General features: G+C 44.2%; 1 protein-coding gene across 1 annotated transcript; it reads right to left on the bottom strand.

Annotated features, from left to right (window-relative positions):
* Nucleotides 1-17,945: 17,945 nt before the first annotated feature.
* On the bottom strand, nt 17,946-48,360 carry LOC139317683 (uncharacterized). Its single transcript, XM_070944761.1, has 5 exons — nt 48,306-48,360; nt 45,723-45,911; nt 26,268-26,933; nt 19,291-21,745; nt 17,946-17,970 (listed from the first exon to the last, which is right to left on the bottom strand). Exons 1-5 carry the CDS (start codon nt 48,358-48,360, stop codon nt 17,946-17,948), a joined length of 3,390 nt encoding a protein of 1,129 aa, XP_070800862.1.
* Nucleotides 48,361-72,089: the final 23,729 nt, after the last annotated feature.

Below are 72,089 nucleotides of genomic sequence, written 5' to 3'. Positions count from 1 at the left end.
CGAGACAATGGAGGAGTATGTCAAACTGGTCTGCCAGGTATTGAAAAAACTCCTGGCTGCAAACCTATATGCTAAATTGTCCAAATGCAAGTTCCACAAGAGCCGCCTTGACTACCTAGTCTATTGAGTATCAAGCAAAGGGGTGGAGATTGACCCTGGAAAAGTTAAAGCCATCCTGGAATGGCAACCCCCTCAAACCCGTAAGCAACTGCAAAGCTTCTACCAACAGTTCAGCCCCTCCTTCGCAAAGATGGCCCTACCAATCACTGAACTGCTAAAAATGGGAAAAGGGGGAGCCAAGCCATGGCCCAACCAACCGCTAGAGTGGACTTTGGAATGCCAAGGGGCATTCAAGAAGCTCAAGAGGCTATTTGCAGAGGAGCCGGTCCTAAAGCACCCCAGCCCCGAAGAACCTTTTGTCATCCAAGCAGATGCCAGCGACGTAGCAGTGGGAGCCGTTCTTCTCCAGAAAAATAAAGAAGGGAACCCTGTGCCTATACCTCCTGAAAACTCACTGACCCCGAACAAAGGTGGGTGGTGTGGGAGAAGGAGGCTTTCGCCATCCGGTGGGCACTATTAACCTGGCAGCACTTCCTAGAGGGAAGCCAACTGCCATCTGAAGTATGGACTGATCACAAGAATCTGGAGGCCCTCAGGACCCCTCAGAAACACTCACCCAAACAAGTTCAGTGAGCGCAGTATTTTAACCGATTTGATTTCACTCTAAAATACGTCCCCGAGGGGAAGAACTTCCTAGCGGATGCCTTATCCCAAATGCCCCAGTACAAAAGCAGCCACAAAGAAAGTCAATGCCATCATTCCTCAGAAGGCAATGCAGGTCACTACGAGATGGCAGGCTCGAATACGACCGGGAAAGCCGGGGGGGGAACTAACCGAGAAACTCAGAACCGAGTTGCAAGCCGACCCCTGGTTCAAGGACAATGAACAACTACTAACCTCCTGCGACATGCTGGCATGGAAAGGTCCCAAATTATATGTCCCCAGTACCCTTCAGGTCCAAGTTCTGCAACGAAACCATGATACCAAACAAGCTGGCCACTTCGGATTTCTAAAGGCCCGAAGGCAATTTTGGTGACCAGGAATGAGAAAGGACATTGAAAGCTATGTAAAGAGCTGTGCGGTATGTGCTACAATGAAAAAAAGGCCTGGAAAGCCTCCATATAGCCGAGCCGTCATGACTGTGGGAGGAAATAGCAATGGATTTTATAGTGCAACTCTCAGAGAGCGGAGGAAACACTGTAATCTGGACCGTGATTGATCTTTTCTCCAAGTAGGCTCATTTCGTAGCCTGCCCCGGCCTCCCGTCAGCCTACAAACTGGCAAAGCTGTTCCTGAAGCATATTTTCTGATTGCACAGAGTCCCCAAGAGGATTATATCTGATCAGGGGGTCCAATTTAAAGCCACGTTCTGGAGGGAGTTCGTAAAGCTAATTGTGTCATGGTTCCGAGGAATACTCCCAACCAATTCAAGACTCTGAGGCCTTGGCTTCCTCAAAAATCTGGTTTATTGGGTACATCATATTGGCGCAGTCAAAGGTGAAACCAACACTGAAAAATTCCCGCATTTTTGGTGTAATTAAAGAATAGATACTGTTATGTCTGGCACATTGGAGGAAAACATGCTACATTCCATAAGTCCCCCTCCCCCCCATAAGTATGGCAATTAAGAAATGAAGCAAGAAAAATATGGCTTCAGCTAGAGTCGTTTTGAGAGTTGACAAATTGGGTCATTCCAGGGGCTTAGTTTGTCTTTTCATCTGAGTACTAATGGGGCATCAGAACGTATGAACTCAATGATAGAGCAGTATTTGGACTTCCAGTTTGGCATCACAGCAATGCAGTCGGGGAAATAGTGGGCTCTGATGAGCCCCGCGAAAACCCTGACTGACGAACCGCCGCCGATGGGTCTTCGGACTGAACCCGTCTTGCAGGGATGGGGAAGAAGAGGGGCGCCTTGGACGGCCAAGAGGAACAGGCAAGTTCCTCGGAGGCCAGAGGGAACACTCTGAGTCAGTGGCGGGGGGCGGCAGCCATGGTGGCTGCTGCGAAGCCGCAACAAACTGGGAAAAGAATTGTGCAGGAGGAAAGAAGAAAGAACGAGGTACTTCGAAGCCGGGTGAGTGACACCAACCCTGGTGGGAAGCAACACTTGAGTATGGACTTTTACCAATATTAAAAGTCCAGCTTTAAATAGCGGCTGTAGATTTGTGGGGCATGAAGATCTGACAAAGTAATAAGAGGGGAGAAAGACCCATTAAGGAATTTGCCTTGGTACAGGCTGACTTGGTAGAATTGATTATTAATATACTAGAAAATTGGGTTTTTCTTTAAATTGGAATTGATTTGATCCTTGGAAAAAGCAAAAAGTGATAACTATGGATTTAACACCTTTAAAAGTTAAAAGAAGAGATACAAATGGATGGTTACATAATGGATACAAAATGGAGATTGCTGTGACTAAGCGAAAGTGTGGATTGTAGAGACTCACGTTCTGCTTGAAAAATAAATATTCTGACTTGCTATTTGGTTTGAATTATTTTGAAAATAACTATGGACTTTTGGATTTTGGAGATTCCTATTCTGTCTATGGGTGATTTGATAAAGAAAGAAGAAATATAATGGAACTATTAAAATCGAAACTAACTGACGCAGGAACAAAAGATGTGGCGCAGGAACAAAAGAAGGGAAGCTGATGGATTTTATATGGAACAGATGTTACAAAAGAATTAAAATGACTTATAGAGTTTCAAACATGGAAACACGGATTTTGAAGTGGAATGCTTATGGACAGATAGGGAAATTAAGAAATAAAATAGATAAAATTAAAATGTAATGTTTAAATGTTTAAATGACTTTTAAATATAAACAGGAGGTGCTGATAGAATAATAAAGATGGAGAATAAAAGAAGGTAATTAAGATAGAAAATTGATGTAAAGATGGTTAAAAATGAGATCTTTATAAAAATACAAGAGTATATACTAATATGAGATATGTCAGGTTTCGATGTCATCTCAAATAAATTGCACTCCCAAACAATTAATCTTTGCTGAAATATTCCATTTATTGAGTACAACAGATCTGGCCCCAACTTCGTCGTAGCCAATACTAACCCTCTGACCCTCAAACCCTTCCCTTTCCGTTTCCCAATTCTCATCTTCTCATTGGCCATCTTCCAAGTCAGTCTCCCCAGCTTCTGACCTCACCCCACAGGAATGTTCCCCCCTCCCATCCCATCTTCTAGGGGATATTATCTACAGAGAAATAAGTAGGTGAAAAGTCACGCCTCGCCTTTTTATGGCAGCATCAGAATGCTGACATCCGGCCCCTCTCCCTTCATTTTTCCAGGGAGGCCTGTTTCAGGAAAAAAAAACAAATTAAGTACCGTTACCCCGTCTGAGGGGGTGTCCCACCCCCTCCCGCCTTGCCCGGGTGATCTGCATGGAATTTGGCTATAAGGCGATCAGCTTGGATATTTGTGCTCTTCACCCAGGAAGCCTTTGACAAGGGGTAACCCTTCCACTTAATTAAGTATTAGAGGCGCCCCCTATGCCACCTCGAATCGAGAATTTGCTGTGCCTCATAGTGAGTGTGGCCCCCAACAACCAGAGGCTCGGGGGGGGCACGTGGCACCGGCCTTAAAGTTGACCCCACCACAGGCTTCAGGAGGCTGCTGTGGAAAACGGGGTGTATCTTCCCTAGTAGCCGGGGCAACTGCAGTTGTACTGTAACCAGGTTGATTATTTTTTCTATAGGGAAAGGTCCTATAAATTTCGGGCCCAATTTCTTGCTCGGGAGTCTAAGTCTCAAATACTTGGTGGAGAGATAAACCTTCTCCCCCACTCGAAATGGTCTTTGGGGAGTTCGGTGCTTGTCTGCTTGTTTCTTATAGGATTGTACCGCCTTGGCCAACGCCCTCTTAACGTTCTCCCAGGTTTCCCTCAACATATCCATCCAATCGGTCAAGCTGACTGAGGAAGGGGGCTCCCTTGGGTACTCTGGCATGGGGACGAAATCCATACCACTCACTATTTTAAACGGGGTTAATCCCGTGCTACTGTGGACAGCGTTATTATTTATTTATTTATTTATTTATTTATTTATTTTATTATATTTCTATACCACCCTTCTCCTGCGGGACTCAGGGCGGTGCACAGCCGAGATAAAACATAACATATAAAATTTAAAAAACAGGTTAAAAACAATTAAATAATTTTGGCCCAGTAATTAAAATAACCCAATTAAAACCAAATTCAATTAAAACTGAGAGGATGGGATCAAGCCAGCCCAGCTAGATGGAACAAGTGTGTCTTCAGGGCCCGACGAAAAGTCCGGAGGTCTGATATCGTGCGTATCTCAGGGGGCAGGTCATTCCAGAGGGCAGGCGCTGCCACAGAGAAGGCTCTCCTCCTGGGGGTCGCCAGCCGGCACTGGCTGGCCGACGGCACCCTGAGGAGGCCCTCTCTGTGTGAGCGAACTGGTCGGTGGGAGGCTATCGGCGGCAGAAGGCGGTCTCACAAATACTCCAGCCCTAAGCCATGGAGCGCTTTAAAGGTGGTCACCAACACCTTGAAGCGCACCTGGAAGACCACAGGAAGCCAGTGCAGCTCGCGCAGGAGAGGTGTTATATGTGAGCGCCCCGTTGCTCCCATAATCCCCCGCGCGGCCGCGTTCTGGACCAACTGCAGCCTCCGGGTGCACCCCAAGGGGAGCCCCATGTAGAGACCATTGCAGTAGTCCAGGCGGGAAGTGACGAGTGCTTGAGTGACCGTGCGTAGGGAGTCCCGATCCAGAAAGGGACGCAACTGGCGTATCAGGCGAACCCGATAAAAAGCCCCCCTGACCATGGCCGTCATATGCTCTTCTAAAGACAGCTGTGCATCCAGGAGGACGCCTAAGTTGTGAGCCCTCTCCGTGGGGGCCAGTGATTCGCCCCCAATAGCCAGCGCTGGCACCAGCTGGCTATATCGGGACGCCGGAAGCCACAGCCACTCGGTCTTGGAAGGGTTGAGTCGGAGCCTGTTTCTCCCCATCCAGGCCCGCACGGCCTCCAGGCACTGGGACATCACTTCAAGGGCATCGTTGGGGTGGCCTGGGGTGGAGATGTACAGCTGAGTGTTGTCAGCGTACTGATGGAACTCCACCCCAAAGCCACGGATGATCTCACCCAGCGGCTTTACATAAATGTTGAACAGAAGGGGCGAGAGGACTGACCCTTGTGGCACCCCACAAACAAGGCGCCTCGGGGTCGACCGCTGCCCCCCTGTCAACACGGATTGCGACCGGTCCGAGAGGTAGGAGGAGAACCACCGCAGGACGGTGCCCCCCACCCCCAGCCCCTTCAACCGGTGCAACATGATACCATGGTCGATGGTATCAAAAGCCGCTGAGAGGTCTAACAGGACCAGGATAGAGGAACAACCCCTATCCCGAGCCCTCCAGAGATCATCCACCAATGCGACCAATGCCGTTTCCGTGCTGTGCCCAGGCCGGAAACCGGACTGGAGCGGGTCCAGATAGACAGCTTCATCCAGGTACCGGGGAAGCTGCCGCGCTACCACACTCTCAACAACCTTCGCAACGAAGCGAAGGTTGGAGACTGGACGATAGTTAGCCAAAATAGCCGGATCCAGGGAGGGCTTCTTGAGGAGGGGCCTCACCATCGCTTCTTTCAAAGCGGTTGGCAGGACCCCCTCACTCAGAGAAGCGTTAACAATCCCCTGGAGCCAGCCTCGTGTAACCTCCCGGGAAGCCAGTACCAACCAGGAGGGACATGGGTCCAATAAACATGTGGTCGTGTTCAGCTGTCCCAGGATCCTGTCCACATCCTCGGGAGCAACAGGATCAAACTCCTCCCAGATAACACTCTCAAGACCTGCCTCAGTCATCCCGTCCGGACTTACCCAGTCAGAGGCCAGGCCTTCCCGAATCTGAGCGATCTTGTCATACAGATACTGCACAAAGTCCTCAGCTCGACCCTGCAAGGGATCATCCCGCGCTTCCAGATGGAGGAGGGAGCGGGTCACCCTAAACAGGGTGGCTGGGCGATTATCTGATGACGCGATAAGAGCGGCAAAATAGCTAGATTTCGCTGCTTTTATCGCCACTAGGTAGGTCTTAATATGAGACCTCACCAGTGTTCGGTTGGATTCGGAGCGGCTGGTCCTCCAACTACTCTCTAGGCGTCTTTTCCGGCGCTTCATCTCCCTCAGCTCCTCAGAGAACCAAGGAGCTAGGTGAGTTCGGTGCCGGGTCAGAGGCCGCAAAGGCACGACACGGTCCAAAGCCCCGGCGGCCGCACTATCCCAGGCGGCCACCAGGTCTTCAGCCGAGTCATGAGCCAGAGTCTCAGGAAATGGCCCAAGCTCCGTCTGGAACCTATCAGGATCCATCAGGCGCCTGGGGCGGAACCACCTGGTCGGTCCCACCTCCCTGCAGCGAGGTGCAGCAGTTAGAAAGTCCAGTCGAAGGAGCGAGTGGTCAGACCATGACAAGGGTTCGATGACTATATCCCCTATATCAAGGCCACTCAACCACTGACCAGAGACAAAAATCAAGTCCAGAGTGTGTCCACCTATGTGAGTAGGGTCATGAATTAACTGAGTAAGGTCCATGGCCGTCATGGAAGCCATGAACTCTCAAGCCACCTCAGACGTTTCACCGATAGATGGCAGGTTGAAATCCCCCATGACTAAAAGTCTGGGGGTACCAACCGCCACCTCGGCTATGACGTTGAGCAGCTCGGGCAGGGCCGTTGCCATGTGGCAGGGAGCCAGGTACGCGATCAACAAGCCCATCTGTACTCCATGGCCCCACTTCACAAAAAGGGACTCACATCCGGCTATCTGTGGAACAGTGGTCTCCCTCGGATCAAGACCTTCCTTTATAATAACCGCCACACCCCCGCCCCTGCCCTGGGCTCTCGGCTGATGGAATGCACGGAAGCCTGATGGGCACATATCTACAAGGGGGACTCCCCCCTCTTGGCCCAACCAGGTCTCCGTAATACCTGCCAGGTCCGCTCCCCCCTCTTGAATAAGATCACAAATGAGGGGGGCTTTATTTACCACGGACCTGGCATTGCACAACAGCAGCCGAAGGCTCGGGCCCTGAGAGACTGAACAGCCTGGGGTGCGAGAAGAGCTATGGGGACCGGGGCACGCCACTGCTCGAAGATAGCGAGTGCGCGCCCCCACCACATGATACGGCCCCCTGCTCCCGCCATATCTGCCCCTCCCACTCAATGCATTGATGGAAAAGCCCTCAACAGAATGGACTCTAATGTCCCCCTTACCCCCGGAATCCGCACCCTCCATGGCCCCATTGACAGCTGGGCCGGACCCCTCCCCCTGCGGGTTAACCCCCAAACCCACACAACCCTCCCGCCCCTTAAAATCCCTTAAAAATCTATCAAAAAGTTTCCCTAAAAAACCCCTCAATCCCCTTTTTGCAACATGCCACCTCTCGGGGTGCCAACGCCCGTCATAAAGGTAGGCCCTTGATAAAGTAGAGGGCCACACCTGCGAGAGGGGGGAGTCTCGCAGAACAAGAAGCTCTGTTAGCGAATACATCTAATCAATCAATTAATTAATCAATCAATCAATCAATCAGGGGAAAATCGACGGCCTGGGGGTAATCAAGATAGTCCAAAGTCTGGAAAGGGATATTCAATCAATTCCAAGTCAGTAAACTCCACTGCTCTCTCACAGCAGTGGATGGAGTCTTAGGCCGCTTCGAGGCCAGATGTTAACACCAGCTGCCCTCTCACGAAAGCTGGGAAGGGCCAGAAACCGCAGTCATCGACCGGCACCATGAAAGACTTGAAATCCGAATATTTCCCTCTTACAATTGGGGGCATTGATAACAAACCACCAATCTACAGGTTCACGGGCCCAGAGAAGACTCCGATAACTCTAGCGGCTGCACCTTAGGTGAGTAGGGAGGCGAATCGGGAGGCTATAGATGTCCATGTCCATGGGAGGCAGGTATCGTATCATATCATAGCAAGTATTGTATTATATTATTCAGAGGCATCTCCAGATGATAAGTGGCCTCCTGGAGGCTAACAGACCACGTAAGGCATAAAAGCCTGGCCCAAGGTCTTTTGCGATCATCAAACAACAATGTTTCTAGCTCACCCCCATCCAAATAAGGGGGGGGAGCCTCTGGAAGGACCAGGAGTGGGCCCCCTCCAGGTGGGCCTCCCATCCATAGCTGTAACCGGCAGTTCCAAGAAACAAACATTGATGGTCTGATTCAAATCGTGGTCAGAGTGCCCCTCTCTCTCCCTATTCAGGCTCCTGTCCCTTTCCGGCCTCTCTGATGTTATCTCTCCCAGCCGCTTGTCCCATTGTTAAAGCGAGTGCCAATCCCGACGATGCCAGCCCTTAGAACACCTCCATCCACCGTTGGGTCTAACAGGAAGCCCCTGCCATCCCCTCGGAGTCCCTGGAGCTCCAGGGAGGGGTTGTATCACCGACGCCGCCACCGCCCGTTCCACTAGTTCGTCAGCTGCGGGGAGACGCCGAGGACACCGAGGGCGCTCTCCCCGCTCGTAAAGTTGACGTAGCATCTAAAATACTGCTCTATCATGGCATTCAGTCTCTCCGCCCCCCCATTGGTGCTCGGGTGAAACGCTGAGCTGAGGCCTTGGGATGAACCTATGGATCGTAGGAACTCCCTCCAAAATTTTGCTGTGAACTGAACCCCTCGGTTGGAGATGATTCTTCTGGGGACTCCATGCAGGCGGTAGATGTGTTTCAGGAAGAGTTTGGATAATTGGCGGGCTGAGGGTAGCCTGCTGCAGGGTATAAAGTGTGCCTGTTTGGAGAATAAGTCTATTACAGTCCAGATCACTGTGTTGCTACCACTTCTCGGCAGTTCTACTATGAAATCCATCGCAATCTCCTCCCATGGTCTCGTTGGTTCAGCTACTGGTTGCAGCAGCCCGGGAGGGCATCCTGGTCGTCCCTTCATCATGGCGCAGACGGCACAACTTTTTACATAACTGTCTACGTCCTTTCTCATGTGGGGCCACCAGAACTGTCTCCGTGCTAAGTGCAGAGTCTTTAGGAAGCCAAAATGTCCCGCTGGTTTGACATCATGGCTCCTCTTGAGGATCAGGGTGCATAGAGTCTGTGGGACATAGAGTTTTGTCCCCTTCCATGCTAGGTCATCCCTTTTTGTCAAGAGGTGTTGATTGTCTAGAAACCAGGGGTCCGCTGCTGTTTCGGTTTTTAGTCTTGTAATTAAGTCACTTGCAGGTTGGCCCTGCTGGTCGCGTTGTTGCCGTCTGGTGACCACCTGACCCACTGCTTGGGTGGAGGGGATGATGGCATTCACTACCTGCTCCCGCTCACTGTTGTATTGGGGCATCCGGGAGAGGGCATCAGCCAGAAAGTTCTTCCCCCCTGGGATGTGCTTGAGCTCGAAGTTGAAGCGATTGAAGTATTGAGCCCACCGGACCTGCCTGGGCGACAATTTCCATGGGGTTCTGAGGGCCTCCAGATTCTTATGATCAGTCCAAACTTCTAACGGTTTCTGGCCTCCCTCTAGTAGGTGCCGCCAGGTCAACAACGCCCATCTCACCGCGAACGCTTCCTTCTCCCACGCCACCCATCGCCTCTCCGTGTCGGTGAGCTTGCGGGAGGTGTAGGCACAAGGTTATAGATTACCTTGGTTGTTCTTTTGGAGCAGCACGGCCCCCACTGCCACATTGCTTGCATCTGCTTGGATAACGAAGGGCTGTTCAGGGTCAGGATGCTTTAAGTCAGGTTCTTTTGCAAACATCTCTTTTAGTGTCTCGAATGCCCGTTGGCAGGTCAGGTCCCACTGTAGGGGTTGTCCCGGGTGGGGTTTCGTCACCGGACTCCCTGTCTTTAGGAGGTCCATCAGAGGTTTGGCAATTCTTGCGAACAAGGGGATGAATTGTCTGTAGAAGTTCGCGAACCCTAGGAAGCTTTGCAGTTGTATACGGGTGCGAGGGGGCTGCCACTGTAGAACTGATTGGACTTTGGCTGGGTCCATCTCTATTCCTTCGGCTGATATTCGGTAGCCTAGGTAGTCTAGTCGTGATTGGTGGAACTCGCATTTTGACAGTTTGACATACAGGCTTGCCCTCAGCAGTTTTTCCAGCACTTGGCGGACAAGGCGTACGTGTTCGTCTATGGTCTCCGTGTAAATGAGAATATTATCCAGGTAGACGAGGACCCCTTTGTAAAGGTGCTCATGTAGGACTTCATTTATCAGCTGCATAAATACTGCCAGGGCTCCTTGCAGTCCAAAGGGCATTACCTTGAACTGGAAACTCCCCAGGGGGCAGTTGAATGCTGTTTTCCACTCATCTCCTTCCCTGATGCGTATTCGGTAGTAAGCTTCCCAGAGGTCTAGTTTGGTGAAAACTTTTCCTTTGGCCAGGTGGGCTAGCATGTCCTTCATGAGGGGAAGGGGATATAAGTTGTGTACGCAAACGGTGTTGATAACTCTAAAATCAACCACCAGACGCATAGAGCCGTCTTTCTTCTCTTTGAAAAGGACCAGTGCCGCAACCCGTGGTTTAGCTGGCTCAATGAAACCCCTTTGTAAGTTCTTGTCTATGTAGTTCCGCATTTCCTGCATTTCACGGGGCGTCATGGCATACAGTTTAGGTTTAGGCAGTTTCGCTCCAGGGATGATTTCAATAGCACAATCGGCCTCGCGGTTAGGGGGGGGTAGAACATCACACTCGGCCTCGCTGAATACCTCTGCAAGGTCTTGGTACTCCCCTGGGATCTGATCTGTGTCATAAGAGCTGTCGGATGTGGCCGACAGTTGCTCCGCTGTACCCTCAGGGAGGGGCCCTTGTGTTGGCGGTGTCTTCTTTTGCTGAGGTGAGAGGGATTGGGGTCCCTGCGTGGGGGGCATCTCCCCTGGTTGGGGCGGCAGGGGTTGGGGGCCCTTTGATATCCTCAACCTGCGGGTCCCCTCTTGCCACCAGATGATTGGACCCCATTTGTCCAGCCACGAGAGTCCCAGTATGACTGGGTCTGTCATCTTGGGGGCTATTATGAACCGAATCATTTCCCAGTGATCTGCTAGCTCCAGCCTCACTGGCTCGGTCAAGTATGTGGCGTAAGTTCCCCCCGCTAAGGATCCATCAACTTGCTCAAATCGAATTGGGTGTTTGAGCTTTTTAGCTCGGATCCCCAATTTTAGGACTGTGGGTAGGTTGATCAGGCACCTCATGCTGCCAGAGTCTATTAGGGCTTGGAAAGTCCCTTGGGTCCCTGTTTTTGGGGCTGTTAGGCTTATGGGGAAAAGAAAAGGATGGACGGGTCCACTCACCATCGGGTCGTTTTCACCCTCGTCCTCACTGTCATAAGATTCAGGGAATTGATCTCCCTCTTCTGGGATTCCTCTTGTTTCGGTCAGGTGAGCGAAGACCTCCGGGCCCTGGGGAGCTTTCCGTGGCACGTGGGTGGCGCGTTTGGGCCCTCGTTCCGGTCATGCCTTGGGCGGTGGATCTGGTCTCAGTCTAGGGGTTTCACACATTGCTGCCAGGTGACCAATCCCCCCGCATCTGTAGCACCTCAGCAGGCTCCGTGGGACGACTGGCCAATGGGTGGGCTGTGATGCTGCAGTTCCTCGTCTACTGGGTGGCCCCTGGTCCAGTTGGCCTCTCTCCTTGCTATCTGGTTGCTTCAACATGTCATTGGCCCACAACCCTCTGTCGACTTTTATCGCTACCCGGAACCATTCGGAGAGTCGGTTCGGGATGTCTCGATAAGTGGTCACTTGGGCAATTCTCTTATCTAGGCTTGTCCTAAAGAAGTACACCAGCAGTCACTCCAGTAGGGGAGGCAGGGTCCCAATGACTCTCCTGAATTCACGGATATGCTCTCTGATGGGCTTCCCCTTCTGCATTAGGTTTCTGAGCTCGTCCTCCACATAGGGGTCCTCCTCTGCCTCCTCGAACCGGGCTCGTAGTAGTTGTAAGAACCCGTCTGCGTCTTGCAGTTGGGGGGCCCTGTTCTTGTAGAGGGCTGCTGACCACCTCCTTGCTTCTCCCTCCAACCCTTCTGAAATGGCACTCACTAGGGCTCTGGGGAATGGGTAGAGGTGTCCATAACACTCTATGTAGATCTCAGCAGTATCGAGGAATTGGGCTAGGTGGTCTGGGTCACCATCGAACTTCCCTCTGAACCGGGGTGGCTCCTCCCTCGCTGCCCTCTCCTCCCAGTGCGGGGCTCGGTAAGTCTGGCCTCGTTGCTGATGGTCCTCTTCCTCATATCTCATTTTAGGGTAGAGAGGTGCTGTCCCATCTAGGCTGCTCTGCTTGCTGGGCCAGGGGAGAACCCATGGATGCATTTTTGGGCTCCTTCTCCTTCTGCTAGGGAGGGGGGAAGGGCTGCGCTTCAGCCTACGGCCTCTCGGTTCAGCAGCCCAAACTGGTTCTCTCTTTTCCTTTGGTCTGCATGATGACCCCTCCTCCCGAAGGATGGCACGGTCAAATTTCTCCTTCAATTCATCTATGGGGCCATCGAGTGGCATCCTTGAAATTTCTTGGTGCCTGGCCTGCTGCCAGTCCCATAGCCAGTCTGCCCTCCCCAATTCACTTTGGGGTTTCCCCTTCTCCTGCACGTTCGGGAAAGGAAACTCAACCTCTGCGGCTTTTGGCAAAACCCCCGAGTACTTATCTGCCTTCTTCTTGGCTTGTAGCATGATCGTCTGACCTTGGCTATCTTGCAACTTTGCCGGGGGAGACGGGCAGGGTTGAGATTTCGTGACTTCCAAGCTGGCTGGAATCAAGGCTGGCTCTTTTCCAGTTGCCTGAATTAAACTTTCTTCAGCCATGGCGTCAGTTGAATATCTCCATTCACTCCGTACGTCTGGGAGGGAACTGAAGGATTGGAGGTCAGCCAGCTTGGCTTGGAAAGGAGTATTGGCTATCTGTCAGGTTTCGATGTCATCTCAAATAAATTGCATTCCCAAACAATTAATCTTTGCTGAAATATTCCATTTATTGAGTACGACAGATCTGGCCCCGACTTCGTCGTAGCTGATACTAACCCTCTGACCCCCAAACCCTTCCCTTTCCATTCCCCAATTCTCATCTTCTCATTGGCCATCTTCCAAGTCAGTCTCCCCAGCTTCTGACCTCACCCACAGGAATGTTCCCCCCACCATCCCATCTCCTAGGGGATATTATCTACAGAGAAATAAGTAGGTGAAAAGTCATGCCTCGTCTTTTTATGGCAGCATCAGAATGCTGACAAGATAAACCTAAGAAAACTTATTAGATTATGAGAGAATAAGAAGAGAATATGCCTGATATAATATGTTTTAATTTTAAATTGTAAACAAAGTTGAGAATGGTAAATATGATTAATTTGAATGATTAATGTATTCTTGGATGATAAAACAAGATATACAATTGTGATTGAACTTAATGTATGCTGGAAATGATTAATATTAAGAAATATGTTGGGAGTCACCCTGGAAGAGTATGATAGGAAATAGTTAAATAACAGATTAAATATATTGAAAAGAAAACAGCTAAAATAAGATATGCTGGATATCAGCCAAACAAGAGTTGGAGAGGTGGAGGAGAATATGCTGGAAATCAGCCAAAACAAAATATGCTGGAAATCAGCCAAACAATAGTTGGAGGTGTTAGGATATGGTTTGAGCCTAACTAGTTGTCCAGGCAATATATGTGTACTGTACCTTTAATCTGTAAATGTTTTATGTTACTTTAAAGGTTTTCATTGTAACGTATTTAAGCAAGGTACTGTAACGTATTCAGTTTGATGATGAAGCTGCTATGATAAGCTACCATTGAGAGGAGTTGTTATCTGCTAATCATCGTTTGATGGATCTGCTACCATCATGGTTTGTGAACCAGAGTGAGTTTGTTATTCTAACCAACTAATGTTTGTTGGGTAAGAAGATTCTGTAACTACTGGACTGATTTAAATGGCAAAGACTTGGAATTTGTTTAAAGACTATGAGACTGTTTTTCTACTATAAAGTAAGCTTTTGATAAACCAGTTGGCATAACTCTTATTCATTGCTCTCAGCAACGTTTCCTTGTGCATACACTCTGCTGGTTGGTAACACAACAACAATATCCTTAACAGGAGGTATGGAGGAGAATATGCTGGAAATCAGCCAAAACAAAATATGCTGGAAATCAGCCAAAAAACAGGTGGAGATATGGAGGAGATTATGCTGGAAATCAGCTAAAATAAAATATGCTGGAAGTCAGCCAAACAAATAGTTGGACATATAGAGGAGAATATGTTGGAAAATACCTAAAATAATACGGGGTGAAAAAGAATATGTTGGAAGACGACTAAAATGAAGCGAAATGAGTATGAGATGAATCTGTGTAAATTGAAATGTGTATTAGATGACAAATTTAAGAAAATTAAGTGTAATTGTTAAAGTTTAAGATTTAAAGATTTGATGAAATGGGTCTAGAGATTAAGGAATATACAGGTGAAACTCGAAAAATTAGAATATCGTGCAAAAGTTCATTTATTTCAGTAATGCAACTTAAAAGGCGAAACTAATATATGAGATAGACTCATTACATGCAAAGCGAGATAGTTCAAGCCTTGATTTGTCATACTTTTGATGATTATGGCTTACAGCTCATGAAAACCCCAAATTCACAATCTCAAAAAATTAGAATATTGTGAAAAGGTTCAATATTCTAGGCTCAAAGTGTCCCACTCTAATCAGCTAATTAAGCCATAACACCTGCAAAGGGTTCCTGAGCCTTTAAATGGTCTCTCAGTCTGGTTCAGTAGGAATCACAATCATGGGAAAGACTGCTGACCTGACAGTTGTGCAGAAAACCATTGTAATAGGAAAAATGACGGACTAGAGCAAGCTCTTCAGTGCAGGAAAGAGTTTATTGCGCAAGGTTCAAACAGTCCAAAGACAGCGAAGGGTCTGAACAAAGATGGCTGATTTTGACCAGATATTTATACAGTATAAAGGCAAAATTATTACGAAGAGTGCGACATTTCACACGCAGAAGTTACCCTTTAATCTATCTCTAGGAAAGACATAACAGCCCTGTTCCCACAGGCTCAGGTTTTCAGCTCCGGAGCTCAAGACATAATAAAAGGAGATAAGGGGCTCAAAGGCGCCTCACAAGCAGTAAAGAGGACAGTAAGGAAAACAGTATTTCCTCTCTAGAATCTACATGACATTTGGGGTGCAATAAACATTAAACAACAGGATGTATCTGTTTAGGGTCAGTTTGCCCTTTTACAATTCTGTACCTACATCAAATACCGTTTGTCATCTCAGCACCTTGGCACGGAAGAGGCACTTCTGTCTTGACCAAAGATTTGGATTTCTAATAATTGAGTTTTATCCCAATATCGAATCTTAGCCTGGCTCATACCCCCCCTTTGTGACTCATCTGTCATATCCAGACGAGTCACACCCCCAGGTCCTCTTCCTGCTGGAGCCGTTCATAATCCCACATAGCCATCACCTGAGCAGTTGTCTTACGTTCCACCAGCAAGGACAGACTTTTAGAAATAGTTTTAACAAACAAAGGTAAAATACATGGGAGAAAAATATACCCCGCAGCTATTAATCCCACCAGGCCAAAAATGGCCTGTAGGCCAGGTAACTTTGGCCACCATCCTGAAAACATGTCTTGTATATTAAGGCCTTTCCAAGTCTGGACTGGCACATGAGCTATTTTAACCATTTTGTCTGTTATTTCCTTAATAACCTTTCCGCTTTCATCAACTTCTATACAGCAGTTAGTCAAATTAAACTTTCCACATACCCCTCCTTCCTTAGCTAACAAATAGTCTAAGGCTAATCTATTCTGCATAATATATGTCCTAGATTTGACACTTTCCCTAGCTAATTGAGTAAGACCTTTTACAGTTTCGTTGGTGATGATTTCAACCACCGCTTGCAGACGAATTAAATGGTTCAGAATGTATATAGGGGTCCGATAGCCATACATGCCATCTTCCGCCCATGTAGCTGGTCCATAAACCTCAATAATTCGCTCTGCAGGCCATTCTTCACTTCCCCAACTACGTTGGTTGCCTCCGACCCTAACTTTTCCTATTGCCGATGTATCTACATGTCTTCTTTGTCTTAAGTTTCCCACCTCATCATATACCGGGACACCTAAAACCTGTCGGGTTTTAAGGGGAAGCAAAAAGAATCCTGGCCTAATTAGTCCCAGGACACAGGCTCCGCACCAGGATTTAGGTAGAACCCCATATGCCATCTTACCACATATCCAGTATAGTCCATCAGGAGCCAGCCATTCAAGGGTCTGATTATCTGGATCTTTTAAAAAGGATAACCCGTTTACCTTAAACAGGGCCATTTCATCAGTTCCCTCTGTGGCATTACCTCCTGACCACCATACCTTACTTTCCCATTTTCCTGTACATATGAGGTTTCCTACCTGATAACAGCCTGCCGCAATTTTTCTCTGGAAACAAACATTCCCTACCAAACTAGTAGTCAAGGTCCAGTCTCCATCCTTACCCTTATTATATGACAGATTACCCTTATGGTCCATTTCTAAGACTTTGGAATAATTTAATTCCTGGGCTTCCCATGGCCATTTTTCTCCCATGTTAGTTCCTCCACAAACAAAACAATTCGATACATTCAGGGTATGGGCTATGTCTTCGGCCAATTTGACAAAGGTATTTGTTACATGACTAGGAATTTCGGGTACATTCAACTTCTCCATCTCCAAATAATATGACCAGAACAACCCCTTCGTATCCTGCGTCAGTCTGGTAACTTTAGTGACATACCATCGAAGGGTTACAAGAGGATCCTTTCCCTTCGCATAGATTCCTAATCCATAATCCTCCTTCCATAATTTTGTCGGGGTACATGTAATCTTTATAGGATTACATTGGTTCCGTTGACAGTTACTACTAGCTACCCCGTTTTCCAGCTTGCATCTTTGGGAGCCCCCAGGCTGATCTCCTGTCCACATAACTGCACAAGCCCAGTATGGACAATAACTATATGTGTCCCGATCACTGCATTCTCCCTGCTTTCGGCACATATACTTTTTGTCCAACATATAACTTCTTTCCCATTCTAATGTCCCACATGTTGACTTCCACACATCACAGTTACGATTGATGGCTAAACAGGCATCAAATGTTATCTCTACTGGATTTCCTAATTTTCTAAACTCTGTCTTATTCAAAAGTTCTTCTCTCCCACATTCTGTTGTATATATTGACATTTCATAAGTAGTAATCTGCTTAGCTTCTGCAGGGTTGTAACATTGTACCTTATCCTTCAACATACACATGTGATATATGGTATTGTTTACCTGACAGGTTTGGGGTATGTACTCCCTACACCCGTCAGGCTTTTGAGTGTGATAAATCAAAGTATTGGAAACCCGTGTTCCCTGCAATGTTGTGCGTATGCATGGGTCACAGTTCCCCTTACTTACTGCTTCTGTCATGGGAATGTCTGGCTCACTTCGTAGTCTCACTACCCATCCGCTCATCCATAATCCCAGTCCAATGATCACCATATTCTGCATCCTCCCGGTCCTTCTTGTTCCGATCCCTCAATGCTCTCTCAACGGTGGGGCTAACCTTAAGTGTATAATAAGATGTCTCTAACCCTATCACCAAATAGTGCGCTAGTACATCTTCTATGATCTTTATGTCACACTCAATCAAACACCCTGTACATAAAACACAGTCTATACAATGAGCGCAACAACAGCACTCACATCCACAATTACAGAACCAACACATTGGAAAGAAAAAAATCTTAATACATTCAGAAATTGCCTTTTACTTATTACAATCAATATTTCTTTAGTAACTAATACAATTTATACTGTATGGGTGTTCAGGAGAAGATCCGGGCAGTTAGGAATTGGAGTAGCTGGTGCCGTGATGCTCCTCGGTCATCCACAAAACCACTGTTTATACCTGTAAAACACAATAATCGACAGAACCAATACCCCCAATCCCCAACACACCCACATCCAACTCTCCTCCCACATGGATCCTTTGTTCTTCAGTCACTTGTCTTTAATCAGCTTCCAAAATAATGCGACAACCCGGGTATGTAGTCCACTCTTATGATCCGTTGAGGATCCCCACAATCGATCACACCTCCAAGTATCCTATATAAAATAGAAAAAGCTATTTTTGAGCACGCTTAAATGTTAGCTTAGTGGGATTTTGGTTATCCATAATCACTTTCCAGCCAGTTTCTGCTGCCGCCTTGACTCGTGTCCAGTGGATCCATGACTTTGATTCTGCAATCTTAATAGCAAGGGGAGAAGTCATAATAACGGTAAAAGGTCCCTTCCACCGTCCTTCCAGTGGCACCTTCTTGCAATGTTTGACCCACACTTGATCCCCTGGTTTGAATGGGTGACAATGGGTTATTAACCGGGGGGGGCACTTGTTCCATCACATATCGCTGGAGCCTCTCAACTTGCTTGTTAAGTTCTTGTATCATTTCCATATTCCAAACCCCCCCCCCCCCTTATGCCCCAGATCCGGCCACCCTGCCAAGTTCGTTCTTAACAACCCTGGCGGTCATCCATACATTAACTCATATGGCGATAACTTGTGTTGGCCCCTTGGTGAACTTCGAATTGCATACAAGGCTAATGGTAGAGCATCTGGCCATTTTAAGTGACTATCTGTACAAATCTTAGTAATCCTTTCCTTTAGAGTCCTGTTCATTCGTTCTACACATTACCTGCTTCTGGCCGAAATGAACTATGAAACCGCCACTTTATTCCTACCGCCATTGCAACTGCCTGGTTAATATGATGGACAAACTCCGGACCATTGTCCGATGAGATATAACTAGGAATTCCAAATCTGGGAATTATCTCTTTCAATAATAGTCTTGCCACTTCCCGTGCCTGTTTGGTCTTTGTTGGAAAAGCCTCAGGCCACCCTGTATACATATCCACCATAACTAACAGAGCTCTAAACAATCCACATCTAGGCATATCAGTAAAGTCTATCATAATATAATCCATGGGGATGTATGACCGGGGTATGGCACCAGGGGGCAGTAAGGGCCCTTGCCTTGGGTTAACCTTAGCACATGTAACACACTTTGCAACAGTTCCGGCAGTGACTCCGGCCAGCCCATTGATGTAATAATCTCTTCCTAATGCCAATTCTAAAGCCGTTTTTCCCATGTGTGTTGTTTCATGGGCTAGGCATGCTAGTGTCCATGCCATTGAGGCTGGTACGAAAATCCTCCTGTCTGGTAATACATACCACCCATCTTCAACCTGAGCTTTCAAGTCTGTCACTGCTTTCACACTTTCCTGTTGCGTATATGTTGGTTTAATTTCAGGGGGGATAACCCCTAAATCCATTGCTACACAAACAGATAAGTCGGGCAAGGGCCCCTCTTGCTTCGCCGCTTCCCTTGCTTCCACATCCGCTGCTCTGTTCCCTATAGCTACCTTATCATCTCCTCTTTGATGTCCTTTACAGTGCATCACTGCTACTTTCTTTGGTTTATTTACAGCTTCAATCAGGCGACTAATAAGATGTCCATGCAAAATACTTTTCCCTGCTGAATCTCTAAACCCTCGTTCCTTATAAACAGCCCCATGTGCATGTAAAGTAAGGAATGCATATTTACTATCTGTCCACACATTCAATGTTTCTCCCTTGGCCCTTTCTAAGGCACGTATCAATGCCCACAACCCAGCCACCTGTGCACTATGTCCACTTCCTAGAGGTCCGCTTTCCACCACTCCTTCATCATCTACAATGGCATATCCAGACACCCGATACCCATCTACAATGTAACTGGATCCGTCCGTGTACCAATTGAACTGTGCGTTGGGTAACGGGATGTCCGTTAAATCAGGGCAGGTGGAATAAACTTTGTCTAATACCTGCAAGCAATCGTGTTGGGTATCCACTTCCGTTGGCAATAACGTAGCCGGATTCAACCTATTGGACATAACCAACCGCACCTGGGGGTTCTCAATCATGATTGCCTGATATTTTGCCAATCTCTGCCCACTAATCCACAAATGTCCTTTAGCATCCAAAACGGACTGCACCGCATGGGGAGAGTGCACATTTATAGGACAGGAAAAAGTAAGTTTATTACAATCTTGAATTAATTCTTCAATTGCAGCCAACACTTTTAAACAATGCGGCCAGCCTCGTGCTACTCCATCCAATTGTTTTGACAAGTATGCTACCAGTTGTTGCCAACTTCCTAGCGGTTGGGTAAGCACCCCCACTGCAATATTTCTACTTGTATCTACATATAAATTAAAAGGCTTCTGCAAATTCGGTAGGGCTAACGCCGGCGCCTGGGTTAGCGCAAGTTTTATATCTTTAAAGGCTTTTTTCTGTTCTTCCCCCCATTCAAGGGGTTCCGTATTGGCGCCCCTGGTGGCTACATACAAGGGTGCTGCCATCAAAGCAAAGTTAGGGATCCAAATACGACAAAAGCCAGCCAACCCTAAAAAGCTTCTCAGTTGTCTCTTTGTTCTAGGTTCGGCCAGCATCAAAACTGCCTGTTTCCGCTCTGGTCCTAAAGCTCTGTGTCCTTTCTCAATATCATAACCCAAATACCTCACCCTCTCTTTCACTAGTTGAGCTTTCTTCCTTGATACCCGATACCCACACTCGAGTAACAAGTCTAACAACATTTTAGTATTGTCCCAGCATAAATCCTCTGTCTGTCCTGTCACTAGAACATCATCAACATATTGTAAAATTGTATCCCCCGGTTGCTGAGGCATGTAATACTGCAGGTCCCTAGCCAGCGCTGTTCCAAACAATGTCGGGGAATTTTTAAACCCCTGTGGCAACCTAGTCCATGTGTATTGCATTTTTGTGCCCGTATGAGGGTTCTCCCACTCAAAGGCAAACAGCGGCTGGCTTGATGGATGAACAGGAATTGTAAAGAAGGCATCCTTCAAATCAACTACAGAAAACCACCCCGCCTGGGGTGGGATTAAATTTAACAAAGTGTATGGATTAGACATGGCTGGGTGTAAGGTAACTGTTAGGCGGTTCACAAATCTCAAATCCTGGGCCGGGCGATAAGACCCATCTGCCTTTTTAATCGGGATAATTGGGGTATTCCATGGGGATTGAGTAGGCACCAAAACACCCGCTTCCAAATATTTCTGTATACTCTCATAGATAGCATAGATCGCTTCCCATGAAACGGGACGTTGCCTTATTCTAACTGGCATTGCTCCCGGCTTTAGCTCAACCACCACTGGAGGGTGGTGTGCTGCAAAACCTGGTGGATTGTCCTCTGCCCACAAACCTGGCACATCAAACATCCTCCACTTTTCCTCCTTTTCTTTCTCACCGACCTGTCTCCCTATCATCAACCTCCAAATCTCCTCCGGAGAATGCCTTATGGTCATTTTCTGACTGCCTTCATCAAAAGAAATTGTTGCCCCTAATTTGCTCAGCAGATCCCTGCCTAGCAATGGAATAGGGCACTCAGGGATGTACAAAAATTCATGCTGGATTTCAGCTCCTTTAAAATCACACATCACAGGCTTTAGGACTTGCCATCCCATAATCTGTCCTGATACCCCCTGAACCTGGATTTTACGTGATCCAGGGGCTGCAATTTGCTTATTTACAACTGATCTACCTGCTCCTGTATCCACTAAAAATGTTGTCTGCTGGCCCCCTATCCTCATTGTAACCAATGGCTCAGGCGGGGGTTCTTCCAAGCCTGGTCCCCGTCAATCTGACCACACCATGTCTGCCAATCCAATACTCTCCGCTTCTCTTGGTCCGGCACCCCCTCTAACTCCTCTACCAAAGCCTCATCCCAAACCTCTTTGTCCAAATCCTCTATTCAAGCCCCCACTCATTCCTCGTTCTCCCCTTCTCCCTGCAAACTGCCCCACATCCCTGCTCCAAACTCAGGTCTTCTCATCATCCCTCTACCTCTCATCATCCGTCTGGGGCATTCTCTTTGCCAATGGCCCTCTTCTTTACAATAGGCGCATTGGTTAGGGCCCAGGGGAGTCCCCGGGTTGGGGTCGAAACTCATTCCTCCCTGTAGTGCTACTGCCAATAATTCAGCCTTCTTTTGCATTCTAGCATCTCTCTCCTTCTTTTCCACCTTATCCCTATTGACATACACCTTCCGTGCCAATTCCAACAATTCCGTCGTGTTCTTCCCAAGGGCTCCTTCTACCCGCTGCAATTTTCGCCGTATATCCTCATAACTTTGAGCTATAAATCTTTCATTCAACATCCGCACATTATCCCCCTGCCTTGGATCCACCTGTGTATATAACTCATACGCTTCAATCAATCTTTGCAGGAAACTCTCCGGGCTTTCATCCGCACCCTGCATCACTAAAGATGGCTTGGACATATTTACTGGGGGCTTCCCTGCTCTTCTAAGACTTTGCACTGTCAGGGCATTTATTAATCCCATGTTTGGCTCTGGGACTAATTACCCTGGTTTAGAGGAGATGGATCGTGGCTTAGTCCAAGTTGCAATATTCTGAAAAGAAACGCGAGGAAGAGTTTCTAATAAAACTCATTTATTTGTTATAAAGAAAATAAAACACCTCACTAACTAAGAAAAGTTAATTGCTACATTTTTGAAAGTAATTCGGGCCGGCTATGTCAGCCGGACCTTGCTGGAAAGAGAACAAAGGAAAGAGAGTGAGTGGAGGAATGTGGGTGGATGGACATGCGTAGTAGCTTTTGATAACAATTCTTGGCAAGGTACGGAAAGTCAGATAGTCCAGAAATGATGAGTTCAGCTGGCAAATAAAATAACGCAGTGACATTCCCCTTCTTTGCCAGTTGAGCGAATATCAGTACATCATCAAATAAGGCACATCTTCATACGCAGATACTCGTGTTGAGCTGCTGGAAGTGGTTTGTTGAGCATATCAGCAATTTGATCATGTGTAGATACATATTCCATTTTGACAAAACCTTTTTTCACTAAATGTTTTATGTTTTGATAACGGATGTCAATGTGTCTGGACCTAGAACCTGTGAAATGAGATTCAGAAATATAAACCACCGATTCATTGTCTTCCATCACGGTGATCGGTCAGATCGGGTGTGTCCAGATATCTGTGACTAAAGCATCAAACCAAGTTAGAGAATTACATGCATCTGAAACACAAGCATATTCAGCTTCAGTAGATGAACAAGAAACAAAATTCTGTTTACGCACTTGCCAATAAACAGGACATCCATTTAAGAACATCATATAACCTGAAGTACTTTTGCGTGATTTCTTATCACTTGCCCAATCAGAATCTGCATAACAACATAATTCTGCATAATCAGTATGTGTTGGTTCTAACAATAACTTCATGTGTTTAGTGTATTTTAGGTATCTCAATAATTTCTTAATACATGTCCAATGAAACTGTTTTGCCTTACCTACATGTCGTGATAAGAGATTAACACTAAGTGCAATGTCGGGTCAGGTCCAACTACTAATGTATAACAGTGACCCAATGACTGAACGATAAAGTGTTTGATCCTCGAACTCAGGACTTTCTTCTTGTGTCAAGAAGGGGAGGGGCGGGGGGGGTGGCGGTTGTTATTAACGAAGGTCTGGGTCCGAGGGAGACCACTGTGCCACAGATTGCCGGGTGTGAGTCCCTCTTTGTGAGATGGGGTCATGGGGTTCAGATGGGCTTGCTGCTTACGTACCTGGCTCCCTGCCGCGTGGCAATGGCCCTGCCCGAGCTACTCGACGTGATAGCCACGGTGGCAGTTGATACACCCAGGCTTATGGTCATGGGTGATTTCAATCTGCCATCCGTTAGTGAAACGTCAGAGATGGCTCGGGAGTTCATGGCTTCCATGACGGCCATGGACCTGACCCAGTTAGTTCATGGCCCCACTCACAGGGGGGGACACACGCTGGACCTGATTTTTGTCTCTGGCCAGTGGTTGAGTGGTCTTATTATAGGGGATATAGACATGAAACCCTTGTCATGGTCAGATCACTCACTCCTTCGTCTGGACCTTCGAACCGCTACACCCCGCCGCAGGGAGGCGGACCCAATTAGATGGATCCGCCCCAGGCGCCTGATGGATCCTGATAGGTTCCAGACGGAGCTTGGGCCAATTCCTGAAGATCTGGCACACGACTCGGCCGAGGACCTGGTAGCTGCCTGGGATCGGGCGACTGGTGGGGCCTTGGATCGAGTCGTGCCTTTGCGGCCTCTGACCCGCTGTCGATCCCTCGCGGCTCCTTGGCTCACCGAGGAGCTGAGGGAGATGAAACGCTGAAAAAGACGCCTAGAGAGCGGTTGGAGGGCCAGTCTCGCTGAATCTGACCGAACACTGGTAAGGTCGCATATTAAGACCTACCTAGTGGCGATAAAGACGGCAAAGTTTAACTACTTTTCCGCCTCTATTGCGTCATCAGGGAATCGTCCGGCCGCCCTGTTCAGGGTAACCCGCTCCCTGCTCCATCCGGGAGCGCGGGAGGATCCCTTGGAAGGCAGGGCGGAGGATTTCGGACAATACCTGTATGACAAAATCGCTCAGATCCGGGGGGATTTGGACTCTGACTGGGTAGATCAGGGCAGGGTGACGAGGAATAGTCTTGAGAATGTTACCTGGGAGGAGTTTGATGCTGTGACTCCGGATGATGTGGACAGGATTTTGGGGAGACTTAGTGCGGCCACATGTTTACTGGACCCGTGTCCCTCCTGGTTGGTACTGGCCTCCCGGGAGGTTACACAAGGCTGGCTCCAGGGTGTTATCAACGCTTCGTTGAGTGAGGGTCACTTCCCCGCCGCCTTGAAAGAAGCGGTGGTGAGGCCTCTCCTCAAGAAGCCATCCCTGGATCCGGCAATATTGGCCAACTATCGTCCTGTCTCCAACCTTCGCTTCCTGGCGAAGGTTGTTGAGAGTGTGGTCGCGCGACAGTTTCCACAATTCTTGGAGGAAACATCCTATCTAGATCCGTTCCAGTCGGGTTTCAGGCCTGGACACAGCACGGAAACGGCATTGGTCGCGTTGGTTGATGATCTCTGGAGGGCTCGGGACAGGGGTTGTTCCTCTGTTCTGGTCCTGTTAGACCTCTCAGCGGCTTTTGATACCATCGACCATGGTATCATGCTGCACCGGTTGGAAGAGTTGGGGATGGGGGGCACCGTATTACGGTGGTTCTCCTCCTTTCTCTCCGACCGGTCGCAGTTCGTGTTGGCAGGGGGGCAGAGGACGACCTCAAGGCCTCTTATATGTGGAGTGCCTCAGGGGTCGGTCCGCTCGCCCCTCCTGTTCAACATTTATGTGAAGCCGCTGGGCGAGATCATCCGTGGCTTTGGGGTGAGATACCACCAGTACGCTGATGACACCCAGCTGTACATCTCCACCCCAGGCCACCCCAATGATGCCCTTGAAGTGATGTCCCAGTGCCTGGAGGCTGTGCGGATCTGGATGGGGAGGAACAGGCTCAGGCTCAACCCTTCCAAGACTGAGTGGCTGTGGCTCCCTGCATCCCGATATAGTCAGTTGACTCCATCACTGACTATTGGGGGCGAGTCGTTGGCCCCCACAGAGAGGGCTTGCAATCTGGGAGTCCTCCTGGATAGGCAGCTGTCCTTGGAGGAACATCTGATGGCTGTAACCAGGGGGACCTTTTGTCAGGTTCGCCTGATCCGCCAGTTGCGGCCCTTTCTTGATCGGGATTCCCTGTGCACAGTCACTCATGCCCTCGTCACCTCTCGCAAAATAATTAGCATACCTCAGTAGCTAAAAACTAATTGCCTATGCGCTCTTATCAGAAATAACAAAACAAGGAAAAAACGCCATAAATCAAACCGTCCGAGCTACCAGATGTCAGGGCATTTATTAATCCCATGTTTGGCTCTGGGACTAATTACCCTGGTTTAGAGGAGATGGATCATGGCTTAGTCCAAGTTGCAATATTCTGAAAAGAAACGCAAGGAAGAGTTTCTAATAAAACTCATTTATTTGTTATAAAGAAAATAAAACACCTCACTAACTAAGAAAAGTTAATTGCTACATTTTTGAAAGTAATTCAGGCCGGCTATGTCAGCCGGACCTTGCTGGAAAGAGAACAAAGGAAAGAGAGTGAGTGGAGGAATGTGGGTGGATGGACATGCGTAGTAGCTTTTGATAACAATTCTTGGCAAGGTACGGAAAGTCAGATAGTCCAGAAATGATGAGTTCAGCTGGCAAATAAAATAACGCAGTGACATGCACCACCAAATTCTGATATTCCCTCAAACGTGTCCGGTCCTGTTCCTCCTTAGGGTCCCAGCCCGGATCTATTTCGGGCGCCCGGACCAACACCTCCGGCTGCACATCCGCATCATTTGGCAACATCTCTTTCACACACTGCCTAACTGCCTCTTTCCACTTCTCTCGTTCTTCCGGAGTTAACAGAGTGCGTAACAACTGTTGTACATCCTGCCACGTTGGATTATGTGTTAACATGATAGTTTGAAACAGGTCCGCCATCTCAGTGGGCTTAGTGGTCAGCGGCCCATAGTGTTGCTTCCGGTTTAAAAGATCAGTAGTAGTAAACGGCACATATTGAAAAAGGGGCTGACGTTCCACCTGCCCCTGCTGGTTTACTATTATCTGATCCACCTGGCGCAAAGGTGCTGTAACTTCTTGCTTGCTAGCCTTCAATTTAGCTGTCAACGCGCGAGTTTGCACCCCCACCTGCTCTTCTCCTGTTGCTTCCTTTAACCCCTTATCATCCCGATCTTCTCCTTCACTCTGATTACCTTCTCCCAGCGGGGGACTTTTCCTAACTTTCAGTCTAGCCCCAGGATCGCTCATGCGTCTCTGATTTCCACCTCCCTCTCCTCCTACAGCTCCCTGCAGCTGCTGCTGTTGGTCTAGGGTCTGCGCTGGGGGCGGCTGCTGTGCCGGGGGCTGCTGCTGCGCTGGGGGCTGCCACAATGGAGCATACGGGGGGGGGGTCTAACTACCTCCTCCACATCCTCTGTCAATACTTTTCTCCTTCTTGGATATTCCTCTGCTCTTTCTGCCTGAGTTTTTCCTTGCTCACTTCTCCCCCCTTTAATCTTTCTGCCAGATCTGGATACACATAGCCTGACCATTTCATCCTGACACTGCAGCAAATCTTCAGCTTTTTCTGTTAGGGCTCTCGCCCATTGATCAATGTATTGAAATTGATCAAGATATTTATCCTGATTCACTACAATTACCCCCCACAACTTATCCACCATTTCCTCCCTTAGTGATCCCTGAGGGGGCCACCCTGTCCCCAATAATGGCCACACATGCTTACATAAAAATTTTAATCGCTCCTTTGATCCTTTCGGATAGGAAGGGTTGCTAAAATACTTGTCAAAACCTTTTAACATGCATGCCAACGGAGTATTTGGCACGCTCTGAGCCCCTCCCATCTTATCACACTGCCGTCGACTTGTAGCCCCGGAAACTCACGGCCACTAGCGAGAAATGCGACGGCTTAACCACCCACACAACCTGACACGGACTTCGTTAGGGTAACTACCCCGAGTCCAAGGGATTGATCAAATCCCTTCTTCTGCCTTCCAAGGAGGCAGGTACAATTCTTTTACAATATACTAACTTAAAAACGCTCCCACTCTGTAGATTCCTGGCCAGGAATTTGTTCAGACCACCTTTCCTGCACCGCAGGGTTCTTGGACTCGATCAGAGCACCGTCGGGCCCACAGGGTTATCGCTGCTGTCTCCCGGAGATGTATCTCCGCGGTGCCTGGAGAATGTTCAGGAGCAACCTCCCGATGGTCCCGAGGGGTCGAAACGGTCCTCAGCGAAATATCGCCTTGCACCTAGTCCTGCCGCGGTCGCCAGCTGTAATAGGAAAAATGACGGACTAGAGCAAGCTCTTCAGTGCAGGAAAGAGTTTATTGCGCAAGGTTCAAACAGTCCAAAGACAGCGAAGGGTCTGAACAAAGATGGCTGATTTTGACCAGATATTTATACAGTATAAAGGCAAAATTATTACGAAGAGTGCGACATTTCACACGCAGAAGTTACCCTTTAATCTATCTCTAGGAAAGACATAACAGCCCTGTTCCCACAGGCTCAGGTTTTCAGCTCCGGAGCTCAAGACATAATAAAAGGAGTTAAGGGGCTCAAAGGCGCCTCACAAGCAGTAAAGAGGACAGTAAGGAAAACAGTATTTCCTCTCTAGAATCTACATGACATTTGGGGTGCAATAAACATTGAACAACAGGATGTATCTGTTTAGGGTCAGTTTGCCCTTTTACAATTCTGTACCTACGTCAAATACCGTTTGTCATCTCAGCACCTTGGCACGGAAGAGGCACTTCTGTCTTGACCAAAGATTTGGATTTCTAATAATTGAGTTTTATCCCAATATCGAATCTTAGCCTGGCTCACCATCATTGACACCCTCCATAAGGAGGGAAAGCCTCAAAAGGTAATTGCAAAAGAAGTTGGATGTTCCCAAAGTGCTGTATCAAAGCACATTAATAGAAAGTTATGTGGAAGGGAAAAGTGTGGAAGAAAAAGGTGCACAAGCAGCAGGGATGACCGCAGCCTGGAGAGGATTGTCAGGAAAAGGCCATTCAAAAGTGTTGGGGACTTTCACAAGGAGTGAACAGAGGCTGGAGTCAGTGCATCAAGAGCCACCACACACAGACGGATCCTGGACATGGGCTTCAAATGTCGTATTCTTCGTCAAGCTGCTCCTGAACAACAAACAACGTCAGAAGCGTCTTACCTGGGCTAAAGAAAAAAAGAACTGGTCTGTTGCTCAGTGGTCCAAAACCCTCTTTTCTGATGAGAGCAACTTTTGCATCTCATTTGGAAACTAAGGACCCAGAGTCTGGAGGAAGAATGGAGAGGCACACACTACAAGATGCTTGAAGTCCAATGTGAAGTTTCCACAGTCTGTGTTGATTTGGGGAGCCATGTCATCTGCTGGTGTTGGTCCACTGTGCTTTATTAAGTCCAGGGTCAACGCAGCCGTCTACCAGGAGATTTTGGAGCACTTCATGCTTCCTTCCGCAGACGAGTTTTATGGGGATGCTGACTTCATTTTCCAGCAGGACTTGGCACCTGCCCACACTGCCAAAAGTACCAAAACCTGGTTCAATGACCATGGGATTACTGTGCTTGATTGGCCAGCAAACTTGCCTGACCTGAACCCCATAGAGAATCTATGGGGCATTGCCAAGAGAAGGATGAGAGACATGAGACCAAACAATGCAGAAGAGCTGAAGGCAGCTATTGAAGCATCCTGGTCTTCCATAACACCTCAGCAGTGCCACAGGCTGATAGCATCCATGCCATGCCGCATTTTTTTTTTTTTTAATTTGATTTATATGCCGCCCTTCTCCGGAGACTCAGGGCGGCTTACAATGCGCTAAGCAATAGCCTTCATTCTTTTGTATATTTATACAAAGTCAGCTTATTGCCCCCACAACTGGGTCCTCAATTTACCTACCTTAGAAAGGATGGAAGCCTGAGTCAACTTTGAGCCTTGGCAAGATTCGAACCTGCAGTAATTGCAGGCAGCTGGTCTTAATAACAGGGTGCCTTAGACCACTGTACTACCAAGGCTCTTAATTGAGGCAGTAATTGATGCAAAAGGGGCCCAAACCAAGTACTGAGTACATATGCATGCTTATACTTTTCAGAGGTCCGATATTGTTCTATGTACAATCCTTGTTTTATTGATTTCATGTAATATTCTAATTTTCTGAGATTGTGAATTTGGGTTTTTTTTTTTTTATTTGATTTATACGCCGCTCTTCTCCGGAGACTCAGGGCGGCTTACAATGCGTTAAGCAATAGCCTTCATACTTTTGTATATTTATACAAAGTCAGTTTATTGCCCCCATAATCTGGGTCCTCATTTTACCTACCTTAGAAAGGATGGAAGGCTGAGTCAACCTTGAGCCTGGTGAGATTTGAACTTGCAGTAATTGCAGGCAGCAGATGTAAATGGATGTTAATTAGTCTGCTGAGCCACCAGAGCTCCTTTTCATGAGCTGTAAGCCATAATCATCAAAATTATGACAAATCAAGGCTTGAACTATCTCGCTTTGCATGTAATGAGTCTATCTCATATATTAGTTTCACCTTTTAGGTTGCATTACTGAAATAAATGAACTTTTGCACGTTATTCTAATTTTTCGAGTTTCACCTGTAGATAAAATTTTGATTTATAAGGTTTTTTTTATTTTTATTATAAACTGAACACTAAAAAAAAACAAAAAGAAGACGATAACAAAACAAAACCACATATATACAACTGGTCTATCTTTAAGAGTATATGTTAATCTATCACATTCTGCACACCACAAAATTTTTTTAATAATCATCTGGTCTGATGGTACTTCTTTCCCTTTCCAAAATTGTGCATATGCAATTCTAGCCGCAGTGGTAATATGTATAAAAAGGTACCAGTCTATTTTCCTTATACCCCCAGGATTTATTCCTAATAAGTAGACCTCTGGTCTCAGTTGAAAGCTAACTCCTGTAATCTCCATGAGCCAATCCTTTATCTTACTCCAATAGCTTTGGGTTTGTAAACATGTCCACCATTGGTGGTAAAATGTACCCCTGGCTGCCCCGCATTTCCAACATTCTGCTGAAGTTCCAGGGAACATCTTTGCAATTCTTGCTGGTGGTATATGCCATCTATATAACATTTTAAATATATTTTCTTTGAAAGACACTGCCATCGTCATTTTTGCATTTCTATTCCATATTTGTTGCCATTTTTCCAGATCTAATGTATGTCCGAAATTCCTCCCCCAGGCTATCATCGAGTCTTTAACTATTTCATCAGCTACAAATCGGGACAAGAGGAGATTATATACCTTAGTGATACATTTCTTATCATCTTCCAGGAGGGCCTTATTGAATTCTTGTGGTGAAATAAAGATCCCCCCATTAACTTTATCTTTTTGGTACCTTGCTTGAACTTGTACATATGCCCACCAGTCTAAATTAATTCCCCATAATTGTAGGTCCACTCTAGATCTAAGGTTACCCCCACCATCCAACAATTCCTTGTACATCACAGGTTTATCCAAATTATATAGAGGTGGGTATGTTGTCGCTTCAAGGGTCACAAACCAATATGGGACCTTACTATACATCATTCCCTTAATCTTATCCCATACCTTAATCAAACATCCCCTTACATAGTGGTTCGTGAAATATTTATGCTGTCCTGTCTTGATTGGCCAGAGAAAATAATGCCACCCCTGCTGCAAATTATACCCTTCAATTTTTAATATACGCTTCCTCTCCAGTGTTATCCAATCTTTTACCCAAACCAGGCAAGAAGCTTGGTAATACAACTCCCAATTGGGGAGCCCCAAACCTCCCCTTGTTTTATGTTCCTGCATCATTTTCCTTTAAATACGTGGCTTTTTCCCTTGCCATATGAATTTTCCAGTTATCTGATCCAGTTTACTAAAAAACCTTTTCTCTAATCTTGCAGGAGCCATTTGGAAAAGATATATCCATTTTGGTAACACGTGTGCCTTTATCACTGCCACTCTTCCTAGCAGGGATAGCTGTACTTTCCTCCACCTATCTAGATCCTGTTCCATTTGTAAAATGAGTTTATCATAGTTGTTCTTCTTTATCGAGGAGCATTTTGGGGTCAACCATATGCCCAAGTATTTTACCTTTTTAACTATTTGTATTCCCATCACATTCTCTATCTCCATTTTCCGTGTCCCCTTAAGATTTTTAACAAGTAATTTGGTTTTATCTCTGTTAATTTGTAGACCCGCTACTACGCCAAATTCCTCAATACTTGTTAACAGATTTGGCCCCAAAGTCATTGGCTCCTCCAATATAAAAACGAGATCATCTGCAAACGCTTGTATTTTAAACTCTTCTTTCCTAACATTGGTTCCTTTTATTTCTTTGTTTTGTCTGATTTGATTTAGTAAAGGTTCCAGAGTCAAAATAAATAACAACGGGGATAGCGGGCAACCTTGCCTAGTTCCCCTACTTATTTGTATCTCCTCTGTTGTTTCACCTTCAATTAACACTCTTGCATATTGCACCGTATAAAGTGCCCGTATAGCTTGCGTAAAACTAAATCCAAAATCCATCTCCTCAATTTGTAATAAAATGAAGTCCCAATTAACCCTATCAAACGCCTTTTGCGCATCAAGAAACATTAGGACTTCCAGTTGGCACCGCAGGCTTCGTGGACGGTCTCCTTAGACCGCCAGCCCCGTGACTTCGTAAAAGCCACTTTGACAGTGCAAATCGGCTGTCTGGCGGCTGAAAAACCTCCCCTTCGGGAAAAGAAGGAGAGGAGAGCCGGTGGGTGAGAGTAGAGCTCCCCCAAAGTCCTCTGGAATAATTCCAGAGGCTTGGAGGGTGAGAGCTCCCCAGTCAGCCCGCCAAGAAGCTCCGAATCCGGGACAACTCTGTGTAAACAGAGCTAGAAGCCGCGACCGATCCTGCTGTCAAAAGTGAGTCTGATTGATTACAAGCGCAGGCAGAGCGGAAACAGGAGAACAAGCCTTAAAAGTAACAGAGCTTAACTCCGGACTTACTTTGTTTCAAATTGAATTTCTTTGAGCTGGAGGCTGAAGATGGCATCTTTGTTATGGTTTTGAAAGTGAAAGTCAGAAACGAAAGTGCTTATTGAGAACTTTCCGTGAGAGTGGATTTAAGCTGATGGGAATTGAGAGCTTGTGGAGAAAAGACTATTTTGCCTGATAAATTAGAGACTATAAATTACAAGCTTTTTAAAGTTGTTCAAGGGACTTTGTGGCTTTGAAAGGAAAAAAAAAGATATTTTTAAAAGAAAAAAAAAAGATGGCTTCTAAACAAGTTAAGCCAGGAGTTGTTAAAGGAGGGGGAGGTTCTCCAGTTGTGTCAGTGGTGACACAGAAAGCACAACTTCCGGCTGATTCACAGAGTCAGGAGGCTGCTCTTAATGATCTTAAAGAATTTATGAAAGAAGCCATGAATAATCAAACTGCAGCAATGAATAACCTAACAGTAATTCTGGAAGGGAAATTAAAGAAAGTTGAGGAGGATATAAAGTCAATTAAAGAAGTTGTTGCAATAAAGCATGATGAAATAAGAGATGATATTGTTTTTGCAGTATCAGGATTGTCAAAACTTGTTATTCAGGTGGACGAGAGAGTGGAAGAAATTAACGAAGCCAATTTAAATTTGGAAAGCAAAATGGGAGATATCATGACTAAAACAGAAAGAGTGGATGATGTAAATTAAATTAAGTAAATTAATAAAAGCCGAGGAACAATTACAAGATAACCCACTTTCTGCAGGGGCAAAAGAACAGATAATACTACTAAGACATCAGCTTAATCTCCTGGAACTGGACAAATTGAAAGATAAGATAAAGATAGCAAAACAAAAACACTTTGAATCAGCTAATAAACTAGGAAGATGTCTTACATTCAGATTAAAAAAAGAAAAACAGATTAGACGAATTGACCAATTAGAAGACAAGGAAGGGAATTTATTAAAAGATAAAAAAGGGAAAGAAAAAATTGCAGTGGACTTTTACAAAGAACTATACAAAAGGGAGGAGATTTCAATAGGTGCAATAAAAAATTATATAGAGAATTCGGACTTACCCAAGATACCTAATTTAACGAAAGAGATACTAGATGAAGAAATCACCTTAATGGAGACTGAAAAAGCAGTAAAGAAACAGGGGAATCTGAAAACGCCTGGCACAGATGGACTTCCAGTGGAACTATATTAAACAATGTTTGAGGTTATGGGAGAGCATATGAAGGATCTATTTAATGAAGTAGTGGGAAAAGCGGAAATTCCCCATTCATGGAGAGAGGCAAATATTAGTTTGATCCCTAAGGAAGATCCCCCCTCATCAGATATTAAAAAATATATACCAATTTCCCTTCTGAATTCAGATTACAAAATTTTTACCACAATTTTAGCAAACAGATTAAAAGGGTTTCTGAATGAATTCATACATATGGACCAAAATGGATTCCTACTATCATGACAATTACGAGATAATATGAGATTTATGCTAAATATATTGGAATACTATGAAGAACACCCAGGCAAACAGGTCGCATTAGTCTTTATAGATGCCATGAAAGCATTTGATAGAGTTAATTGGGACTTTATAATATTACAACTAGAATATATGGGCTTTGGGCAGAGGTTTATAAATGCGATTAAAGCCATCTATTCTAAGGTGACCAGACGTCCCGCTTTTGGCGGGACAGTCCCGCTTTTGAGCAATTTGTCCCGCGTCCCGCGGCGTTTCAAAAAAGTCCCGATTTTTCTTGAGCCCCAGCTGATGGCTAGAAGAAAAAAAAACTGTTTAAACTCTTGCCCGGGGCTTCAAAGGGCCGCCCTACAGGCAATCAGTGTAAAGCAGTTTTTTTTTCCCCTAGCTAAGCTTCAGAAACGAAACCGAAACCAGGGTCTTTGGTGCAGCGTGACAAAATGAGGCAGAGAGAGATTTATTTTTATTTTTATTTTTCCTCCCCAAAAAAGGTAGGTGAAAAACTGCAAACAATGGGAAATTTAGGAGGAGAGTTCAAGATTTTAAAACACAAAGGAAAAAAAGCTGTATTTAACTAGGGAATTGTAATAATTGAGATACTATTAATTGTATATTGTGTTGAAAGCAGAAATGGTTAAGTTGTGGTTCGGAGGAATATATGGGAGAAATTATTTGGTTTATTATTATTGGTAAATATAATTAATTGATTTGTAAGAAATTGGATTGCATGGAAATAATTGGAATATTCATGTTCATATTGATTAATATACAAAAAAGATAGTTTTATAACTAATTGATTTATATTAAAATGTTGAATTTGTATTAAACAACTGTATTACATAATTACATAATTAAACAATGTGAGGATGGATATAAAAATAGATGACAATGGGAAGGGGTATAATATAGAATAGAAGGGAAAAATTGAATTTGATTAAGATTAGAGATGAGGATGAAGGGTAATATTGGTTTTTTTAAAAAATAGATGAGGAATAAATATGGCAAAAAGGAAATATAGAAATTGTAAATTTAATTGAAATGACTAGTTTAGAATGTGTGGAAGCAGATATACTATATGGAAGTACGTATGTTTATTGTTGTATTGTTTTTTGTGTGTCACTTTATGTTGTGTTGTCTTTTCTTTTTAACTGAAATGTAAATAAAGATTATTTAAAAAAAAATAGTGACTTATAGTGGAGAAAGATACCGGTTAAACACAGTTTGGAAGGCAAAAGATTTTTATGTTAATGTTTTAAAGGCTGGATACCCCCCCTCACCGGGGGGGGGGGGGTAGAAAGAAAATGGAGATACTACAACAAGAAAAAGATGGAAAGCAGATACAAACTTATGCTGAAGTTGCAGCTGGAGGAATCACCATGGAAGAAGACCTGGATCTTGGGGGCCCACCCCCAACTCTGGAACCAACTAAGAAGGGAGAGCCAAAAGAACAACGATTGACCCGATCAACTTATAAACTTCAAGAACAACAAAAAATGCAACAATCTCAAGATCTATCTCAAGAAGTTCAAAAAACACAAGCCGTGGGGGGGGGGGGGGGGGGCTAGGCCGAAGAGTAAGGTGGAGGAGGATGTTCAGCTGATGCTCATGAGGCTTCGTAAGGCTAAAGATGGCAACTAAATTCCTATCTTGGAATGTTAATGGCCTAAATTCACCACAAAAAAGAAAGAAAGTATTTCATTATTTAAAACAATTTAACAATGATGTTATTTGCCTGCAAGAAACACATATTAGACTATTAGATCAAAAATATTTGATAAATTCAAGATTAGGCACACACTTTGTGGCATCAGCATCAGAGAAGAAAAATGGGTTAGTTATATATGTAAAGAAAGGATTATCAGCTAATTTAATTGAGGCAGATGATCAAGGGAGATATATTGCAATTGAACTATTAACACAGACTGGGAAAATGCTTTTAATTGGAATATATGCCCCTAATCAGCAACAAGACAAGTTTTATAAATTTTTACATACTAAAATAATACAATGGGATTATAAATCTTTTATATTAATGGGTGACTGGAATGGAGTAATAGACACACAGAAAGATTAAAAAAGTTTATCAAAGATCTCAACACGTGCAAAATTACCTAAATCCTTTTTTGATATGATGGAAGATATAGAATTGAGAGATATTTGGAGAGAACGCAACGTGGAGGAAAGAGACTTTACTTTTTTTTCTGATAGACATCAATCCTTCTCCAGGATTGATTTTATACTAACCACAAATGATTTTATTTCTAGGGTGAAGAAGATGAAGTTATGTCCAAGAACTCTAACTGATCATAGTCCGGTTTGGGTGGAATTTGAACAGGAGAGGGGAGAAAGGAGGTCCTGGAGGCTAAATGAAAACTTATTTAGATATGAAGATAATGTGAAAGAGCTTAAAAAACAAATGAAAGATTTTTTTGCTATTAATATGCATAAGGGTACTTCTATGGAAATGATTTGGGATGCTAGTAAGGCTTATATGAGGGGTACGTTAATACATATTAATAATAAACATAGATTAAAACAACAAAAGAAGCGGAAAGAGATAGAGGAAGAAATAAAAAAGAAAGAACAATTACTTATACTCAATCCAGGAGATAAGAAAGTGAAAGAAACAATAAATATACTAGGAGGGCAATTTAATATGTTAATGGCTGATCAGGTGGCAACTAGCTTACAATATGCTAAACATAATACATTTTGTAATGCCAATAAACCAGGTAGGTGGTTGGCCTATATGCTGAGGAAAAAACAGAAATCACGAGTCATTGGTAAGACAGAATTTAGAGGTAAGGAAGTTTACCAACAGGATATGATCAAAAAGGCTTTTTTAGAATTTTATACAAAGTTATATGCTAGTGACTCAATACAAGGTACAGATATAGATAGATACTTAAAGGAAGAGAATTTTCCTGAATTAACATTAGAACAGAGGGAAGGATTGAATCAGCCAATAACTTCTGAGGAAATTATTGCTGCAATTAAGCAGTTAAAAACAGGGAAAGCTCCGGGAACAGATGGATTAACAGCTGTTTATTATAAGAATCTACAGTCTGAAATGGTAGAACCGCTTAGAGCTCTATTTTGTAAAATTCAATTAGGGGGAGGAGTTCCACCCTCTTGGAGAACAGCTTTTGTTTCACTGATCCCGAAGGAAGATCAAAATTGTACCAAACCTGAAAATTTTAGGCCAATTTCACTTTTGAACACGGATTATAAAATTTTTGCTAAGATATTAGCGAATAGACTAATGCCAGTTATGCAGCAAACAATTCATAATGATCAATCAGGTTTTATAAAAGGGAGGCAAATGAAATATAATGTTAGACAAATTATAAATTTATTGGAATATTTGGAAAAAAACAACCAGGTCCCTGCAGCGTTCATATTTTTGGATGCAGAGAAAGCATTTGATCGATTGAATTGGCAATTTTTGTTTAAGATAATAGAAAAAATGCATTTTGGAGAGTATTTTACACACTCAATTAGAGCAATATATCAGGAACAAACAGCACAAATAATAGTTAATGGCGGCCTAACAGATGTTTTTAAAATTGAGAAAGGCACAAGGCAGGGTTGCCCCTTGTCACCATTGTTGTTTATTTTAACTTTAGAAGTTTTGTTGAACAAGCTACGTGACTCTGATAAAATAAAAGGAATTGTAATTAGACAGCAGGATTATAGACTAAGAGCGTTTGCAGATGACCTGGTTGTTACTTTATCTCAACCTATAGAAGCGGCTCCATATATGTTGGACATAATAGGTCAATATGGTAAAGTATCTGGATTTAAAGTAAATCAACACAAGACAAAGATGATAATTAAAAATATGTCCATATCTCAAAGAGAAGATTTAGGGAGAATAACGGGGTTTGAAATAGTTAAAAAGGTTAAGTATTTAGGAGTATATATTGCAGCCTCAAACACGAAATTGTTTAAAAACAATTATGAAGTTCTTTGGCAAAAAGTGCAGAAAGAAATGGAAAACTGGAAAAAGCTACAACTATCATTACTGGGAAGGATTGCAGTAATAAAAATGAATGTATTACCTAGGTTTTTATTTTTGTTTCAAATGATACCAGTGCTTAAGAAAGACGCAAACTTGATGGAATGGCAGAAAGGGGTTAATACCTTTATCTGGGGTGGGAAGAAACCAAGAGTGAAATTGAAAATTATACAGGATGTATGTGAGAGAGGAGGTCTTAAAATGCCTAATTTAAGATTGTACTGTGAAGCAGCCTTTTTATCTCAAATTAGCGATTGGTTTAACTTAATGGAAGAAAGAATGTTAAATATAGAAGGTTATGATTTGTTATATGGATGGCATGCTTATCTGTTATATGAAAAAAAAGTGGATAAAGTGTTTAAGGGTCATATACTTAGAAATGAGTTGCTGAGGGTTTGGAAAAAGTATCAATATAAGATAAATTATAAAATACCCATATGGGCAAATTCCAGACATGCAATAGAAAATATAAGTATAGAGCAAAAAACAGAGGTGATTACTTATAAAGAGCTTCTTTTTTTGGAAAGGGGTAAACTGCAATTGAAATCTTTAGATGTATTAAAAGAAGAAGGGATAATTTATACTTGGTTTCAGTATGGTCAGCTTCAAGCTAGATGGAGGGAAGACCAAAAAATTGATGTTATGCAAAATGAGGAAAATCTGGTGAAACAGATTAGAGATCAAAGTCAGATGCATATTAAAAGGTTGTATAATGCTTTATTGGAAATAGATTCAGAAACGGAATTGGTTAAGGATTGTATGATAAAATGGGCACAAAATTTTCAGGAACCAGTGATGATGGAAACATGGGAAAAGATTTGGGTTAGAAATGTTAAATTTACGCAAGCACAAAATTTGAGAGAAAATTTTTATAAAATGTTTTATAGATGGCATTTAGATCCTAAAAAATTATCATGTATGTATTCGAATTTGCAAGCTAAATGTTGGAGATGTGAATGTAATGATGCAACTTATTATCATATATGGTGGACTTGTAAGAAAATCAAAGCATTTTGGATAAAAATTTGGTGGGTGATGCAGAATTTTCTGAAAAAAAGGTTGAAATTTACTCCTCAATTGTTCTTATTGGGCATAACGACGGATTGTACAGTATTAGAGACTAAATTGATTTTGAACTTCATATCAGCAGCCAGACTGTTGGTAGCGCAATACTGGAAGAAGGACTCTTTGCCTACTATTGAAGAGTGGATACTGAAAGTAACGAATTTGGCAGAAATGGCGAAAATTTCAGCGTATTTGAAGGACTATACACAAGAAAGATACGTATTGGAATGGAGAAGATGGATTGATTATATTCAAAATAAGTATCAGACAAGAAAATATCAAATAGCTTATGAATGAATGCTAAGTACTAGAAGTATTATGTTATCTATAGTGGAGTTAAGGCTTCAAGGGGGGATCTAGTAGTCTAAGGATAGATAGTTTAATTTAGCTTATGATTGTTAATTGAAATACCTTGTATTTTGCTCTGGGAAGTCTGGGGGGAGAGTGGGTTGAGGGGAGGGAAAGGGTGGGGGGAATATTGGGGGGAAAATTTTTCTTTTTGTAAAACTTTTCAATAAAAAAAAAAGAAACATTAGAACCATTTCTTTGTCTATATGTGTTTCATAATATTCCAATATATCCATGATGATTCTAACGTTATCTCGTAGATGTCTATATGGCAAAAAGCCATTTTGATCTTGGTGGATGTATTCGTTTAAAAAAATCTTTAATCTTTCCGCTAATATTGATGCAAATATTTTGTAGTCCGAATTGAGCAGGGAGATAGGTCTATAATTTTTAATCTGTGTTCGATCAGAATCAGGTTTGGGAAGCAACGTGATGTAAGCTTCCATCCATGACCTGGGAACTATACCTTTAGTTAGTACCTCATTAAATAAGTCTTTCATGTTTAACAATAATATATCATATATCTCTTTATATAGTTCGGCTGGCAGTCCATCCGGTCCTGGTGATTTGCCACATTTCTGCTTCTTAATAGCATTTTCAATTTCTCCTTCCCTGATCTCTGAATTAAGAATATCCTTCATGTTTTGTGGGATTTTAGCTAATTTCAAGTTTTCAAGGTATGCTCTTACTTGCGTCTCCTGTATTCCCTCTTTTTGATATAGTTTCTCAAAAAATTTTATAATCACCCTCTTTTTCCCTTCCACATTTCCCGTGAGAGTTCCCTCCCCATCTTGTAAGGCATCAATTCTCTTTGCTTCTGTTTCTTTTCTTAACCTATACGAAAGCCATTTACCTGCTTTATTAGCGTATTAAAAAAAATGTTGCCTCCCCCTCTTAATTTTGTTTGCCAGTTCCTCTTGGTCCAATAATGATAATTTATGCTTAAGAAACTCTTTTCTCTCTTTTCTCTTCCCATTTCTTGGGTCTACTTGTAATGCCCTCTCTTCCTTTTCTAATTCTTCTAGAATTTTGCCCCTCTTTTCTCTCTCTAATTTCCATTTATGCGCCGAAATTTTTATCGAATATCCTCTTATAACCACTTTCATAGTATCCCAAATATTTTGTAGCGAGGTATCCTCTCGTCTATTTTCCTCGTAGAAAAGCTTTAGTTCTTTTTTCAATCCCGTGACAAATTCCTCCTCCCTTACCAAATCTGTCCTCATTGTCCACCTTCCCCTATACTTTCTTTCTTTCCAACTTACTATCACCAGATTGTGATCCGCCCATTCGTTTGGTCCAATTTCTGTTTCTACAGCCAATCTTAATATTTCTGGAGTAGCTCAAATCATATCTACCCTGGACCATGTCCTATGTCTAGGGGAGAAATACGTGACTTGGACCTCACCTGGATGTGCAACTCTCCAAACATCTTCCAATCCTAGTTCATCCAGGATTTGATCACATATCAATGGCAGTGTCTTCCTTACCCCTTTCCTGTTTCCCATATCCACCCCCCTGGCATAATCTTTAGTGGCATCCATAACTGCATTGAAGTCACCCATTAAGCAAATATGTTCATACTCCAATTCGTTTAGTTTGTTATAAATCATATTATAAATATTTTTCTGGTTACAGTTAGGGGCATATATATTTCCTAGTAAGACCTTCCTTTGGCATATTTTAATTTCCACCAGCAAGAATCTTCCCTCTTCATCAGCAAAAAATTTTTTGGTTTCCAAATGTTTCTGTATATATATCGCAAGTCCTCTTTTTTTTTGGTCAGCCAAGGACACAAATAGATCACCTAATTTGGGACATAAGAGTAAATTCTGGTAGCCTTTTTTAATATGTACTTCCTGCAAGCCTATTATTTGGTATCTCCCCCGCTGTAACTTCATTTGTATTTTCTTCCTTTTATTCGGCAGGTTTAATCCATTAATATTGATTGATATTAACCAAAGTCCGTCTCCTGCCAGTTTATTTGTTTGGTTCTTTCAATCCATTTCTTTTTCTGTCTCGTCACTATCTGGGATCCCGAGCCCCCACTGGTTTGGTCTTCTCCTTTTTCTCTTTTGATTTATAAGTTGAAATAAAAATAGAGTTGTACACATTTGGGAACTAAGATTTGTGTTGATAAAATAGTAAGGTAAACACTTAGATCAAGATGTTAGAATATTTCTTAAAATTTGTGTTTTTGATTTTAATGTTAAAAGATGTAAGGGTGGGAATTAAGCTAGATAGAATTTTGATTTATAATTGGATATAAAAAATGAGTAGAGTTTATTTGGAAATTAAGGTTTTGGTGATACAATAGATTGGTTTAGATTAAGATGTTAGAATTTGTGTTAAAAACTTTTGTTTTGATTTTTAATTTTAAAAGATGTAACGGGAAAATTGGGAATAGAGCTTGTTAAAGGAATGTAAGTGATTGTACCTATCTATGACTGGATCAAGACTTCATTCTTAAAAGATATATTTTATGTTTATGTTTGGAAAAAAATAAAAAATATTTTTCAAAAAAAAAATGATAGAGCAGTATTTGAGGTGCTATGTTAATTACCAACAAACTAACTGGCCTGAGCTACTGCCTTTCATTGAAGTGGCATACAATAATACTTCACAGCAGTGTATAACAGCAAGGGCCTTACTCCAGTGGTGAAATCCTACCCGGTTTACCACCGGTTCGCTGCCCGCACATGTGCAGTGTGTGCCAAATGCACGCTGCGCGCATGCGCACTGCACACCAAACACATGCTGCACACACATGCACAGTGCATGCCAAACACATGCTGCGTGCGCATATGCACTGCATGCCAAATGCACGCTATGCACACACGTATGCGCAGTACGCACCAAACGTGCGCTGCACACGGAAAAAGGACGCTTGGGAAGGTAAGTAGAACAGCGAGGGGGGGGACAGCTGTGCCCCACAATTTAGAGTCATTAGAAAGCAGGATTTCCTGCTTTCTAGCGATTTTAAATCATGCGGCAAAGCTGATCGTCAGAAATACTGGTTCGGACCAACCGGTAACTTTCTTACTACTGGATCGCCCGAACCGGTGCAAACCAGTAGGATTTCACCACTGCCTTACTCCCTTTAAAGTGGCCACAGGGGTGGAGTTTGTTCCCATACATGAGTACTCTCAGGAGCCCCCTTCATCAGTTAGCCTAACTGAATGGACAGGCTCCCTACAAGATGCTTGAGGAGATGTAAAACAGGCACTAGTGAAAGCCACAGAAACACAAAAGGAGGAAGCAGACAAAAAGTGATTCCCCCCAGAGGCCGTTTCACATAGGGGAAAAATTTAACCTCTCTACCAAGTACTTAAAACTGAAATTGCCCTGTAAAAAAATGGGTCCCAAATTTATAGGACCTTTCCCCATCATAAAGATCATTAACCCAGTCACAGTAGAGCTGAAGCTCCCGCGCCTGTTGGGGAAAATACATCCTGTCTTCCACAGCAGTTTGCTGAAACCGGTAATAGGTTCAGGACTAAGACCAGTAGCTCAGGTAGCCCCTGATCCCATCGTAGAAGGGGAAACCTATTACAAAGTAAAGAGGATTTTAGACTCTAGACTGTACTTAGGGAAGTTACAGTACTTAATACAGTGGAAGGGCTACCCTCTTTCTTTCTTTTTTCTTTTTGTAAATATTTTTTTATTTATTTTTCAAATTTAAACATAAAAACATAACTTTCAAGAGCAAAAATCTCGATCCGGTCATAGATGGTTACCACGCTTACATTCCTTTCACAAGCTCAATTCACAATTTCCATTACATCTTTTATAAATAAACAAAAAAAGAAAAAAAAGAAGATAAAAAAGAAATTCAAAACTTAAGAAAAAAACAATTTTACCTCAAATTTAACATTTTCATCTATATAAATCCATTATATCTATCCAAAATTAATTTCAAATTCACTTTCACTCATTTTTACATCTGCATAACAATTCTAAACATATCTTTATTCTTCTTTACCTTATATCTTATACAAGTCATATCAAAATAATTTTTACAATATTCTAACCTCTTGTTAAGTGTTTACCTTACAATTTTATCACCATTTATTCTTAGTTTCAATTCAATACCACTCCATTTTATTATATTTTATAAAACAACATTTTGTCTAATTTTAATCCTTTGACCCTTATCCTCAAATCAGTTTACCTTAGTTTTTCTTTCTCCCAGTTTACATATTACACAGATTTCTCACAAAGACATATTTTATTAACTCCAATTTCTAATATATTTTCCACTATATCTCCCTCTAATATTTATCTTCCAGCTTGTTCTGTTTGATTAATTCTCAGCTTGATCCCCTCCAAAACACCAACTATTTAGTTGATTTCAAAATAGTTCCTCAATCTCCTCCAACTCTCCTCCTATTTGTTTGACTGTTTCCAGAATTTTGTGGGCTGATTTCCAGCATAGTCTCCTCCTTAACTCCCTCCATTGTTTGGCTGATTTCCAGCATAGTCTCCTCCAACTCTCCTCCTATTTGTTTGGCTGTTTCCAGCATTTTGAATTAATTTCCAACGTATTTCCACTGAGTCTCAAACTCTTATCTAGTTGGTATCCATCCCACACATTTTAACTGTAATATAATTATCTGTTTTATATCATTTTTCCATCCTGCTCTTTCAATTTAAATCTCAGTATATTTCATAATGATCATCATTTCCAACTTGTATTAGCTTAATTCAAGACTAATCACTAGCATCTGTGTATCTTGTATTTTGTTCAATCAATCCTTATTCATCAGTTTAACATTTGTTTGCAAATTAAAATTAAAATGTATTACATCAAACAGTACATTTTCTTAAAATTTTCCTGCCTCAAAATATATTCTTCTTTATTATTTTTATCCCCTTGATATCATCCACTATTTTAATAGCCACCTCTTATTTTCTATTTTATTATTTCACAACCCTTCCTGTTTTTATCCAAAAATCATATATACATAGGCTTTTAAACTTTACATTTCATTTAGTCACATTTAAATTTATCCACTTTAATTCTTCCTTTTCTTCCTTTTCCTCTCTGTCCAAAGTGCTCTATTTCAAGGTTCATCAGTTCAAAGTAAAGAATTTCTATATGTCCCTTTAAACCTTTTAAAATGTCTGTTCCAAGCGTAGTGCATCAGCTTCCTGTCTTTGTTAACTACGCCACACCTAGTTTTGTCAGTCTCCATTGTTAAAATCCAAAATGTTCTTTCTTTCTTCTTTCTTTTTTCTTAAAATCATCTGGGACAGAGTAGGAATCTCCAAAATCCTTATATCCAATATTAATTTCAAATAATCCAAGGTAAAAAGCCAATTAACATGTTTCTTTTCCACCCAGAAAGGGAAATCTCTTCAATCCACTTCCCTGTTTAATCACTGCAGACTCCATGGCTATTTTGTAGCCATCCATCTGTCTATCTTCGTTAGCTTCATTTTCTTTTAGAGGCATTAATTCTCAGGAATATCCGTGGCTCCCAGTGGTCTTCCGGGTGCGATTCAAGGTGTTGGTCACCACCTTTAAAGCGCTCCATGGCACAGGACCCGGGTACCTTCGAGACCAACTTCTGCCACCAATAGCCTCCCACCGGCCAGTTCGCTCCCACAGAGAGGGTCTCCTCAGGGTGCCATCAGCCAAGTTATGTCAGCTGGCGACACCCAGGGGGAGGGCCTTCTCTGTGGGAGCCCCAGCCCTGTGGAATGAACTGCCCCCGGAAATACGTAAGACCTCCGGGTGTTTCGCTGCGCACTGAAGACTCTGTTGTTCTGCCAGGATGGGCTATCAACATAATAATTTTAAATTGGGGTATTTTAAATTTGTGGGGTTTTAAATTGAGCCAAATTTATTTAATTATTTTAAATTTTTAATCAATGTTTTGTCTTGTGTTTTTAAATAGGCTGTACACCGCCCTGAGTCCTTTGGGAGAAGGGCGGTATAGAAATAAAATAATAATAATAATAATAATAATAATAATAATAATAATTATTATTATTATTATTATTATTATTATTATTATTATTATTATTATTATTATTATTTCTCCTCTCCACTCCAGTTAAGGGCACAGTCAAATTTCAGAGATTTATTAATGCCAAATCATCCAGTTTAAGTTTACTGCAACAAAATTCAATTTGGGTCTTTTACCCATTTTTTTTTTCTTTCCAATCTTTAAGTCCCGCAGTCCAGCAGCCGCTTTTAATTTTGGGGTCTTATTTTCCAATAATTCCAAATAGGTACATTATATTGCCTGGGTTGGTGTCACTCACCCGACTTCTTGATTTTTGCTCTTTCTTCATCTTCCTCCAGCACAATCCTTGTTCCCGGTTGCCACCGTTTCAGGGCAGCCGCAATGGCTGCCGTTCTGCTGCCGCTGACGTGAAGGAGAAGCCTCCGGCCCCGAGGAACCCGCCCGTTCCTCTCGGCTGCCCAAGGCGTTCCTTCTTGTCCCCCTGTCCCTACAAGACAGGGGAGGTCCGCAGACCTATCGGCGGCAGTTTAGCAGACGGGATTTAGCAGGGCTCAGCGGAGCTCACCATTTCCCCCTCTGTGTCCCCACAGCGCCAACCGGAAGTCCCCCGGGCTACCCTCTTTCTGAAGCCACTTGGGTGAAAGTCAGAATATAAGAGCAAATAGACTGGTTAGGAAATTTCATGACAAAAATCCCGAAAAGCCAAAAGAGCAGCCAAGTGATGGGAGGTGTGGCTAGTAGGAAATTAATCTATCTGTCCTTGGTGTTTTCCAAATACTTCTCACTCACTAGGGGAAGAGCCGACTGTCAACTTCCAACCGAACCTGGCAGAAGCCATTTTACTGTTCCTCAGTTGCCACACAGAAGAGGGGGGGGGGAAGGAGGTTGGAATATCTTGTTAGACACAACAAAGAACTTTCTCGTGGGAACCAAGGTCATCTCCACGGGGAATGGATAAGGTCAGGAAAGGAGTGCCTGGAGAGCCCACCAATTGACCCAATTGGCCAATGTGACCTGTGACATTTGGGGATGGGTTTGTTTCTTCTTTTAATTATACTGAAACCCTGGGAATTATTTAGAGTTGGTTTTCCTTAAATCTGTGCCAATATGATATGCTCAATAAAGAAGTCCTTTGAGGTAGATTCAAGTCTCAGAATTCTGATTTGTTTGGGTTCATTAGACGGAACCTTGACACTATCTTTAATGGGTATAGACTTGCTTTGTAAACTTGGAGTCACAATAAAAGGCACCCATAGCAGAATTAATTTTAGAGATTCCCCTTACACACATGCATGACTCACAATATGCTTTTGGCATTTGCCATGCTACAGGGGCTCTTTGGAAACAGCGGGGATTTCTAACATCTGCAGGCACTCCTATTGCACGTGCTACGTTAGTCTCTAACCTATTGCGACCAGCTACCCTTGCCATCATTCATTGCAACACTCACAAAAGAGACACCACCTTCATTACAAAAAGTAACACAGAGATGCTGTAGCTAAATGGACTGCCACACAACCCCTTCCTCTCTCCATCAATGCCCCTGTTTTCGAATTACATCCCACCATCCCTTAAAATAACTTTATAGAAAAAGAGGAGGTAGAATATTGGACACAAAAAGTTAATGCGATTTTCTCTGATGGGTTCTGGTGTATACCAGATTGACATCCCATTGCACCAAGAAAACTGCTACGTCTGATATACCAACAATTACATAAAAATTGTGCATTATGGCATACAAGCCATGGTAGATGCTGTAAGAAGAGAATGGTATGCTCCTGGAGTATACATGGAGGCAATGAGAACTGCTCACAAATGCCTTACTTGCCAGGCTAACAACACATTCTCAGGAAAAATCACCCACCAAGGAAGGAGACCATGGGCAAAATGACCTTTTGAAAGACTACAAATAGACTTCATCCAACTACCAAAAAGCAATAAATTCCAATATGCCCTGGTATGCAGAAACCAGCTCATCCACTGGGTGGAAGCATCTCCATGCCATCATGCCACAGCTATTGAAACAGCCAGACACCTTCTTAAAGATATAGTTCCAAGATATGGGGTACCTGCCTCAATGAAATGGACAGAGGGACCCACTTTGTAGCACCAGTTATTACACACATTCTTCAAGCATTGGGCTTCACACAAAATCTACATACCCCTCATCATCCCTAGTCTTCATGGAGGGGGTGGAATGAGCTAACAAAAGAATTAAAAACCTTATTACAGAAATTATGTCAGGAAACACATTTATTGTGGCCCCATGTACTCCCTATTACTTTGTTCCATTTAAGAACCCAACCCAGAAAAGTTGTAGGATTCTCCCCCTTTGAATTGGTTTCCAGGAGACCTCCAGGTTCTATGAAAGGACTAGACCCCCAATCCTTAAACTTAGAGAGGGGGGACTTTGTTTTGTGTTCTTACTTTTCCTCCTTATACAGGCAAATCAACCAGCTATGGAGGCAGAGAGCACTAACACAAACCCTAGCATTAAAGGAAGAATTACATCCGTTTGAACTAGGCAATTTGGTATGGACCTGGTCATTCACTAGAAGCTCATTGCTACAGCCACAGTGGATGGGGCCCTTCGAAGTCTTATTGACTACTCATACAGCAGTAAAGATTTCAGAAAGCACCTGTCAAGTGCAGGAACTCAGGAGTCCAAGTAGTTTATAGGTTTATTGCAAGCTTAAGCCCGCTATAAGAATCTGAACTACTAACAATCAAAGTAAATTGGCGGTAGATAAGAGTCAACAGAATTCAAGGTGGGCTGGACTTAGATCTCTTGTGTGGGCACAAAGGGACTTGAGAATGATGACGCATTTGACCCCTCCCTTGGGCCCAGCCTGGTCATCTCCTATATTGCCCACTCCTCCACCTTGACCCCCCTCCTCTTCCATGGTTTCTTCTATGCTGCTTTCCCCCTCCTGCATTGTGTTGTCGACGTCTGAGTTCTCATGGGAACTTGGCAAGGGTGGAATGGAAGTAGTCTCAAAGGAATCCTCCTCCCCCTCAACTGAAGAAGCTGGCGAGCCAGGTGGTGGTTACTGCAACACAAACATTGTTAGAGGGTCCCTCTCCTTCCCTGATCAGGATTGGAAGGCCAGATATGGAAGGCTCATCATAGGTGAGTATCCCACCTCCCCCCGGAGCAATCCAGAGGGGCTGGTTAACTTCTTCCTTCCTTGATAGGTTCCACAGGCAAAACTGGATGGGGGGGCTGGGAGTTTGGTCTGCTGCGGTTTATCAGGGAAGCACTGGTGAAACTGATGAACTAAATCAGGGCCATGAACATACTGTATGTTTTCTCAGGAGTGATCTGCAACAAGGTAGCCCTTCCAATGAATCAAATACTGAATGCCTTTGCCTCTTTTCCTAGAGTCTAGTATTTCTTCCACCTTGCACTGTGGAGGTGGAGGAGGCCCCTGGGATCACATTGTGCTTTGGGAAAATCTTTGGAGAGTAAGGCTCGGTGAAATACTGGATAAACCTTCATTGACAAAAGCAATTGGAGGTGGAAGGATACAGGGTTGTGCTCTCCCACTCATTCACAGGCACGTGTAACAGTGGTTTAATGAGTTTATTAATATTGCCCAGCAATTTCCTTAACCCAAAACCCAGAACAGTCTCAATTAAGTCCAGCCAAAAGCAGAACAATGCTAGTCCACAGAGCAATGGCCAGTGAGTCCACAAGGAACTTGAAAGTTTCCCAAACAAGATAAACCCACCAGGAAAAATTAAATCCACAATACAAGAGGGTTCAAGAGGCAAGAAAAGTCCAGAGTTCACAAGACATGATCCAAGTCAAGGCACAAGTGTCAATCCAAAGTAAGGCAGGGATCACAATGACCAGGAAACACCTAGGAAATGAACATGTTGTTCCCAGCATCACCTCCATCTGTCTGCTGTGCTAAATAGCCAGCTTCTGGTGCAACCCATCAAGATGGGCACAGCTGCCTCCTCACAAGTAGTCAGGTTGACCTTCACGGCTCTTGCCTTTTCTCTGCCCTATGTGTTCTCGGATCAGGTGCAGAAGGCAGTTCCTCTTCCTCATCACTGACCAGCTGCAGCTGTGTCCTTTCCCCACCTGAAGCTTCAGGGCTGTCCTGCTTTAGTTGTGCTTCAGCCAAATCCCTCTCAGATGGCTGCTTGGAGCCATTGACCAACTCCCCTCCTGATGTGCCTGGAACTGGTTCATCCTCCTCCAAAGTTACATCAGAGGTATCTGGGGAAACATCCAGTGGAGTCATCACAAGGTTTGATTTGTCAGAGAACTTTGAATGGCCACACAAATGTACTGTAGCATCTAGCTTCTTGGAAGCTCTTGAAGTTGCAAAGAACTTGGTAGAGAGCCAAATCTTGTCTCCTACTGCTATGGGTGAACCCTCCCACTGATGGGCATCTGCTACCTTGTAAACCTCTTTTCCTTGGTCAAGTTGCTGCTTCAAAAGTTCTTGGACAGCAAGTTGCTCCTGTAAGAAGTCAACTGCCTCTGGAATAGTTGAGCCCAGTGCAGGGTGGTCTGGCAACAGTTTGGGGTGTGTGCCATACATGGCTTGAAATTGTATCATTGAAGTCGATGAGTGCAAGAAATTGCTGTAAGAAAATTCTGCAAGGGGCAATAACGATGGCCAGTTGTCTTGTCTGTAGGTGTATTAGCACCTCAAATACTGTTGGAGGAGCTAGTTTGTCATCTGAGCTTCTCCATTTATGGCAGTATGATGGGCTGAGGAGAGGTTGACCTTGACATTTAGGAGCTGGAAAAGTGCTTTCCAAAACTTAAATTAGAACTGTGCTGAGACCATGCTGTGGTAACGAAATACGTGGTCTAGAAAAAGTTGGGCAGTGTCTTTGGCATTGGGTAATCCCTTGCAGGGTATGAAATGAGCCATCTTGGTGAAAAGGTCTACCACCACCAAAATGGTAGTGAAGCCTAAGACAGGAGGTAAATCAGTGTTAAAATCCAGAGAGACTATGCCTGTGATGGCGAACCTATGGCACGCGTGCCACAGGTGGCACGCATAGCCATATCAGTGGGCACGTGAGCTCAGCTCCGGCATGCGTGCACGTGCCAGCCAGCTGATTTTCGGGTCTTCTGGGCCCACCAGAAGTAGGGAAACAAATTGTTTCCTGCCTCTGGAGGGCCTGGGGGGGATGGGGAAGGCCGTTTTCGGGGGGGGGCCCGGACTCCTAGAGAGGCCCTGGAGCCAGGTGAGAGAGAGAGAAAAACGGGCCTACCAGGCCATTGCGTGCCATGAGTGGGGGGAGGGGGGTTCATGCATGCATGCGTGGGGGCGGGGTGCATAGAATTATGGGTGTGGGCATGCACACACGCACATCACCCCCCAGGCCCCCCTCCTGGCACGCGATGGCAAAAAGGTTAGCCATCCCTGGACTATGCCATGGGTGGGTGGGTGAGGGGTTTAGTAGCAAGTGCAAAAGCCCTGCAGGCTTCTTTTTTTATTGAAATACAAATTTTATTTTCAAATACAGATTTTTCCCCCTTTTTTCTCCCCCCCCAACCCCCCCTCTCCACCCCTCCCCCTGTGACCTCCTCTTCAAAATAAAATCCAAATTCATAACAGATTATATGATACTTTACCATCCCCTTACTCCATCCCCCAAATACTGACCCTTTCTTTCTAATAATATTCTAATAATATTATTATATCCCCCTTTTACTATACATTTCAAAATAACATTCTACTATAAGATTATATGATAACTTCTGGTTTAGCATAGTAATATTATTATAACACCCCATTTAACAATAATCTGCCCTTTTTCTCCTCCCCATACATATTTCTCTTAAATCAAACCATTTATGTATATTAATATAATATATTAATATAACATTTCAGAACAGCCTTCCACTTTAAGACTAAATAATAAATCCTAATTTAATGTTTAATCTTTTATGTATATTAATATAACATTTCAAAGCAGCCTTCCACTATAACACTATATAATAAATCCTAATTTAACATTTATTCTCATAGTCTTTATGCTCATAATCTATCCGTTTCCTCCACTCCCATAAGTATGTCTCTTAAACATCCCTTTTCTTAAACTAAACAATCAGTAAACTAACCTGTCTCCACCCACTTCCCTACAAAATTTTCATACATAACAATTCTTAATAACTTTATTGTTCTGCCCACCCTAAAAAAAAAAAAAATATTCCCTTATGTAGATAATATCAGTAACTTTAAACTTATAATCCATATAATGTCTTCTTTGATGTCTTTCCACTGGATTGTTAACTCCATCACCCATATTAGGGTAACATAACATCCTGATTGCAACAGAATGTTCAAAATCCTCAGTTATCATCTGCCCCCATCAGTAATGAATATCTTCATGTATATAAAAAAAAGAAAACAACCACCCGAGTGACATTATAATTGTATTCCATATAATATCTGTAGTAGTGGCTTTCTTCAGGATTATTAATTCCCACCGTCATAATGGGGTAACAACCAGATCTTCTGCATGCCCCAGCATAGCTCTCTTGCCATATAGCTCAGCATAAACATAATACATTTATCAAAAAAATCCAAAATAGATAATTCCAATCCAACAATTTAAGGCCCTTTTCACATCCCAAAATTACGGCATTGCAGAGGTCTGTCACTCTCCTCAGGATAATATTAACCAATACTTCGCCTCAACTATCTTTTCATGTATTCAGTCATCTTTTAAATAACTGGCTTCACTGTTGCCTAATTTAGAAATTTTTGTTTTTGTGAGACTTCCGGTTTGCTCTCCGTCGCTGCCAGACGGTCCCTCGGGACTGCCAGCCCCATCGCCTGTAAAGAGCCGCCTTTACAACGGAAAGGCAGCTCGAAAAACTCCATTTCCATAAGGAAATGTGAGATAGAGCAGGTGAGGGCAGGTAGAGCTCTCCGCAAAGCCCCCAGAGTTTTTTTTTTACTCTTGGGGGCGAGCGGATGAGGCTCCCTATTTCCCTCGCCGCCGCTCCGGGCTTTGGGAGACCTCTGCCTTTTTGCAGAGCCAGGCGACGAGAACAAGCCTTTTAAAGAAAATTAACAGATTAAGTAAAGAGGATGAGATCTGGATCTGTGACCCTAAATCGCAAGTATTTTTATTTACTTCATAAAAGATATTGAAGAAAGCAAAAAAGAATTTTTAAAATGGCGACTGCCGAGGCTTGAGCAGGGAAAGCTGAAAAGGGAAAGTCCTTCCGTTTCTTATTAAGCCACAAAGTAGCGGAATAAATACTCCTGGCTACAATTGAAGAAAAAGCTCCACTTTTGTGTTTTCTCTTTGCTGGAGATTTGATATTGATCTTGTTTGGAAAGAAGCTTTTTTTTTCTTTGCCTTTCTTTTCTTTTCTAAAAGAGTTTGTCTGTGTGGAAATATGGCGTTTAGACTAACAAAGCCAGACAAACAAGCAGTGGGGGGGGGATTCCCCCGTCTATAAACTATATGAACAAGTTCTAAACCTACAGACTCAGAAAGCTGATTTTAATATAATTGAATTTCTCTTGGAGGAGATTGTAAGAAGGGATGAGATTGTGAACCAGAATTTTGAAAAATTTAAGCAGGAAATTAAAGAATTGGTGCAATTAAAGTTTGATACTTTGCAACGAAAGATTGCAAAAGTGACTAATGGTTTTTCAGAAATTGCTATGAAGTTGGATACAAATATCAATTTATTAGAGTCTAAAATGGAGGAAATTGAGGATAATTTGGACAATAAAATACAAAGAATTGAAAATGATTTGATAAACACTCAAGACAATAGCTTAGAAGAAAACTCTAAAATGGAAGCTGATCATAAGACTTGTAATGCAGAAAATATAAAACAACGGATTGAAAAAGAAGTTTTAATGATGCAACATAATTTCACAGAATATGCAATTAGACTGAGAGGATTACAGGAAAATAACAGAGATGAGTTAAGGAAAATATCTTCTGAAATTCTGGCTGGGATCTTAAAGGTTCATCCTGAGGAAGTATTTTGTAGGATTGACAGAGTCTATAGAATAAATTCCTGGATTGCAAAGCAAAGGCAACTGCCTAGAGATGTGGTGATTTACTTTACAGATAAAGAAATAAGAAATAATATTGTGCAAAAATCTTTTAATTCTACTTTGCAACTGTTTGGAAGAAAGATTTGGATATATAAAGAGTTACCGCCTAGGATGTTATTGGAAAGAAAGAAATTTGGATTTCTGGTGACTGAGCTTAAAAAACAAAATATTTTATTTAGGTGGGATGTTCCAGTTGGTATAATATTGAGATATCAAGGAGAAAGATACCAATTAAATACTGTTGAAAAAGCGGAAGAGTTTCATCAAAAATTTTTGAAAATGAGCTCAACATTTTTATGCACAACACAAGATAAGCAGAAGGAGTTGGAAATAAAGGAAAAATATCGAGCTACAGAGGCCTCTGTAGATGAATCGCCTTTGGATTCTTTAGATGCCTCAGTTGGATTACCTATAAATAAGAGAGAAGTGGCATCGGATTCTAATGTGATGACTCATCAAATCAGAGACAAGCATGGAAATCAATTAGTTGATACACAACTTATAGAAAAGAAATATGAATGGCAATCTAAGCCACAAAAGCAAAACCAACAAGATCAAGTCATAAATCAGAACGAAAACCGATCAGTTGATATACAACTCGTAGAAAGGAAATCAGGATGGAGATCAAACCCACAAAAAGTCAAGAAAAAAAGAAGCCCTGCAGGCTTCTGATGAAGGGGTTTGGCCCTCCTGCAAGAGCCCAGGTATTCTTTGATGTAGGCTGCGATTTTAGGCCACCAAAAGTCTGTTAAGATTCTATGCAGAGTTTTGCACACACACCCATGGCCTGCTGTTTGATTGTCATGGCAAAGCTGCAGTACCTCTTCCCTGCATTGAGGGGGGGGGAGGACTTAATATTCTGCCCTTGTGTTTCAGAGCTCCTCCCTCCATCGTGAACAGGGTTACTGTACCTGCTGGGGTTTCCTTGAGGTCATCCATCCTGGCCTGTGAGAAGCGGACTAGTCGTTGCTGGGACTTTACTGGTGATTAAGTCCTGGTACAGTTACATCTGCTGCCCCAAGTATGGCAAGCCAGAGATCCTTGGATAATTTTCTGGTGCAGGAAAGAAACGCAATGCAGGCGGAAACAAAAGCAATGTTCCAATCAATACCAAACTACATGAAAGAATACAAAAAATGGACGATAAAGTGGAAAACATCCAACAAATAATGATAAAGAATGAAGAAAGAATTTAAAAAGTAGAGGAAAAATCAGAACAAACCGAGAAAAAGGTGGTGGAAATGGACCAGAGATTAACTCAGGTGGACAAGAGCTTGGAGGCCTCAATAATATCCCTGGAGATGGGAAAAGCTGAATTCTTTCTAAAATTTCAAAATATAGAAGAAGAGAAGGGGGAAGATCTCCCAGATAAAATGGCAGAGTTGTTGGCTGAAGTCTTGAAAGTGAGAAAGCAGAAGGATGAAGCCTATCGGGTCCATACAGGCTATGTAAGGAGGAATAGACTCCCCAGAGAAGTACACATTCGGTTCTTGAAAAAAACGACTAGAATGGAAATACTTCAGAAAGCTAGAGGAAAGCCAATGATGTACAAAGAAAAATAACGATTCTAAAACAGATACCGAGAAGAGTGCGAGACATAAGAAGAGAATACCAATTTCTGGCAAGAAAATTGATCAAATATGATGTACATTTTAGGTGGCTGATACCTGAAGATCTATTGGTGACCAGGCATGAAGAAAGATATAGGTTAGACTCAATAGATAAGGCAATTGAATTTGATGAACAACACTTTGGAATGGAGGAAGAGAAGGAGAAAAGACAGAAAATAGGTGATAAGAGCCAAGAAGTATTGGTTGAAGAGGAACCATTACAGCTAAAAGGGAATAAAAGGGAGCAAAGAGAAAGAGCAGAATGGGAAGAAGCTAGAGCAAAAGAAAAGAGAGAAATAAGAACCACTAGAACTGCTAGACCGATCTACAAGTAAAAAGATGGGAGAAGAAACTAATGTCAGTCAATGTTAATGGATTGACTTCAGCAATGAAAAGGAAAATCTTTTTCAATAAACTAAAAAAATTGAACTTAGATCTGATCTGTCTCCAGGAAGTACATATTAAAAAGGACCACTATAAACTATTGGAAAACCCTAAAATGGGGAAGCTATATGCCTCACTGGCACAGCAGGAAAAAAGAGGGGTGGCCCTCTATATCAAAGAATACATAGAATCAAAACAAAGATGAAGAGGGAAGAATTTTGATAGTGGAAGTAATGATCAATTATAAACTGACATTATTAATAGTAATATATGCACCAAATACGAATCAAGAAGTGTTTTATGATCAACTACACAAGAAAATTACAGAAATAGAATATGATAACATTTGTATTGTGGGAGACTTCAATGCAATTGTTGATGCAAAATTAGACTATAAAAGTAGCAAAACAAATAAAAAGGCAAGGAGGACATTACCAAAGACTTTTTTAAAATGACAGAGGAATTAGGAATTAAAGATGCTTGGAGCGAATTACAACCAGAGAAAAAACAATATACTTTCTATTCAAATATGCACAAATCATGGTCGAGAATTGACATGACATGGATGTCACCAGAACTGCAAGAGAATATGCAAGAAGTAGATGTGGAGTCAAATATTGGGCAGACCATAACCCAATAAAAGTAAAGTGGAAAGGTCAAACAAGAAAATCAAGATTTATTTATTTTATTTATTTGTCAAGAACATATTAGGTAATATATATATAAGTATAAGCATGAATTGAATACATAAAATGTTAGAAACTGGATCTAGCCCAATAACTCAAAGACATAGACTAGTTCTTTTCAGTAGTTTTATTGTTGATCTGTTGGTACTGGAGGTCACTGACCTTGTACCTTTCTCTTTCAGGTATACATCTGGAATCAACTGTGGAACATGTGGTTGGCCCTTTTGTACCCAGGAGGAGGGGTCAAGAGGTAAGGAGTGGTTACAGGGATTATGGGATATGTGGTTAGTTAACCCTTGAAGGACCGGGTGGTCAGGGAGAAGTAATAGTTAGGCATTTATCATGACAAAACCCCCTCTAAATGCCTAACTGGATACCAGGGGTAATGTATGCGTACATACAGGAAATACACAAGTACAGACATGAATTACAAGCAAACACGCATTTTTGACATTAGGTAAGCATGTTGTTTATGTGGTAGGGGTTTAGTGAGAATATCTGCTGTTTGCTCCTCTGTGTCACAGTGTACTGCTCTAATGAAGCCTATCTCTGAAAACTGCCTGACGTGTTTGTATTTAATGTCAATGTGCCTAGAACGCTGACCTATGGCATCGGCCCTAGAGATCTCTATTGCTGCTTTGTTGTCTTCGTGGATAACTATTGGATATGAGGGTTCAGCCCAGATGTCGCAGAGCAGGTCATCGAACCATACTAAATTGTTTGCGGCCTTTGATAGGCAAACAAATTCTGCTTCCGTGGTTGATGTGGCCACCAGTTTTTGCTTTCCAGTGTACCAATGGATGGGGCAATTGTTGAGTAGTAGCACGTAGCCAGAGGTGCTTTTTCTGCACCCTATGTCCCCAGCCCAGTCAGCGTCAGCATAGCAGGTTAGCTTTGGTTTCTCGGATGTTTCTGGTTCTAGGCAGAGTAGGGCATCCGCACTGAATTTTAAGTATCTGAGTAGTCTTTTGATGGCGTTCCAGTGTATTAACGTGGGCTTGCTTACATGCCTGGACAGAAGATTGACGGCTAAGGCGATGTCGGGCCTGGTCCAGTTGGATATGTATAGCAGTGACCCTATCGTTGACCTATACAATTTGTTGTCTGTGAAAGGTTCAGATTCCTCGTACATGGTCTTCAGGAACTCAGGCTGCATGGGGGTCTCGCTGGGTTTCGCTTCGGACATGTTGCATTTGGACAGCAGCTCGATGATCTTTTCTCTCTGGGAGAGGCGGAAGCCCTTGTTGGTTTTTATCACTTGGACCCCTAGGTATCTGTCAATCTTCCCGAGTGACTTTAGGGAGAAGTGGCTACCCAGGTCGGTGGCGAACTTGTCACATCTGTCCTTGTGTTTGCTGATGTACAAGATGTCGTCCACGTAAACGAGCACACCCTCGAATGTGTTGTTTTCTCTCCTCGTAAAGAAACATTTGTCGGCTGAGGTGGCCTCGAAGCCCATGGATCTGAGGGCCTTGGCCAGGCAGTCATACCACCTTTTGCCTGACTGCTTGAGTCCGTACAGGCTTTTGTTCAGCAGCCAGGTTTGGTCCTCGCCTTTGTTGTACCCAGGCGGCGCTTTGACGTATATTTCTTTATCCAGCTCGGCGTGTAAGTACGCTGTTTGCACGTCGAACTGGAAGACCTCCAAGCCTAGGATGGTGGCCACCACCAGGGCGCTTTTGACGCTTTCCGCCCTGACGGTTGGCGAGTAGGTGTCTGTATAGTCTTCGGGGTATCTTTGGGCGAAACCCTGCGCGACTAATCTTGCCTTGTATAGGACCTTGTTGTCCTCTAATGTCTTGACCCTGAACACCCATTTGGTTCCTATTGGCTTTTTGTCCTCTGGAACTTGGGCAGGTGAGTATACCTGGAGGTTCCTTAGGCTTTCCATCTCCTTCTCCATGGCAGACATCCATTTTTCTTTTTCTTCCTGGGGGAGCCCGAGGATGTCCTCATATGAGCTGGGCGTGAAATGGGTGTTGTGGATGGTCATAACGTAGTCCTCTAACTTCTTTGGTAGCTTGTTTCTGGTTTCTCTGATTGGCCTGCTGGGGGTTGGTTCGGTTTCCTGCATGTTGTCTGCCTCATTATCCGTTAGGTCATCTATCTTCAGTGAGGGGTGCCCTTCTTTCCAACCTTTGACGCTTGCCTTGCGATGGTTGGTTTTGTGCCCTGTGACCTCTCTGACCTCCCTTTCCCCTTGGTCATGCTCGAACGTGACCCTATTGGTTGGGATGTCATTGGAGTGTACCCTCGACCAGTTTGCGTTTTCGTGGAAACTGGCTGATCTGGAAACCACAAAACGGTTATTGTTGTCGACAAATCTGTAGCCCTTTGTGCCCGGTTCGTAACCCACGAACCTTAACCTTTTTGATAATTTTTCCCCCTTTCTTCTTAGCTGCCTGGGAATGTGGACATCAGCTGGGGCGCCGAATATGTGTAAGTGAGCAATGTTGGGCTTTCTGTTGTATAGCATCTCGTATGGCGTCTTATTGATAGAGCTTGACCACAGTCTATTCAGGGTGTAATTGGCGTAGTGTAATGCCTCTGACCAGAAATGCTGCCCCATCTCAGCATCCTCCAGGGCGCATCTCATCATGGTTTGCAACACCCCGTTTTTTCTCTCTGAGACTCCATTTTGGAAGGGGGAGAAAGGTGAAGAGGTGTAATGCGCTATGCCCTGCTCCCTCAGCCACCTTGTGAACTCTTTGGCCATGAACTCTGAGCCCCTATCGGTCATTATCTGCCTTATTCTCATGTTGTGTTGCATATCTACTCTCCTGTGGAATTCTTTAAACCTTTGGAATACTTCATTTTTGTGTCTCAGGGAGTAGACATACCCGTACCTGGTGTAGTCATCTACAATCGTGAGGAAGAACCGCTTCCTATGTCCTACAGAGGGTTTCATTGGCCCTACCAAGTCCATATGCACCAATTGAAAGGGGTATTCCGTGGTTCGTTTGGATCCCCTGGGGATGGCCTTAACCTTGATCTTAGAACGCTTACAAACTGAACACTCCAAGTAGTTTTCGCAGTTCTTTACTTTGAGACCCTCGGTACATTCCGTCATTTTCTTTACAATGGGGAAGCTTATGTGTCCCAGTCTCCTGTGGAGGAGATGGGCGCAGTTATCATGTAGTGGCTTGCCGATAGATACGGACTTGCTTGTCTTCTCATGGCTACTTCCTGCCTCCTGCTGCACCCCCTCTGTTTCTGGATACTTATCTATCCTGTGGTTTGTGCTGGTATCAATGCCTTCTTCCTCTCTTGCATTGGGTGTGAAGTAGGGGAGTCCCTCGTGTATGGTTACCTTTCCTATCTCTTTCCCCTGCTTGATCAAGTGTGCCTTTCCATCTTTAAACTTTATTTCTATATTTGTGTCTCGAGTTAGCCTCGTGATGGCTAGCACATTGTGGGGAATCTCTGGTATGTACAGTACCTCCTTTAAGTCCCCTAGCTGTGTGATGTGTACGTTTCCTTTCCCCACTACTCTGACCTTGCTTTGGTTTGCCACCTTTATTTCTGAGTCTATTTTTGTGAGTGAGTCTAGCAGCTCTGGGTTACAGGTAGTGTGACTTGTGGCCCCTGAATCTAGAAGCCATGAGTTTCTCTCTATCTTGTGTTTGTCATTTGGGTCATCGTGCCTGATCCCGTACATGGAGCCAGAGCTACTCTCCCTGGAGTGGTCTCTGCGCTCGTGGTGTTTCTTGGGGTTGGGTGACCATCCTCGCCCCCTTTCCTTTGGGTACCTGCGTTCAGGTGACCTTCCCCCTCTACTGTCGTGCTGCCCCCTATCCCTATGGTTCCTGGGGCAATCCTTCTTTAAGTGGTTCCTCGATCCACAAGAATAACATTCTGAGGTATCCCTGGCCCTATCCTGGAAATCCACCCTCTTTGTGGGTCTGGGGTCCCCTTTGGCTAGTTGGCGTTCCCTCCTCAGGGTGTCCTCTGCTACGAGCTGACTGGTCAGTGAGCCTAGTGTGAGGTATTGCATGTTGAGACTATTTAGTTGGGTCATGAAGATGTCCCAGCTGTTATCAAGAGAGTTTATGATTATGCTTATCATGCTCTCTTCAGTGATGATTTCCCCCCTCTGCATGAGTTCTGTCCTTGCAGCGTTCATCTTTAAGATGTGTTCACTCATGGGGACCCCTGCCTTATGCTTGGTGGAGTGGAACTCCCTAGATAGTCTGGTGGTGGTGGCTCTGCTTTGGCTATAAAACAGGTTACATAGTTTTTGCATAATATCATAAACAGTTAGGTTGTCCTCAATAGATGGATACATAGCAGATGGAATGGAGGTTAACATGATGCAAAATGCCCTGTGATGAATGCAGTCAATTTCCAGTGACCAGGGCTTTTGGGGAGGTTTGTTAGCTAGGAACAGTGCATTCTCTCTCATGAGAGCAACTCTTAATTGTTGGCTCCATTCTATAATATTACCCCCATCTAACTGCAGTTTTGGCAAATTGGCATAATTTGCCCCAGAAATGTTAGTAAGGTTACTTACTGGGGGGAGCTGTCCATGGTCCAAGTTGTGATTAAACTCGCAATAAGGCTTTGGGATGTCTGTGGCCATTCTGTACTTGCTTGGATCTATGTAACTTGCTTCTCTTATTACAGGCAGGTACTGGGCATGCGCGAAGCTCATTCCGCGCTGGAGTCCATCGGGTGAGGTTCCTGTTGCTGGAGCTCCCAGGCCTAGGCCTAGGCCTGTCGGTGGGAGGCTGGACCCGCCTCCGGTGGGTCCGAAGATCCCTCCCTGAGGTGGACACCACTGCTGGATGGCCGGATCCCCGGCGAAGAAGGGCAGAAGGTGAGGGGGCGACGCGGTCGCAAGTCGAGGACTTTCGCGGGTCGGCGGCGCGGCAGCAGCGGAGGTCGTAGGTTGAGGACTTCCTGCTCCCAGCGGCTCGGCGGCAATGGCGGCGGCGGCGGCTGATTCTCCCTCGTGGTCGCTGGTCCCTGGTCGCGTGGACTGGCCTGATGGGTGTCGTGGCGTTGGTGAGTAGCCGGTTCTTCTCTTCTGCCTCGGGCCTCGCGTTGCCGGTGTAGCGGGTGGTGAGTTCGAGTTCTGCGGTTGACTTTTCCTGCAGGCGGGCGGTCTTTTGTGCCGGTTTCTGGTGCGCGCGGAGTTTTTTGTGGGCTGTGCCTCGGTTGCCTGGTCTCTGTTGGTTGTCCTGGTCTTCTTGTGCCCCCCGGGATTTTTCTTCGATTTATTGAGTGCCGCAGGAGGCTCGAAAGCAGAGCCTAGGGCAGCGGTGATGGTCTCGATTGCCTTTTGCAACTCGAGATCGGTGGGCGTTTTTCTTTTTGTTATTGCGATCTCTTCGTGGTCGCTTTCAGAGCTGGGCTCTTCGTAGTCACTTTCTGAGTCCCCCTCGTCTGTTTTGGGGTTCGGGCATTTTCGCGCCAAGGGATTCAAATCCTGGCTTCCCATTGGCTGGTGCTCGTCCCAAGATGGCCGCCGGGAAGGGGGCGCGGAAATGGATTCTGCCGGCTCAGGGTCATCGGGTTGGGGTGGCTTACCCTTTTTTGCTGGCTTTTCTTTCTCGGTGGTCTTTGGGGCCTCGATCGCTGCTTCTTGTTGCTCGAAGAGGCTTTGAAGGTCCGCGATGAGGTTTTCTTTGTCGCTGTTTCCCTCCATCAGTTTCAGGATGGAGAGTTTGAATTTATTCATTTTCTGTGCTGTTTCTTCTTCCGGGGCGATGATTTCCTTGGATGGCCCCTCTTCATCTGATTGTGAGTCCAGGCTGGAGTCCTGTTCGCTTCCAGCTTCTGTCTCCTCCATGGCTGTGGCTTCGGTCGCAAGCTTCTCAGCCATCTTCTTGGTAAGAGCTCTGGTCTGTGCTCTGTTTGCTTCTTCAGGATAGGTGTTGGGTTCAGTCATTGTCTGGAGTTATGGGCAACCGACCTCTGCTACCAATTTGTTAGAAACTGGATCTAGCCCAATAACTCAAAGACATAGACTAGTTCTTTTCAGTAGTTTTATTGTTGATCTGTTGGTACTGGAGGTCACTGACCTTGTACCTTTCTCTTTCAGGTATACATCTGGAATCAACTGTGGAACATGTGGTTGGCCCTTTTGTACCCAGGAGGAGGGGTCAAGATGTAAGGAGTGGTTACAGGGATTATGGGATATGTGGTTAGTTAACCCTTGAAGGACCGGGTGGTCAGGGAGAAGTAATAGTTAGGCATTTATCATGACATAAAATAGGTACAAATAGAGGAAACATTAGGACAGGGATGGTAGGTGTTAAGGATATTGTTGTGTTAACAACCAGCAGAGCATAGAGCACATGGAAATGGTGCTGAGAGCAACAATGAATAAAATACATATAAACTGGTTTATCAAAGTTTTTACTTTGTAGTGAAAAACAATCTCATAGTCTTTAATCAATCCAAGTCTTAGCCAGTCATAATCAGTCCAGAGATACAAAATTCTTCTTACCAGTTCATAGTAAAAGGATCAAACAGGAACAATATAAATAGTTCTTAAAAACAGAATTAATAAACCATGATCACATTAGACCATGTAAGAAATCAAGTAGAAATTACAAAACAGCAGTAGGTAATAAATAGTAGCAAGTTCACGCTGATAACAGGTCACGATGTTGGCATGTCCACAATGACTACATTCAAGCTCTCCTTAAATACAGTTACTACAGAGCTTATCCAATCAGGATACAATGACTCAGCATTACAATGACTCAGCAGTACTTCTTAAAGCCATAGAATACATATTCATCATGTTAGCTTATATATTGCCTGGACAACCTGTTAGGCATGCACCATATCTTAACAGTAGGCATGCTGGTGCTCTTATGCACTGTTATGTATAAATGTCCACCATTCACCATCCAAGGTATGATAAGGGTTAACCCTACATCCACCCAGATCCTCCCCTGACCCCTCCTTACCTTAGCTCCGCCTCCCAGGTACTTAAGACATGGTCCAGGAGTCCAGGGGCCACTTCCAGCTAAATACCTGTAATAGAAACATTGATCAATAAAGAGCATTGGTTCACTGCATCCTGTGTTTAGAGTTATTGGTTAAGATCCTAGAAATAAGTAACAGGTTGGTAGCAGAGGATGGTTTACCCACAACTCACAGAGATGGCAGAATCGAGAACCCAGACAGAGGCAGAGAAAAGAATGGCCACCAGAGCCTACATCAAACAGATGAAAGAACTGCAGGCTCTCGAAGGTGCCACAGCAAGGACCACCACAACTGAAGGTGATGGAGACTACAACCCGAGTCCACGACCTAGGGACGAAGGGCTAAGAGAAGAAATCCACTACTGCGAAAGGGCAGAGACACCAAGCAACGAAGAATTCCGATCCACCATCCTGGGGATGATGGAAGCGACTGCCAGCAAAGAGGAGCTCATCGCGAAACTCCAAAGCCTACTCAAAAGCAATGGAGCAGCGATGAGCACCCAGCAACAGAGAGAAGAAATCCTCAGCCCGGCAAGAGGAAGGTATCCCCAAGCTGAGGCTCCGGATGTAGAGGATTTCATTTCTGCGCCATGCTCTTGGCGGCCATCTTGGAATGGCCAACAGCCAATGAGAGGCCGAGATTTAAATCAAATGGCGGGAAACAGCGAGAACCCCAACTTCACTGGGGAAGACCCCCAAAACAACACCCAAACACGATCACAAGCCTGCGGGGGCTCACCCATTGAGCCCGAAGCAGACGAAACGATAGAAAGCCTGGCTGCAGCACTCGGCTCAGCACTCAAGCCCCCAGGAGCCAGGAAGAAACAAACCGATGCTCAGCACCCCCAAAAGAACAGCAGGGCAGCCACGGGAACCCTTGCAACACCCCTGCAGACACCACGCGGGACAACGCACCCCAAAAACTACACCCAAGACCCGGCTGCCTGCAGGACTGAATACCCGCAGGATTCGCACTCGCCACCCACCTCACCAACTTCCCTAGGCCGCGGAATGAGGAGAAGAAACAACGACTCACCAACCATGCGGCCTCCACCAGGCTTCCTGACCCATCCGGAGGTCCTCCAGCATCGCCCAGGACCCACCGCCACCGCCGCCGCCACTGCTGCCGCCGCCGCACCACCAAATCCGGGAGATCCTCGACTTATGAACGCTGCCGCCGCCGTCTCCAGGGATCCTCGACCTGCGACCGCCTCGCCTCCTCGCCTTCTTCCACTCTTCGCCGAAGATGCAGGGGCCCAGCCATGGCATCCGACATCCAGGGAGGGCTACGGGCCCGTCAGGAGCAAGCCCAGCCCCCAACCGGCAGGCCTAGGCCTAGGCCTGAGAGCAGCAACAAGGAGCTCCTCACCAGACGACCTCCGGTGCGAAATGAGCCTCACGCATGCCCAGTCGCCACCTACAGGAACAGAAAGGAACATATATATTGTGAGTTCACTCACATAAAGAACCATGGACAGCACCAGACTGTAAGTAACATAACTTTTACTGCTGACAATCACAAATTGAAATTAGATGGGGCCAATCTTTTGGAGTGGTACCACCAACTACAAATTGCTTTTCTGAAAGAAAATATGTTGTACTTATTTGATGACCCACCCAAGAAGCCATGGACTTTTGAGATTGACTGTTTGCACCACAGGGCTTACTATCTGTTAATGTCTAGCTTGTCTCCCAGCATTTACCCCAGTCTTGGCCGCCACTTAACCGTGGCAGAGATACTACAAAAAATATTTAATTTATTTTACAGTAAGAGTGCAGCCACTACAATCAAAATATCCAGGGAATTTTACTCAGCCAGGCATAAGGCAGGGACACCCATGGGGGAGCATATACTCAAGCTAAACACCACCAGGGCAGAACTCATACAAAGGGGGGAAACCATTTCTGATAATATCATGAAAAGCATCATCATAAACTCCCTAAACCCCAGTTGGGAGAACTTTATCATGCAACTGGATAGTCTCAACATAGAGCACCTCTCTTTAGAGACATTATCCAACAGGCTGATTGCAGAGGACAGCCTGAGAAGGGAACGCTCATCAAGCCTCAGGGAGAGCAGACCAACAAAAAGGGTAGATTTCCAGACCAGGGACCAAGATAAGCCAGAATGTTTTAACTGTGGGTCTAGGAATCACTATAGGAGAGATTGCCCCAGAAACCAAAGGGACAGGGACCACAGCTACCGTAGGGAAAGGCAAGGCCGCAAACCAGGTTACTCAGACAGGCGCTCCCCAGAAAGCAGGTTCAGGCGCAGGGACTCACCCAACCCCAGGGACAGGAGAGGATATAGGGATAGCTCCAGGGACAGTCAGACTGGGTCACTATACGAACTTAGAGACCACCAACACCCAAACACCCAGGCAAAAGGAAGGAACACATGGCTCATTGACTCAGGAGCCACCAACCACACCACCAACAATAGGAACATACTGGAGGCATTCACGCCTAAGGAATACCACATCAATGTAGCCAACCAGAATAAGGTATTGGTGAAAGGAGAAGGGAGTGCACACATAGATGGAATAGGGAAGATAGAGGGGGTACTATTCATCCCAGAAATACCCCACAATATATTAGCAACACTCAAACTGAGTAAAGATTTGGGCATTGAGACAACCTTCAGGGAAGGGAAAGCATATATGACCAAAGGAAAGAGAAGCATAGGGAAGATCATCATAGAAGGGGGACTCACCTACTTAGTAACCCAAGAGCACTCAAACACTAACTCAGAAAGTAACGAGAAAGAGACAAGCACGCCCACAGAAAACAGAGGGGGTGAAGGAGAACACACTGCAGGAAGCAAACCCACCACAAACACAACACACAAAGGGAAACCACACATTGGCAAACCCATTCATGATGGGTGCACCCACTTACTACACAGAAAATTAGGCCACGCTAGTTTTCCAACGGTACAAAAGATGAATGAATGCTCAAATGGCTTGCCATTAAAGAACTGTAAAAATTATTTGGAGTGTTCTGTGTGTAAATGTTCAAAAATCAAAACCAAACCAAGGCCCAAGAAGGCCTCCCGCACCACCAACTCAATATTCCAGTTAGTTCACATGGACGTGGTGGGACCCATGAGACCCTCTATTAAATACAAGAAGAGGTTCTTCCTTATCATAGTCGATGACTATAGCCATTACGGATTTGTATACACCCTCAACCACAAAAGTGAGGTGTTCCAAAAATTTAAAGAGTTCTACAAAAGGGTAGAAACTCAACATAACGTAAAACAAATAAAACATAAAACAAATCATGACAGATAGGGGCTCAGAGTTCCTATCAAGGGACTTCTCCAACTGGACAAAGAAGCACGGGATATTACACTTCTCCTCTTCTCCATTTTCGCCATTCCAGAACGGAGTATCAGAATGCAAAAACGGCGTATTACAAACAATGGTAAGGTGCGTCTTAGAAGACGCCGGACTAGGGCAACACTTCTGGGCAGAGGCACTCACATATTCAAACTACACACTGAACAGAATATGGTCAAGCGTAGTGAACAAAACTCCCTACGAGGTCATGTACAATAGGAAGCCTCAGATAGCACACCTGCACATATTTGGGGTAACTGCAGATGTACACATACCCAAACAGTTAAGGAGAAAAGGGGACAAAGTATCAAGGAGACTAAGATTCATGGGGTATGAGTCCGGAACCAAAGGTTACAGGTTCATCGACAAAGACAACAGATTTGTCGTGTCCAGATCAGCTGTGTTCCACGAGAACACAAACTGGTCAAGGATACACCTCAATGAGGTACTGCCCGGGCAAGAAACTGATGACAATGCTAGGACCAATAACAAACCAGACACAACCGAAAGCGAGACACACGAGAAACAAAAACCCAAACACAAAAGGGTAAACACCAAAGAATGGAAAGAGAACCACCCCATCCTAAAGGTAAAAGTAGATGCACTCACTGAGAGGGAGGCCCAACACATGCACGACTCAGAAACAATACCCAGCAGGCCCATAAGACACAACAGAAACAAACTACCTAAGAGATTCGATGATTACATACTCTCAATACACACAGGCACCACAACACCCAACTCCTACGAGGACATTCTTAAGTTACCACGAGAGGAAAGGGACAGATGGGAGGAGGCCATAGATAAGGAGATGAACAGCCTGAGGGAGTTGAACGTGTATACCCCATCCAGAGTGCCAGAGAACAAAGTAGCCATTGGGACTAAATGGGTCTTCAAAGTCAAAGAGCTAGAGGACAATAAGAAACTGTACAAAGCTAGGCTAGTAGCACAAGGATTTGCCCAGAAATACCCGGAGGACTACACTGACACGTACTCACCCACAGTCAGGGCAGCGAGCATAAAAAGTGCTCTAGTAATAGCCACAATCCTAGGGTTAGAAGTCTACCAGTTCGACGTGCAGACAGCCTACCTCCACGCGAAGCTAGATAAGGAGATCTTTGTCAGGGCACCCCCAGGGAGAAACACACAAGGGGAGGACACGTGGTTGCTGAACAAAAGTCTGTATGGGTTGAAACAGTCCGGTAAGAGGTGGTACGAGTGCCTAGCGAAGATCCTTAAGGACATGGGGTTCACAGCCACCTCCGCCGACCTATGCTTTTTCACCAAAAGAGAGGGCACATCCATAGAGTACGTACTCATCTACGTGGATGACATTTTATATTGTGGCCAGCACAAACAAAATTGTGATGAATTTGCCAACCAGTTGGGGAAACATTTCGCACTAAAGACTCTGGGAAAGGTGAATAAATACCTGGGTGTCCAGATTGATAGAACTCAGAAGGGATTCAAGATCTCTCAAAAGGAGAAAATACTGGATCTGTTAATTAAATGCAACATGAAGGAAGCCAAGCCATGTGACACGCCAATACATATTGACTTCCTGAAACACATGAATGAGGAAAGCGAGGCCTTCAAGGACAATACCCTCTATAGGTCTGTTGTTGGGTCACTACTGTATATAGCTAATTGGACTAGACCAGACATCCTCCTGGCTGTCAACCTGCTATCCAGACATGTCAGCGATCCAAAGATGTATCACTGGGAGGGGGTAAAACGTGTGCTCAGATATCTAAAACACAGCATGGACGCATGCCTGAACCTAGAACCAGAGATGTCCAAAGAACCCATACTAACCTCCTATGCAGACGCTGACTGGGCAGGCGACACAAAAAGTAGAAAGAGCACATCCGGCTACGTATTCCTCATTAATGGCTGCCCAGTACACTGGTACACCGGAAAACAAAACCTGGTGGCCACCTCCACAGCTGAGGCAGAGTACATCTGCCTCTCCAAAGCAGCCAATAATCTGACATGGTTTGACGATCTGCTTACCAGCATATGGACCGAGCCAGCCTACCCGATAGTAATACATGAGGACAACAAAGCAGCCATAGACATATCCATGGCAGAAGCAGTAGGCCAAAGGTCCAGACATATAGACATTAAGCACAAGCATGTCAGAGAATTAACGAACATTGGTTTTATTAAGGCTGTACATTGTGAGACCGCCGAGCAAGCCGCAGACATCCTGACCAAACCTCTACCCAGCAAACAACATGCTTACCTTACGTCTAAATTAGGGGTATGGGTACAGAACACGCAAGCAGGTCCAACTGTTGGGCATTTAGAGGGGGATTTGTTATGTATAAATGCCCACCATTCACCATCCAAGGTATGATAAGGGTTAACCCTACATCCACCCAGATCCTCCCCTGACCCCTCCTTACCTTAGCTCTGCCTCCCAGGTACTTAAGACATGGTCCAGGAGTCCAGGGGCCACTTCCAGCTAAATACCTGTAATAGAAACATTGATCAATAAAGAGCATTGGTTCACTGCATCCTGTGTTTGGAGTTATTGGGTAAGATCCTAGAAATAAGTAACATGCACGCCCCTTACAGACCTCTTAGGAATGGGGTGAGGTCAACAGTAGACAGTCTTAGGTTAAAATTTTGGGGGTTTGGGGATGAAACCACAGAGTCAGGTAGTGTATTCCAGGCATTGACCACTCTGTTGCTGAAGTCATATTTTCTGCAATTGAGTTTGGAGCGGTTCACTTTAAGTTTGTATCTATTGTGTGCTCGTGTATTGTTGTGGTTGAAGCTGAAGTAGTCATTGACAGGTAGGACATTGTAGCAGATAATTTTATGAGCTATGCTTAGGTCATACTGAAGACGGCGTAGTTCTAAGTTTTCTAGGCCCAGAATTTCAAGTCTGGTGGAATAAGGTATTTTGTTGTGAGCAAAGAGTGGAGGACTCTTCTTGTGAAATATTTCTGGACACGTTCAATTGTATTAATGTCCGATATGCAGTGCCAGTTACAGACAGATGAGCTGTATTCGAGAATTGGTCTAGCAAATGTTTTGTATGTTATTTTGTAGGTTATTAGTGTGATATTACCGGAGAAGAAGCTACGCAAGATTAGGTTTACAACTCTTAATACCTTTTTGGCAATGTTGTTACAGTGGGCTTTGGCACTTAGATCATTAGATATGAGTACTCCAAGGTCCTTGACAGAGTGAGGGTCATCTACAAGGTCGTGTCCACTCAGCTTGTATTGATGTTCTGTGTTCTGATTCTTTTTGCCAATGTGTAAGACAGAGCATTTGTTGGTTGAGATTTGGAGTTGCCAATTGTTTGACCATTCCGACAAAAAGTCAAGGTCTTTTTGAAGGGTAGCAGCATTGTCGGTGGTGTTAAATATTTTTACATCATCGGTGAAGAGAACACAGTTGCTTATAATATAATCGCAAAGGTCATTTATGTATAGTATGAAGAGTGTTGGTCCTAGAACACTGCCTTGGGGGTGCTCCCTATTTTGACCACTTGTTGTCTGTTTGACACGAACGCAGGTATCCAATTATGTAGGGGTCCAGAGATGCCATAGGATTTTAGTTTTAGAAGTAGTTTGTCATGTACCACTGAATCAAAGTCGTGTGGTTGCACGACAGCTGCCTCAGTACCTGGATGAATCGACTTATCTAGATCCGTTCCAGTCGGGCTTCAGGCCCGGGTACAGCACAGAGATGGCATTGGTCGCGTTGGTTGATGATCTCTGGAGGGCTCGGGACAGGGGTTGCTCCTCTGTCCTGGTCCTATTAGACCTCTCAGCGGCTTTTGATACCATCGACCATGGTATCATGCTGCACCGGTTGGAAGGGTTGGGGGTGGGGGGCACTGTTTTACAGTGGTTCTCCTCCTTTCTCTCCGACCGGTCGCAGTCTGTGTTGACAGGGGGGCAGAGGTCGACCCCGAGGCCCCTTGTATGTGGGGTGCCGCAAGGATCGGTCCTCTCGCCCCTTCTGTTCAACATTTATGTGAAGCCGCTGGGTGAGATCATCCGTGGTTTTGGGGTGAAGTACCATCAGTACACTGATGACACCCAGCTGTACATCTCCACCCCAGACCACCCCAATGATGCCCTCGAGGTGATGTCCCGGTGCCTGGAGGCCGTACGGATCTGGATGGGGAGGAACAGACTCAGGCTCAACCCATCCAAGACCGAGTGGCTGTGGTTTCCGACGTCCCGATATAGTCAGTTGGCGCCATCTCTGACTATTGGGGGCGAGTCGTTGGCCCCCACAGATGGGGTTCGCAACTTGGGCGTCCTCCTGGACTCGCGGCTATCTTTAGAAGAGCATATGGCGCCGTGGCCAGGAGGACTTTTTATCAGGTTTGCCTGATTCGCCAGTTGCGTCCCTTTCTGGATCGGGACTCGTTACGCACGGTCACTCACGCCCTTGTCACCTCACGCCTGGACTATTGCAATGCTCTCTACATGGGGCTCCCCTTGAGGAGCACCCGGAGGCTCCAATTGGTCCAGAATGCGGCCGCGCGGGTGGTGACGGGAGCGATGTGGCGCTCCCATGTGAACCCCCTCCTGCGCAAGCTGCACTGGCTCCCAGTGGTCTTCCGGGTGCGCTTCAAGGTTTTGGTTACCACCTTTAGAGCGCTCCATGGCTCAGGACCAGGGTACTTACGAGACCGCCTTCTGCCACCAGTAGCCTCTCACCGACCAGTTCGCTCCCATAGAGAGGGGCTCCTCGGGGTGCCGTCGGCCAAACAATGTTGACTGGCGGCCCCCAGGGGGAGAGCCTTCTCTGTGGGGGCACCTGCCATCTGGAACGAGCTCCCCCCAGAGATACGGAGGATCCAAGACTTATGCATCTTCCGCCGCGCCCTAAAAACGTTTTTATTCCAACAGATTGGTCTGGCCTAACTCTCCCTTTTAAATTGGCGTTTAAATTGGGTTTTAAATGTTTTTTAGATAAATTGGATGTTTTTAATTTGTTTTTTGAGCCTAAATTATTTAATCTGTTTTTAATAGTTTTTTAACTTTTGTATGTCTCTGTATTTTATTTTGGCTGTTCACCGCCCTGAGTCCTTCGGGAGTAGGGCGGTATACAAATATGATAAATAAATAAATAAATAAATAAATAAATAAATAAATAAATAAATAAATAAATAAAAAATAAAGGCTTTACAGAAGTCTATGTAAATTGCGTCTATTGCTTTGCCCTGATCGAGATTTGTAGTCCATATGTTTTTGCAGTGTAGAAGTTGTAGATTACAGGATAATTTTTTTCTGAAACCAAATTGTTTATTAGAGAGTAGGTTGTTTGTTTCTAGGTGGAGGGTAATGGATTGGTTAATGATTGATTCCATGATTTTGCAGGTGACGCAGCATAAAGAGATGGACACTAAAACAGTCAGTATTGGAAGATAAAGAGTTTATAAAGAAAATGGAGAAGGAAATGGAATTCTTTTTCAAAGAAAATAAAAATGGAGAAACATCCCTGCAAAATGTATGGGATACTGCCAAGGCATATTCCAGGAGGTTAGCAATCTCTTATATAGGAAGGAAAAATAGGGAAAAGAAGGAGAGAAGAAAGGAACTAGAAGAAGAATATAAAAGATTAGAATTCGAACTACAGAAGGACCCGCAAAAAAGAAATGGCAAAAACCAA

The sequence above is a fragment of the Pituophis catenifer genome, unplaced genomic scaffold, assembly GCF_029215685.1.
Source record: "Pituophis catenifer annectens isolate HBS135680 unplaced genomic scaffold, rPitCat1.0.hap2 SCAF_5, whole genome shotgun sequence".
Classification (NCBI taxonomy): Eukaryota; Metazoa; Chordata; class Lepidosauria; order Squamata; family Colubridae; genus Pituophis; species Pituophis catenifer.
Note: the sequence above shows the minus strand (reverse complement) of the source record. Positions and strands in the feature narration are given on the sequence as shown.

Bases quoted from the DNA above. Each gene is read 5' to 3' on its own strand.
- LOC139317683 (XM_070944761.1), bottom strand. From the start codon at position 48,360: ATGCAGGAGGGGGAAAGCAGCATAGAAGAAACCATGGAAGAGGAGGGG. The intron at 21,746-26,267 runs GTTTGAGGGAAT...GACGGGGACCAG, and splicing joins GGAGGAACAGGACCGGACAC to GCTTGGAAGAACCCCCGCCT. The intron at 17,971-19,290 runs GTATGTATTACC...TGTGTTTTACAG, and splicing joins GCTCAGGTTGAAGATGGGTG to GTATAAACAGTGGTTTTGTG.